The following is a 54,796-nucleotide window of genomic DNA, read 5'->3' as shown; positions in this document are numbered from 1 at the left end:
CCCGGGCCCCGGGCCTCCCCGCCGAGGCCGGAGCTGCCCGCGAAGAGCTTCGGGCGCTGCCCTCCTGAGCGAGCTTCCCGCGCCGACCCCTCTCGCACCCCGCTGGCCGGCGCCTGCCCCAGGCTGGCCCCAGGCCCGCCTCCTCCTGCTGGGCCGCTAGCCTTTATGGTTGTTCGTGTCCCCGAGTGCTGTGGGCACAGGGCGGGCATCGAAGGTGTGGGCAAGACTGGACCCACCCCCGTTCTCTGGCGAGGAAACCCGGGGAACAGCCAGGGGAAGGGCATCCCCGGAAGAGAGGGGCCTAGGGTGGTAGAGAGGAGGTCCGGAGCAGGACGCTGAGCTCCCGCACTGTTCTGCGGGCGCAGAAAGCTCCCCGGTTTGCCAGCCGGTGAGGAGGTCGGTAGGACCTGCCTGATGAGAGGTGGCATATGCCCAACCAGCTCACTCCAGCAAGGAGTTCGTCAGCAGGCAAAGCACGAAAAGCTGAGGCTTATTGTTTTCAAGTGCGGATAGATCCAGGCACTCAAACCACAGGAGCAGGGGGCCATGTCCGCCCCTCACCAGCCCTGCTGCAATGGATGGGCCCAGCTGTCGCCTGGGGAAGGGCCGTCATTCCAAGCAGCACCCGAGCTGTGCTGTGCCGGAGTTCTGAGGGGCCCTGCACACTGGAGCGCGGGGGTCAGTCCCGCGTCTGCAGCCTCTGAGGATGCAGGAGGCTTCCAGGAGAATGTCTCCAGAAGGATGGATTGCTAAGAAGTTCAGAGTCCAGCCCACTTTTGCGGCTGGGGAGACGAGGCCTGGAGAGTAGGCCTGGGACATGGGTGTGCACCCGGCCCAGTGCTGTTGGGTGGGCTGGCTGAGGCACCTCCGGCCTTGCGACAGTGCTCGAGGCCGGCCTCAGTGCGGGAGCCGGCGGAGGCCAAGGCCCAGAGGCAGGCGGAGATGGAACGGGAATGCACGCAGCCTCCTGCAGCGCATCCTGGATGGCAGGTGCGGAGCAGCCTCGAGGTGAGCAGAGGCGTGGCAGCCTGCTTGCTGGCAGATGGCCAGGGCCACGGAGGCACTTTCCACTGCCGTGCTGGGAGGGCAGAGCAGCTGAGACACAGGCAGAGGCCACAGCTCGGTGTCCCTCATGAGTGGAGGAGGCAGGACTGCTCTGTGATGAGGAGCTGTGTCCAGGTCTCCTGTAAGCTTCCCCGGCTGCGTCTGGGGCTGTCGAGGGGTAGCGGGTCTGTGCTGAGGATGTCGCTGCCTTCCACCTGCTCCTTGAGTGTTGAGACGGTGCGGGGGGCCACGCTGGGCCACCTCAGCTTCGGAGCACGCTGGCTGCAGGAGCTGTGGCTGGGCCTCGGAAGACGCCTGAGCCGCCCCGCCCAGCCTAGTGGAGGACACTGGATCCGGCAAGGCCTTGGCCTTGCCCCGCCCACCCTGGCTTCCCTTCCTACTCCAGAATGTGCCCAGTGTGGCCCAGCAGGCCCTCCAGAGGCCGGCTGTGGGGCACAGCAGCCCTTTTCCCAGGGAAGACCAGGAGCCCCTTCCTAGCACATGGGGATCTGCTAAGATGTGGGGCTGGTGGGGGTCAGTGGACCTCTGGAGCTGGCTGGAGCCTTGGGGTTCGAGCAGCTGAAAATGCTCAGCAGCTCCGCAACAGGAGGCTGCACACCCTCAGCGGACCTCTGCCCAGCTCTTGGCACGGGCGCAGCACGTGACTCAGGATGGGTCTGACAGCAGCAAGCTGCCCAGCAGTTACAAATAAAATCTGAGCACGGCGAAGACAGAGCTTGGGGCTCCAGCCGGCACATCTCATTAGCACAGCTGTGAGCAGGCCTTTGCGGGTCTGGCCAGTGCGCTTCAAAGTTACCGCGAGGGCAGCACTCCAGGCATCATGCCGCCAGCCACGGGGGCAGGGGCGCATGCTGTTTCTGCTCATGGGCCAGTGCCCTGCCTCCCCCCAGGCTCTGGGAGGGGACCAGGGATGGAGAAGAGATGGGTGAGCCTACGCATGCATGTACGTGTGGGCGTGGGAGCGCAGTGTGTGCACACGCATGCGAGGGGATGCATGTGCGGTGTTGTCCGTGCATCTGCATGAGGCGTGTGCATGCAACACACATGTGAATGGTGTGTGTGGGTTGCGTGTGCGTGTGATCCTGATCTGGGTCTCCAGCACCACTGGGAGACTCCACACAGGGCCAGCCAGAGACGGGAGCAGGAGTCATAGATGGGACACCCACCGCGGAGCTGAGATGAGGCTGCAGGTTGTGGGTGGAAACAGATCCCGGGGAGCAGACTGAGGGAAGGGGGTCAGCCTGTGGGGAACTGTCCCGGAGGGGTCTTCAGCCCCATCCCTCACACTTCCCGCTGGTGTGAGGGCAGCATGGACTTCCACAACCAGAGACGCACTCCTGAGGCAGCAACACAGGAGCCTGAGGTGGCTGCTCTGGAGACAGCCCAGGGCTGTGTACCCAGCCGTGCTGAACACAGGCCAGTGGGCTCGTGGTGCAGAGCACAAAACTTGCTGGCTACAAGACGCCCCAGGTCACCTCCCTCCTCTAGGACCCAGCTGGGTCCCCAGGCCACAGGCAGCACTTCTCCCAGAACAAGTGGCGCACCTGTGCGTGGCCCGCGGAGTCGGAACACCCAGTTCTGTGTCTTGTCAGGCTGTGGCTACTGTGCTTGCCCAGGTATGGTCACAGTTGGCTGTGGATGCACCAAATACTGGTGGCCTGAGTCCAAGACACAGGCCCTAGCCTGGTGATATGGCACAGCCCCTGGCTCCCGCAGTGCTGGCAGGGTGGCTGCTTCCATGGCTGGCTCACTGGCTTGAAGAGCCCAAGGGTCCCAGAGCACAGACCTAGGTTCGGAAGAGCCTTTGCTGGGTGCCAAGGGCAGCAAGCCTCCATCTGCAGGCAGGACAACTCCTGGAGGCCCTGCCCCGCAGTGTGGGGGGAGCTTCCACGTGGTCAGCTGGCGTGAACTTCTGCACCTTCCAGGGCAACCCAGGCTCCTGTCACACTCGAGGTCTCACATGACAGGGCTGTCCAGTGCAGCAGGTATCGTCATCCCCTGGAGCACCTGGGGGAAGGCGGCGCCCCAACCCCCCATCGAGACTCAGGCTTGGGTGTCTTTGTAATGGACGGATCAGGTGATGTTGATTCAGGCTTAGGATGGGCTGAGCTTCAGGAGATGCTGATTTAAAGAGATATGAGGTGGTCAACCCCATCCGGGGTAGGTAGAAAGACCCCCAAAAGGTCCACATCCTATCCCCAGAACCCATGGCCACACGTGTAACTTCCCATGGCAGAGGGTTCACGATGAGGCTAAGGACCTGGAGGTGGGGGCATCATCTTGCTTTATCAAGGGAGCCTGATGTAGCCACATGGGTCCTTAAATGCAGAAGAGGGAGGCAGATGAAGAAAGCAGAGAGGTGTGGCAGTGGAAGCAGGTGCAGGGTACTGCGCTCTGGCTGTGAGGAGGAGGCCCGAGCCTGGGAGCTCGAGCGGCCTCCTGAACTCTCTCCTAGAGCCTCCAGGAGGAGCCATCCCTCCTGGCACCTTGTTTCAAGCCCCATGGAACCCATGTCAGACCATGACCTGCAGAACTGTAAGATACGGCAGCCGTGCTGTTTGGAGCCACGCTGGTAGAACGGTGCAGAGGCAGGGAAGGAAATGAACCCGTCATTCCACAAGAGGGGCCCACAGAAGGCAGGCGACTTGGGCAGGGGCCCACACGGCCAGGGTCCACGCCTTGGCTGACTGGCTGGGCTGACTGGCTACACCTGACTCAGAGGGGTTGGGTGGGCCTGGGGATCTGAATTTTAGCAAACGCTCTGAGCAGTTCTGGCCCAGCCAAGTTTGGGATTTTAGTGACTTTGTAGGGAAGTTAAATGCTCTTGTGTTTGCATTTCAAGATGGCATTGAAGAATATAAAGATGAACAGTAAAGCTGGCGCCAATAATCTAAAATTTTAGGTTTTTTCCACTCACAATAACATGTAATGCTATAAAAAATAAAATAGAAAAAACCCCACACCAGAGCCATGCATGGTGGCACAGGCATATAACCTCTGATCTCTGGGAAACTGAGGCACAGGATGGAGAGTTTGAGCCCAGCCGGACAACTTAATGAGACCTTACCTCAAAATTAAAAAACAAAAGAATTTTTTTTTAAAGGGCTGGGGACATAACTCAGAGCTAAGGCACTATGTTTATTCCCAGGACCATAAAAACAAACAAAAACACCAGGACAAGGGCAGACAGAGGAAGACAGGAGGAAGCTTCATACTTTAGTACTCCATTTCCCAGATTTTCAAACAAGGGCACTCCCCTCTCCGTTCTGTGCTGGGCTCTGCTAATTGTGTAGCAGCTTTGAGCCGAGGAGGGAAGAAGCAACTTCCCCTCAAAGTACCTCTGCCTGGACCGTGAAAGCTACCTGGAGAGGCCATGGAGACAAGCTGTGCATAGAGCTCTCTGGGGCACTGGGACCGAGCCCCAAGTGAGAGCAAGTCCCACTCACGCACAGGCTGGCCAGAGTGCCGCCAGCCTACAGAGTGCGGCTGAGCCCGTCCCTGTGCACCTCCTCTCCTGCTTGGTGTTCTGAGTCTGAGGAAGACGAAGTGAGAGGGGTGTGAAGCCAGGTGAAGGGGAGAAGGACCCCGCCTCCTTGTGCTGGTTATCATGCTGCTGTCCCTGGGCTCCAGCCTGACGTGGGATGGAAGCACCACACATTTCTCCACATTCAGTCAGCTCCTTGCTGGCTCTAGCAGGGGAGCTTCTAGAAGGAGACCAGAGGCATGAGCTCCTGCCTGTCCTGCCCATGTCCTGATGGTGGCACTGCAGCAGTGGCCCTTCCTGGAACTGTGGCAGCTGGCTCCACACTCAGCTTTACTCCATTCTCCTAGAAGAGCTTCATGGTCCCCCCAAAGGCCACCACAGCCCGGCCGTGCCACCCTCTTCCAGGCTGGTGCCCATCTCCAGGGTCCTTCCTCTGAGTTTTTAGACTCTATAGGCTCAGGCACCTCCTTTACTCCTCAACCTCTACAGTGTAGTAGTTGCCTCTTACAGTTTTTTTTCCCCAAGTCTTCCAAAAGCTGTTTAAAAAGTCTATCTATTCAGTTTTTGGTTGGGATACATAGAGTGGTTCCCGTTTTCCTGACTAGCCCTTGCCTGGAGGCCTAGCCTGGTACCAGGAGTGGGGTGTCTAGGAACAGATCTTCAAAGATGACAGCTGAAAGGCATCTTATGATGATGGACCAGTCAAGTATAGAACTCTTCTATTTCTCCTTATCTCATGTCCCCACTTGGACCCTATGGGATAAAAACCTCAGCTGCTAAGAAAAACAGGGATGGGGCAAAATATGGGGAAGGAGATAAATATCCCATGTCCCCTTCCTGTCTCCACAATACCCCAGGGAAGGTAGAAGGTCTCACTCTGAATGAATTTGGCAAGTCTGAATGCCATGGCACAGAGCATTTTAATTTAATGGAGACTAAATTTTTTTGCTTAGACTGATCACAGTTTTTTGGTTCCTTATGTATGACCAGAAAAGTCATGGACTCTATCAAAGTCCTCAATTAATCCCCCACTAACTAACTGTAAAGGGGCAAAAATAAAGTTGCATACTAATTATGACATAGCCCTGCTTATTCCGCATAATGGCTACATTTGATTTTATGTCCTAACACATCTAAATAAGGTTATAATACAAATAATTTAAGATAGCACTGAGACTCCATACAATTGTTCTTCTTTCAAAAGAGTACTTGAACTTAGGAAACTTAAATGTGCACTTGGAATTAACTTTATTTTCTAAAAATGCATACCAGAAAATTTAAGAGTAAAGTTCCATGTTGTCAATAAATTAATGCATGCAGGGGATGGATTAGCCTGTCAGGCTGATGTAACGAAAACCCATAGACTGAGTGGTTTAGACAGCAGAAACTGGTGTTCCTGCAGTTTTGGAGGCTGGAAGTGTGCGTCAGGGAGCCAGCCTGTGAGGGCTCTGTGGGCATTTCCTCCTAGATGCTGCTTCTCTGCGTGCTCCCGCTGCTTTCCCCAGGGATCAACTCCTTTTTTCTACTTTTTAGAAAGCCACCCATCTTACCAGATTGAGAGCACACCTTCTGGACCTCATTTTTACCCTAAAAAGCCCTATCTTGAAGTATTGCCACATTATGAAGGGTCAGGACCTGAACTTACGTACTCTGTAAGCACACAATTCAGTCCCTAGCGGAGTATGGTATGTTCTTAAAAAGTATTAAATCAAGGAAGTCAAGTTGAAGGATATTCATTATCTTATTCTCTTTTCTACATAACAGAACATTTTCATAATTAAAGTCAAAGGGCTTTTGCTTTGCAATAGTGTATTGTGGCACATCAATATTTCTTCTGACAACCAGAAAAAGCTGGATATATCTTTAAAATATCCTATTTTCAGAGACACCTGAGAGTTGTGAAAGCACAAAGACTAGAAGGACAAAACTTCCAGGTAGGGAGAACTTTCTGGAGCTGAGCAAATGGAGGGGCAGCTTCATTGCTCCTGGGCCCTTTTCTGGTCCTGGGTGTGTGCTGGAGATGTGGGGTAGAGAGCTACTGCTGCGGAAGGAGAACCAGCGAAGCTGTCAGCAGCTGCACAAGATGGGACCCTGAGGCTAATTTGTCCCTGGGGCTTTTGCTGAATCCTGAGGCTGTGAGGCAGGCCTGGGTGTACTTAACTTCTCAAATATTAACATTCTGAGAGTCAGAGTTACATCTTCTCAGGTGTCACAGAGCTCAGGAGATACTGCGGGAGAACACCTGGAGGCAAAACAGGTAAGAGACAAAGCCCTCCTAGATGCAGTGAGCTGACCCCAAGGAGCCAAGCTCTCTCTTCCCCAGAGGGACTTACCAATCCTGAGCACAGAGAGAGGCTGGGAATCCACGTCAGGTTCCTGCGGGAAGCTGCTGCCAGGGAAACGGGAGGTCTCTCTCCTCAACAAGGCCCTTGCCACACTGTGAACGTGCGTGTGTGGGTGGAGGTTGACACCTCTGAGGGGCGCGGCTCCACTTCCTGCCGGCCCAAGCAGACCTGTCCAGGTGGGTGCCCAGGCTCAGTGTCTGACCGGAATGAGGCAATCGCCCTCCCCTCCCACAAGTCAATCATAGGAAAGAGGGGGAGAAAACACTTGGAGGCTTTACCTTTTCAGAATCACAGTGTTTAGCATACTGTGAAAAAGTTGCCATACATGTAAAGACGCAAGGACTTGCAACAACAGAGGTAGACCCATAAATGGCACAGATATGGGAATGAGCAGATAGAGCCATTAAAATACCATGAAAAAAAAAACAATGGTTCAAGGAGATAGAGGAAAAGATAGACGAAAATTGGTAAAGGGTCACAAATGTTCAACAGGATTATAATTTCTGCAGAAAGAATGGGCAAAGGGCTAGAGCAGGAGTTCATAAACCATTCACACGTCCATCGATGCGTAAGCGCTGAACTCAAGCTGTCACTGTGCCGCCTGCTATCGCTGTGACAAAACACCTGGCCCATCAGACGGAGGAGGGGTACTCGTGCTCTCAGTTGCTCGGTCTTCCTGCTGCTCCACGCCAGCGGAGGCACAGCACAGCATGGTGGGAGTGTACGGCGGAGGACACTGTGGACGTCACACTGGCCGGGAGGCCACCACAGTCCCTTCAAAGGCGTGCCCTGATGACCTAACCAGGTTCCACCTCCGCCCAGCAGTGCCACCAGCTGGCAGCCCAGCCCCGAACAGCGGCGCCTTCAGGGACACTGCAGATCCAAAGCATCGCGGTCACCATGGAGCCGCCACTCGAAACCACCCACCACACCAACAGAAGATGAGGCGCTTGTGTCTCAGTCCCCGGAACCTGTGAACGTGTTATGTACCACGGCAAAGGGGGCCACAGACCTGTAAGGTTACAGCCTGAAAATGGGAGCCTCGCCCAGATTATCTTTGTGCGGCAGTCCAGTCACAGGGGCCCTTAAAGCAGAGATGTCTGGCTGTCTGGCTGGAACAGAATGGATTAAGAGAAGGGAAGACACAGAGACTCCAAGCAGGAATTTTTTTTTTCCTCTTTTTGAGTCAAAGTCTCGCTGTGCAGTTCAGGCTGGTCTTGAATTCATTTTGTAGCCCAGGCTGGCCTCAAATTCATAGCGATCTTCCTGCCTCAGCCTCCTAAGTGCTGGGATTACAGGCAGGAGAGGGACTGGAACATTGTCGCTGGCTCTGAGATGTAGGGGCCACTGGTCAAGACTGGAGAGAGCTAAGGGCAGCCTCCCTGACTGAAGGAGATGGAGGCCTCCATGCTACAGCAGCGAATCTGGCCAGCAACCCCAAGGAGCACAGAAGGACGCCAGTCCCTCCTGGTGCCTCCCTCGGAAGACCCCAGCCAGCGACTCTGATTCAGCTTCCTGAGCCTGGAGCACAGACTGCTCCAGCCAACCTGGGCTGCTGAACCAGGACCTGTTGGATGGTACATCTGTTCCTCTAACCACACACTGTATTTCTTATAATTCATTATGGCAGCAACAAAAAAACAAATGGACCACGAAAGCCGAATACATCGCTTGGCTCAGCAATCCACTCCCATCAGAAAAGCGCAACCAAAGACACACACACAAATCCTTACAGTAGCACTGTTTGCAATGGCCTCAAACTGGAGAAGACCCAATACCTATCAGCAGTAGAATGGATAAGTACGGTATCTGTCATGGTTTGTGTCTGGGTGTCCCCCAAGAGCCTCATGCAGTCATGGGCCGGGCTTCTAGAGTTTATGATTGATTCATGGTCCAATGCTGGGATTGTGGGTGTGAGTGCTACACCTGCCCTGGGGTGGGTAGTTTGCATATAATATAAAGGAGGGAAAGAAGCTGCTTGCCCCGCTCCTCCCTTTTGTTCTTGTTGCTTTGCTGTCTTCTGCAGCCATGAACTGTTGTTCTCTGCTATGTGCCACTCTGCCTTGGAGCCAGCCCAGTATGGACTGAAACCTCCACAAACTGTGAACTAAGTAAACCTTTCCTTCCTTAATATTGGGCTTCAGGTATTTTGTCTCAGCAATGAGAGAAAAGTAACCAAGACAGTACCTTAAATGGCAACAAGAAGAAATGAATTACAACTCTATCCAACAACCTGGAGAGAGCAGGGACCAAACAGCACCCGCTGCGGCACTGTGGTAACACAAAGCACAGAAGCAGGCAAAACTAATCTCCATTGCTAGCATGGGAGGGTAGATGCCCCGGGGCCTCATGACTGGAAAGGACATGGGGGCTCCTGGGGCGAATGTACTGTTTCATTTTGGGGTGTGGGTGGTACTGTCTGGACAGGTGTGTCCAGCTTATACAACTTCAGGGAGCTGTCCATTTTAACTAATTTTTTTGTATGAACATTATACTTTAGGCAAAAGTTTAAAAAAAGCACTTGACATAATGTAGTTTGTAGTTAGTTGAAACAAGTGTTTGATTGTAATCCTGTGCGAGAAAAATCTTTTTTTTTTTTTTTTTTTTTTGCAAAACTAGGGAATTGAGCTCAGGGTTTTAACATGCTATGCAAGTGATCTAGTACTGAATTAGAACCCAGCTCCTAAATCAATCTTCTTTTTCCTTCTCTCCCATTTCTTTCCCTCCTATTGCTCCTTCTTCTCCCCTTCCTCTTCCTCCTCCCCCTCCCTCTTCTTCCTCTTCTCCTCTTTTTCTCTCTCTCCCTTTTTTCCGTTTTTGTACTGGACCTTTGCACTACACCCACAGCAGCATTTTTTGAGACCGGCCTTACTAGGTTGCCAAATTGCTCAGGCTGGGTTCAAACGTGCAGTCCTCCTGACTCAGTCTCCCAGAGTGCTGGGACTACAGGCCGTGCCATCATGCCCAGTCCTAAATGTTTGATTCAGAAAGGGACTGTCATCCATGAAAGACACTGATGATCACTTTCGCCATGTCTGCGGGGGCTTGGTTGTCCTCATGAACATAAAACCATAAACAGACTTGGAAAAATGAAAGCAAAAGTAAAAATAAAAATGGAAGTCTAATGGAAGTATAAGGAAAGCAAAACGGTGCGTCTAAGGAAATGGAATCGAAGGACTTAGCGGTAGTGCCCCAACACAGCGTGGATTGCCCACCTTCCCTTTTTCAGAATCTCCCAGTGGCAAAGCACCGAAGTCAGTCACCAGCATCTCAGTGTCCTGAGACAGCTGGCAGCCCTGATGGTGCAGAAGGCATGTCTGTGAGTAGCGCAGCAGGAAGATGTCCAAATCTGCGACACAGCCATGAGGTGCAGGGCACCCAGTGTGGTTTTGTGTGTTGCAATGACATGGTCAGAGCTGCATCTGAGAATTGTTCTTGGGCCAGAACGGCCACTTTGAGGACTGGATGGGGATAGGGTGGAGACAAGCTGAGGTATTTCTCTGTGAGGAAGCCAACGTGTGGGCACTTTCCTATGGAACTTCCCCTTTCCCTTCATAGCCAGCTCAGCCACTACTGTAGGGAAGTCTCGCTCACCTCTGGACCGGGTGTGGTCCTGGTACAAAGCTTCCTTCTACCGTGTGACTCAGCACCTACCTGCAGCAAGGCTGAGGTTAGACAGATATGGTTATTTGGTTACACCATGAATGGCAGCTTAATTATCTATGGCCATGAAGTGTTAAAAGTCCCCAAAGGCAAGGGGATGCATGTACATGTGTGCATGCATGCACACGTGTGTATGTGCACATACAGGGAACTGTGACAGCCTCATCTCCTTACTACTAATTTTTGCCTTCTTCCAGGATGGCCTGTAAGATTTCAGTACACCCTCTCCTGGTCTCCATGTGGAAGGTTTGACATGTGCTGCCTCGTCCTGTTCTTTCCCTAACAGGACATGCCATGCCCCAAAGGAAGCTCTTTTCTATGAAGTATTTTCTGACACATTTTTTAAAAAACAAAAACTGCTGGGGGGGGTGGCGCACGCCTATAATCCCAGCACTTGGGAGGCTGAGGCAGGAGGATCGTCACGAGTTTGAGACCAGCCTTAGCTACAAAATGAGCTCAAGGCCAGCCTGAACTGCATAGCGAGACCCTGCCTATAAAAGAAAAAAAAAACAAAAAACAAAAAAACAAAAACACACAAAAAAACCAAAAACTGGCCATCTGTTGGAACTATTAACTCTAGCATTCTGGAATAAAGCATACAGATGAATTCAGTTTATATCTACCAAATGGGCATATAATCCTCTTAGTCTGTCTTTATCCAATTTGGGAATCCACATGAAATTAGCCTTATAAACTAAGCTGGGAAACTTTGAAAATTTAGTGAAAACTGATCTGTCCAATTGGTTTGTCTTGGAGAAACTTTGGGGGACATTTCACTTTATTTGACAGTCATGGTCTGTTCAAGTGTCCTGGAGTCCATCCGCAGTGCACAGATGCTGACCATGAAGAGTGGCACCAGCTCACCTGGGCCCGGACTCCAACTCTGTATCCTGGCTAAGGACACTCATGTTCTCTTCCTACCTCTGTCTTCCCAGCTCTAAGAAGATGACAATACTGGCCTCCTAAGATTAAACAGTTGGTATGCACAATGAGCCTTGGTGCTTTTCTTGAGTCAATTTTGGTACTTAGTATTTCTATAGAAATCTATTTGCTTGGTGCAGGTTATCACTTTTGTTATTGTGAAATTTTCTTTTATGTCTACAGTTATTGTCCTTTCCCACTTCACATTTATTTACCTGTTTTGCCAGAAATTTGCCTATCTTATTAGCCTTGTTTTTTCTGATTTTCCTTCAGTTTCGCGTTGCTGCTGATTTTCCTTGACCCCTGCTCTTTAGCCTCCCTCCTTTTGTCACTCTAGGCTGCTCTACTGATCTTTTGTTCATCTTTAGAGTTGAATGGGGAACTCATTCTATTTTTTTTTCAACTCACTTTTTGAAATCAGTGTTGTTTGTGATGAATGTATGTAAACCCTAGCTGGGTCCTACCAAATCTGGTGCTCCACGTTGAGGCTATGCACTATCAGGAATTTCATATTTCTCTTTATGGTTTGCCTTTACCTAGTTTGGTTAGGTGTATTGTTCGATGTCCAGGTGTAAGATCTTTCTAAATTCACTTTTAATTTTATTATATTATTATAGAAAAACAAGTTCTGTGATGTTGACTCTGGAGTTTACTGAGGTTTCCTCTGTGGACTGGCACGTACTTGGCTTTCCTTTGAGTTCCAGGTATGATCCAAAGTAACTTTCCTGCTGGGTGTGACATTCCCTATGAGCCCAAGGTAAATACCCATGACATTCCACTCTTCCAGATCTTTGTTCACTCTTCACCTTGTTGGTTTGACTTGTTGGTTTTTGAGAGGACTGCACTGAGATTTCAAAGTGTATTTTTTGATAAGTTTAAATCTATTTGACAAACATCTATTTTAATTACTGGTATAGTAGGACTTAACTAAGCTTTTATTTCATATTTCTATTCGTATTTTCTTTGTCTCCCATTTTCCTGACGGAATTTCTTTTTAGCTTCCGTAAAGAATTTTAGTTTTCTCTGTCAATTTTATCAGTTTCTTAAAATGTTAGGTATCTATCTCCCTGACTCTCCGACACCTGGTCTGAGTCCTCAGCCTGCTCACCCATCCATCTGGTTTCCCTCCTTATCTCGTTTGCAACCTCATCAGCGAAGCTGGTATCCCTCCAGAGCTTGATATGGGTGTTCAGGGCCGGCCTGAACTGCACACGTAGTGAGCCCCGGGTGCATGGTGGCAACAGTCATTTCACTGGAACCAAGTCCCTATGTTCCTTCTGATGTCACATAACAATACGGACTGACAATACTGGTGGAACTCAAGAGTGATGACTTCTGTATTTACACCCAAGTGCTGTGTATAAAGCTACTAAGCTGGGGAGAGAGGGTGGCAGAGTGCTCCTCCAGGTTCTGCTTCCGAGAGCACAAAGCATCCGAAGCTGCACTTAGAGTGGGCTCTTAGTGTGGGCTCCACTGGGGCCCAGGACCCTGCTGAAAGTCTGCCAAGATCTGTGCTCATGCTACTTTGCTAGGGAGAAGTTGCCAATGGATTCTCACAGGTGTTATGAATAGAAGAGAGTAAAGGAAGACTGGTGAGAACATGCAGAGGCCTGTGGTCAAGAACAAACCTCACTTCATCATGCCAGGCAAGCTGTGCCCCTTCTCTTGAGCTACAGGCTCCTCAGGGTACTGTGGAGGGATTCGTGAAATGATTTTGAATCCACCTTCTCATTCCAAAACACCTAGACAAAGAAAAGGAAGAAGCAACCGCTCAGGCTCACAATGACCTGGGGCCTCAAATGTCTGGTCTTTCAAATCACAGAGGAGCAGGCAGTCCTAGGTCTTGAGGACATATGGCCAGTTCCTACCCAACAGCTGTGACAGATGCGTTCCTCTTAAATTACGGTCACATTCAATTGCAAGGAAATTCGACTGACTACTCTTTCACTGTTATTACTGTTTTGTTGCTGGTTTTCCTGAATAAAACCAAAAAACATCTGCCAGGAGTGTTGGTGCACGCCAGAAGGATCGCTATGAGTTTGAGACCAGCCTGGGCTACAAGGTGAGTTCAAGGCCAGCTTGAACTGCATAGTGAAGCCCTGTCTCAAAAACACATAAACTCACACAAAAAACCCCATCATATGACTGCCTTATTCTTAGGTAACGTTATCTTAAATTCACATGACTCCTCACATAATCTTTGGGACAACACTGAGTAGCTCATGGCAATGTTATTTTGGAATATTAGCAGCCCTTCCCCCCAAATCCCCACCCTCTCCACATGTACTGTTGCAGTTATCTGGATGTTGTCCACTGAAGGTGGGAGAGGGGGTACGATAGAGAAATGGAATCCAGACAGATGTCAAGAGTCTTCCAGAGACTTTAAAAATAAAACTGATATTCACCTATCTGGAATGATTCTACTTCTCTTAAGCAGAGAAAAGAAAATGAACGATGGAGGGCCTTGCTATGCCAGTGGACTTAAGTATCAGACATTCTGAATCGCTCAAAATTACAGTAGAAGCAAGGTAAAGGCATCTCACCCCACGCACAAAACTATAAGCACATAATCACTGTCAGTGATTTTAAGTACTGTGAGTAAAGACCGATTGGCAGATTTTCCTGGTTACACCTTGTGAGAAACCAATGATATTAGTAAGTATTCCACTCTGCACTTGCATGTTTTTGAACTCAAAACTTACTGCCTTTGCTTTCAAACTTAAGATTCAGAAATTCGCAGAATATTTGCAATAAGAGAATAGGGAAATGTTCTTGCCTTTCAATTTGAAAACACTTGTGAATACTGACTGAAATCATGAAATTCCAACACCCACCCGTGTTCATGTTATGTAGAGTTGGGGAGATAGAAAGAAACGGTCAACTGTCACTTAAAAATACACAAAGACTGGACATGCTATATATATTTCTCTTTTAAAATGTAGTCTGTATTATTTTTCACCAATCAAAACACACATAATATATTTTATTATAAAACATTAGGCAATGTTACTTTTGAGATATGCAATCTGAAAGGTCACACCTGTATTTACGATCAGCATGAAATACCAGAGGAGTTACATCAGAAATCAACCAGATGAACTCATACACTGTCATCATGACGTACACAGCGTTCAGTCAGATTAAACCAATGTCCCATTCAGTGTTTCAGATACGGCTCCTGGGTGTCAGCAAGGGGCCCTGCCGAGGGCTTTCTTCTTTCAGCACTGGGCTTCCAAGTTTCCTGTTCCAAAGATACAGCCTGGCTCCATCTACAGGCCCAAAGCTGTTGGACGCCGTGTAGCCAGTGTTTCTAGACTTTCTCCTACCTGACAGGATTCTGCCTGTCCAGGGGAACCTGCATGTGAAACTGAGGCCCAGACACAGGAGGCAGCCACTTTCCTTTGGACTGAAAACTAAGCCAACAAAAGAAACAAACCTAGTCCAAATTCCAGGATAATCAGAAATTACCTGGTTTATAAAAATACAAGTCCAAAATAGTTACTTCCAGGGTTGTGTACAATATAAATTACAAAAATAAAATAGAAAAGATGAAAAAGTTGAGCACATTTTTCAGTTCTTTATCCAACATCAGCACTTACCCACAGAGATCAGGTCGAAACTGCCGCACTGTGCCAGGACCCTGGCTAGTCTAGGTGCAAGAGGAGGGCCCTGAAACCGGGGTGAGGTATTTCTACAGAGCTCTGTGCCTGTCCTGGCCAAAGGTGCCTCTACCTGATGGGAGAGGGTCCTGGCAGGAGACCCAGTCCACACCAGCAAGGGCTCCCTCAGTGACAAGAGGCCTGCTGGATGTGCAGAGGAATGGATGAGCAGAAGCCACTCTGCTGGGGCTCCTGCTCCACTCACTGGTGTGGCCTGGCAAGTTGGACCTGCCAAGCCCTCTGCATGGCGTGCCTCTACCCGCATAGGGCAGACGATGCAGTCTAAACGCTCTCTTTTCTGTTTTTTTTTTTTTTTTTTTTTCTTTTTAAAGATAGATTTAGTGAAGTCTTTTAAAAGAACATGTATTAGAGAGAAGGCCATTGTAAGATGTTTATATATGTATAGTGATAACTTTCTTAACTGTAACAGCAGGCCTCCAGAATTAAGTAATCCAAAACTATGTAATAGGCATTTCTTCTGCCTCCATCCAAGTTAGCATTTCCATTTTGTACTTGAAAGTGTCTCAATGACACGATATAAAACTATTTCTCATTTCAAGATTACTTTTGTTCATCAAGGGCTCCAGTTTCCAGTGGTAAAACCAACCATTAAGATACAACTGGTACAGAAGGAATCATCTACTTCACATCATATGCTTACGATAAACTTTCTCATCAAAGCTTCTCTTCAAGACACATCCTATAGAATGCTGACCAAACAGCTTCCAAAATAATTAAACACAAGCTATGAATCGGTAACAAAGTAAGCTCAAGGGAGACAACATTCCGAGCACAGATAGACAGGATGTGATAATCGTAACTCCACTTCTGCAGTAACACGCAATACTCAGTATCTTAATGAATTCTGAATAATTTACATATCAGGAAATCTAGAAGTATCGATTTCAGGTGAGCAGTTTTACATCAGAAAATACTCAGCAATGAATCACTCCTCTAGAGGGTATTTCCCCTGTACTCCTCGGAAGAGTTTCCCAGAATGTCCCTGGCTCCCCTTCAGAAAAGGAAATGCTCCTTTAAAATGGAAAGCAGGCAGCACACAGGCCTTCTCAGTTAGCCTGGCATCCCAGCACACACGAAGGAGGACTCGCCTGGCTTCTGTGGTGAAGGGAGAAAACCGAGCCAGGCTGCGATGCTGGCAAACGAAACTGCCGCTTTGTGGAATCACCATTTCCCTCTGAATGACGGAGTGAGGAAAGGACCAGCCAGCTTCTGGCACAGGAAGCACTTACTTGGTAAACGACTGCAATGGTCCTGAGAGACCATTTTATAAAGCTCTACTCTAATAGGCGAAAGATTCACAAGTGTATTTGCCAGTGTGTTTATTGAGATGGTGTGTTGTGTGTCTGGTAAAGAAGGTGAAATTCTAGGCAGCATTTTAAATTAATCATGAGTCCAAAAGACCGAACAAGGGAGAGACAGAAGGGAGACAGGAACTCCAAGGTGTGCACTTCCCGAGCAGCATAAACAGAACCGGAAATGTCGCCATGCAGTAAAGCTGATGTACAGTCACACCAGATTCGACACTTCAGAGGAAACAGTGCCCACAGAACAGTCTTGGTTTTACCAGTGACAATTCTCAGTTCAAAATATCACAAATTTAAGGAAAGCTGTATTTTTATTTATTAAATAGATTTAATTATATTCCTTCTGAAATACAAAAGATAGAATAAATCATACCATCAGAGAGGGTAAGATATGATAATATGATGGTGGCCAACTGATACACATAAATCTATTTTTTGACAGACAACAAATTAATTAAGAGGATAAAGAGATCATTCTAGACGCAACACTACCTAGAAGATTATTTGGTATTTAAATACTGATTTCCAAAGTGCTAGGTGGGCAAGTCCAAGCAAGCATTTGTGGTCACATGCACGTAAGACCCAGCAGTCACGGATGATGAGAGACTGTCACCACGATTACCATACAACCTGGAAAACTTCACCTATTCTAATTGCTCACCTGAAATGATCTTGAACAAAATCCCTAACGTGTGGCTTGTGCATTTTTCTTCAGACATAATCTGCTTCATTTTATAATCTAGGCAGGCAAACCTATTGGAACTGAGTAGGGGCAAGGCATTGTGTTTCTTACATGCAGAACACCGGGTTTTTCTATTTGGTTCCATCGACTCCCACGCATTTCAGGACCATGGAAGCAAGAGTTCCTCTGCTGATAACAAGTCTGCTCTTTCCAGCTTATCATCGACAACCTTCAAGAGGTCCTGTGGAGGCATCAAGACTGCTGTCTGTGTCTGAGGCCAGCGTCTGCTCGGTGGACATGGACGAGATGTCATTGATGGAGGACGACTGAGAAGGCGTGGCGTTGCTACTTACTGCTGCATCTGTGCTAAGAAAACCAAACAGAGTAAAATCTGAGGCACGACATGGCTGCAAACTCAGGCAACAAGACTCGCGGCTACTTCTTGGCTCTGTCGGTTTGCAGTCTCCTAGTCCCATTAGTACAAGCAAGAGGTCAGATAACTGTGTATCTGGAGCTCTTCCTTGAGTCTGTCTTCAGGTCCAGCATTGCAAATTGCCCCACGGCATTTGCCCCATGGCATGCTCCTTCTCTACCCAGTGACTGAGCGCATTTGCAGTCATGTATAATCATGTTAATTACTTTTACAAACACTTGATTTCAAACAGGTCTTGGGCAACTAAATTAGATAAAAATATTATAGGCAGTCAGATAGGGTTAGGCCCTCAAAGGAGCCAGTGCAGAGGACCAGCTACCTTATAACTGTGGGAGAGACACGCACCTCCACTGTGGGCCAGACCTTACGACAAAGATAAAACAAGTGCACCCATATACTTCCTAAGGATAAACACCAGGGAGTGATATTTTAACCAGGTATCTATCACCTTGAGAAAGCCAGGAAGAGCCACTAACCCCACCCCTTACAAGAAAAGCCCGTTCTGTATTCATACCCACTTGCTACATGACTTGCTTCCCCATTTGATTCTGATTTAATCAATTTTACCTGAGCAGTTATACTCATAATCTCATTGTTTGACCACAGTTTTGTCTCACCTTATACCCACCCTGTAATTTTCCATTTTTCCCACCTTGGGCCCGCCTCATGTTGTGGATTTGCTCTATAAAGATCCCTAGAGAAGGCAGAGTCCTTGGCAACCCATCCGGAACCCCTTCTGTCTCTCTCTCAGACAGAAGCTTTCTTTCCCCCCAGTAAATATATTCTGCTCTTAACCTCTGTTGTTCCTAAAATTCATTCTTCAGTCTTAGAAAACACAAAATCATACCAGACATCTAGCAGGTTGGGAGTTTCTTTCCCCTATAGCAAAAGGACACAGCTGAATTTATCCTAACAGTATCACAAGAAGCTTAAGGCTGAATAGGATTCAAGTGTCATCAGATATATTCACTGTAATATAAGCAGTTAGGGGGGAAAGTATCAATATTCAAAATAATTCTTTGTGCTAAAAATACTTTCTAAAATAAAAACTGTACACCAAAAAAAGAAACAATTTAGTGCCATCTTATCCATTTAATTTTTGCTTTATGAACTCAGAAAACTGACATAACAATTTCTGAAGACAAATGAAGCTATCCCATTTCCTATTAGCCATGTTTTAGTCTGGTTTGAGCAAAAACAAAACTTTTAGGCGTTCACAGATTAGTGTTTGCGGTTTTAAATTTACTCTTAGTTAAAGAAGCACCTAGATTCTTGTTAACATTATATAATCTCCAGATGCCTAACACATACTCATGCTGAATACAAAATAAAGACTAAGAAGAAAGCTCTGTGTTTTATGTATGATTTCAAGTGGGAACGAGAAAATAAATGTAACTGAAGAGTTTCCTTTAGTAACCTGCACACAGATTAACACCATTAGTACAAGAGTACTGTCTCCCAGAATCACATGATTATCTAGTAATGGGTTTCTAGCACTGGATAGGTCCAGTTTAAAAATGGGAGAATTATATGAATAATTTTTTCAGAAGAAAACCAAATCCCATTTTACCTAGATTTGTATTAACATTCTTTTTAATTAAAAAAAATTAAAAACAGATTAAAAAAAATGGATAGGACCAGTACAAAGAAGGTTGTGAATAATGAAAAGGTTTTAAATTCAGTTTCTTCTTCTATAAATGCAGCTGACAGCAACTGTCACAAGGATGAAACAAGAATGTTTAAAATGCAGTTAGTTCAATTCCTGGAAGATTAGTAAAATGTTAGCCACTGCCACCACCAAACTACCAGCGCAAGACAAAAAGGAGAGGCCAATTCACACAAACAGCTTTTAAATCCACTGGTGGCCATACAGGCATTTAACACATTGCTGCCATTTATAAAAGTTGAACAGGCAAAGACAACATTATATAATCACACAACTAAAGCAATCACTAACCTGAAGGTTGATCTTTCACGACACCATTCTTGCTTCTTTCTTCCCAATCCATTACTTCTTTGTAAATTAGCTCTTTAAATAGAAATGTAAGTTAAAATACTTTGTCAGTTTCTTTACATCTCTAAATTTTGCTTCCAAACTAACTGAAACCATTCTAAGGGCACTGTGACATGTTATCTCAAATTGTGATATACAAAATTATTAATACGGTTTACCTAGACCAAAACATCTGTATTACGATCCATTATATCTTTTCTTTTCTTTTTATTGCAGTGCCATGAATTAAACCCAGGATCTCATATATGCTAGGCAAGACCTCTACCACTGGTCTATATCCCCAGTCTTTCAGTGAAACTATTAAGGCATCAAAAATGTAGGGTTATTCTGAATCCACATAGAGATTTTACACACACACACACACACACACACACACACATGCATACACACACACGGAGAAACAGAAGCAGAGTAGCGCCACCTGAATGTGCTTCTTTCCATGATTATTTGTGGGTTCTCCAAATGGAACCAGTACCCACATATGGGCTACAAGCTCCTCTAGACTGGGCAGAAATGAATCGACACACCTAGGTCTTATCTTGTCTTCAACTTCAGTTTCCCACAGCTTTCACTGACAAGAACAACAAATTGTCTACCAATATTTGATAGTGTAAAATCATGTGAAAAGCCCTTATAGTTCACCCTGAAGCAAACAGTCTGAATTCAGACAAAGTCCTTTCTAACACTGTTATCTCCAGTTCTTTCTCTACTAGACAGGGTGAGAAGGGGTAAGGGCATGGCAGTGTGTGCTGCCCATTCTAGAGGGGCCGGTCTTAAAAGAATGAAGAGCCTCTGCTTTGCAAGATTATCAGAATGTCCTAAGAAAGGATCAAATCAGGCTGCCTTTACCTTTCCACTCTTCGATTGCGTGTTCTCTTTCTTCCAACTGGGCATCGTAAATCTGAGGTGGTGGCTAAAAATTAAACAACACGTGAAGGCAATAGTTGAAAGAATAAAGAAGCATGAAGTAAAAGTAACACTACTTGGAAAATTTCTGGTGTACTTACTAATGGATTTAGTGTTTTTAACATGATTTATTAAAGATTTTATCGTAACTGTGGTACGATATCAGTGTCAGAATCAAAATAAGGAAAAATTAACCCAAAAAAGAGAGGTATTAGTATTAATCTTCTTAATAATCACGTGACCTCAAGACACTACAGACATCTGTCCAACGTAATTACAAAATTAATAACCACAGGCTGCTTCCTGGAGCTGCCTGGGCCAAGCACTGTGTGTGAGCTGCAGAGGTGCAGTCGCTTATCACAGTGCGCTCCAGCTTCCCATTTCTTCACGTAGGACTTTCAAGCCCAATCCCCAGCTCCGACTGTTCTGCAAGACTGCTCCCAAGTCCCATTCTTCTGATATCAAACAATGTTTAAAATGGTGGTTAAATCTGTAGCTCAGACATAAAATATGTTTCATCCATGGCACGGCAAGCACACACCTGTGCTTTTCACTTCAGCTGGTGGTAATCAGGCAGGCACCTAGCACAGGAAGCCGGCAGGAGGCCTGGATGTCTTGCAGAAGGGTAAACAAATCTGTGACTTCCAGCAAGCTTCCCAGCCTCTCTGGCTGGGGCCTATACAACAGGATATAACCAAAGCTCATGGATGCTCAGTAAATTATTATTATTATACATCAGCATTTGCATAAATGAAGGCAATTATTATTATTATTTTTTTGAGACAGGGCCTCACTAGGTAGTGCGGGCTGGCCTTGAGCTCACTTATGTAGCCCAGATTGGACTCAAACTCATGGCAATCCTCCTGCCTCAGCCTCCCAGGATCACAGGTGTGTGCCACTACGCCTGGCAAATGAAGGCAATTATATTTCCACACCATTAGCATGTTCACTCCTGAGGTCCTCTGAGCTGCAGCCTCAAACACAAGTGCCCCCAACGGGGTATGAACCCAGGTCTCAGCCCTTGGTTCTTTTCATAGTTAGGAGCCCTAAAGTCTACAACATGCTATCCTTATTTGGCACTAAGGCTAACAGAAGAGCAAGGACAGTGACCGCTGCCTGTCAAATGAGGCTTTTCCAAACCAGCACTCACCGCCTCTGCTTCAGCAGGATCATACCACACAGTAATGTAGGGGTGGCGCAAGGCTTCATCCACAGAGACCCGCTTGTCGGGGTCGATCACTAACATGTTTGATAGCAGGTCTCTGGCTTGGCTGGCTGGGAAAACAAACACTAGATTAACATCCTAGTGCCGCTGATCCAAAACAAAGGAAACCACTCCATAAAGAACTAAACGTGACAGCACAGACAGATGAAGACAAACTGACGTGAAGAAACACTCGATAGTTTCCAGATGGAGAGTCCAACAACTTTTAAGAAATAGTTGAATGGCCACTCTCACAACAAACCAGGTTTTCAGCTGGTTGTGTGCCCTGCACGTGAGAAGGGAGCAGGGGGACCTGGTGTGTGGGTGGAGGGCACCAGGCAGCCTCAGACCAGTGTCCAGTTAGGACTGAGGCAGAGAAGCCACGACAGGAAGCGGCCGCGTGCTGAGCTCAGGATGGCGGTGCCAAGCATCGGGGGAGTACTTTTTCATGTCACATGCAGATGAAATCGGAACAGACTCTCTGAACCACACAATACTCTCACAGCCCACAGTACACTTCACAGATGCCTCTGCTCTGCCACTATCTGCGTACAGTGGTTACAACATACACTTTTTTTTTTAAATCTAGAGATTAGTAGTTAGGAAAAAGCCCCAATAAATTTAATAATAGTTACATATGAGGCTTAGCTGGGTTCTGACAATTAATTTCACAGCAAAGGAAAGACTGGGGCTTTTCCAAGGCACAGCTTACCTTGATATGGTGGGAAATAAATCTATTTTTGTCATCAGGCATCATAGTTTAGGGTGCAGGAGAAGAGTAGGGAGGACCTTATTTATTTATTTATTTATTTATTTATCTTTTTGAGGCAGGGTCTCGCCATGTAGTTCAGGCTGGCCTTGAGCTCACTTTGTAGCCCAGGCTGGTCTCGAACTCACGATGATCCTCCTGCCTCAGCCTCCGAGTGCTGGGATTACAGGTGTGCGCCACCACGCCCGGCTCTTAAGTATTCTTTATATCTGAAATTTTTAAAAATTCTACCTGCTGACAGTGTAATATAAGATCTTTAGAACTGCTCTGAGTATTTTAGTTTTGGCCAAAAACTTCAGTTAAGCTGTTGCGCTGAGGGCAAGACTTTAAGCCTTCTCTCCATACTGCCTTCATACTTCAGCTCTGTAGCCTACAATTGACTTTACTTCAGGGTGTCCATTATTTTACAATTTTATATAAATTTTAGAATATAAACACGAAAAAAAAAAGTGTCACCTGGATTAAGAAAACAAGCATTAGAATAAAAGGATATCTTACTTTTTATTTTGTCTCGTTCAGATTCTGATGGGAATATCCAATCTGGAAAGAGTTCTTCAAATTTGATTCCAGGATACTTTGGTCGATTTTCTACATAATTTCTTACAGTTGGTTGAAGTTTTTTCATGAACTCCGCTGATGGTGTTCCCAGCTGCTCAATAACTTTATTCCACTGATCAATATCTAAGAGTTCTCTTGAGGAAAATACAACTGAAATGCCTTATATTCATGTTACATATAATAGCATCATTTGAAGAAAAATTATGTTTCTACTTATGGACAAATAAGTGACCCATCCCACTAGGTCAGCATTTTGAAATAATACTCAGGTAAGGTTTGGCTTCCAAATTAGACTTTTTGTTGTTGTTGTTGAGACAGGATCTCACTGTGTAGTTCAGGCTGGGCTTGAACTCACCTCCTGCCCCAACTTCCCAAGTGCTGGGACTATAGGTATGCATCACCACACCTGGCTAGACTACTTTTTAAAACTGTTAGACTCTATATATTCATAAACTATAACCACAGTTGATTAAATCAATACAATGAGATCTACATAGCTTTCTATTCTAGTTCAAAATAAAGTTATGAGGGAAATAAACCTATGAGAGAAATGATCAAATGTGAAATTAAATAAACATTTTTTTAAAGCAAGATGAAATCAATTTTCCTAATAAAGCTACTAAATATTCACAGCTCTTTAAAGGACAAAGGAACTTAAGAAAACTACATGACCTCCTAATTTTATAGTTGGCCCACTCAAGCCCTGTGGACAGCCTGGCCAGGTATGGCATAATGAGGGAGGGGGCAGGAACCAGGGCTCTGGCCTTTCTCTCCTTTGGCCTACTCCTCTCTCACGGCACCATATTCCTTCCTAAAACCAGCATGTGACTAAGCAGTGACAGCTTTGAGGCCATTCTGTTTCACCTGGCATTGACTCATTCCAACCATCCGTATAATATCCAGTAATGTATTCTATTTCCTTTCGAAGGCATGACCTAGGTTTGAATGCTGCACTAACCACTCAGAAGGTGCAGGGAAGTCAACCTTTCTTGGGGGCAACTTCCTTTTTTGTACAATATCAATAATACCAGCTTTGCCTGGCTCACACAATAAGGCTTGGCATAATTGGGGTAAAGTGAGTGGAGAGTGATACTGAAACTATAAACAGCTATGTAAGAGCGCAAAAGCAAACAGCTGCTGAAAGAAGTGACTAAGGAAGGTCTTAGAAAAATGAACTTCCATCCCTGTGAAATCACCTACGGCCAGACATATGATCTCAGTTCTTCCAAAATGTTATGCTTTAGAAGACCTGCTCAGGAAATGACAAATTCAAATCACTAGCCAATTCTCCTTTATTTCTGTTTTGAAGAGTTTGCCAAATCAGAATGATGCATACATTTATTTACCTATTTAGCAACATGTGAAACCTAAATCACATCTATCTCTCCTCATACACTTTCAACATTTCTTCCTGTGCTAACTCCTAACGTGGAGAGGAGCCCCACGCAGGCCCTGCAACACGCCATGCCAGGGCCTGTGCTCTGTCAGGTTCGGTGCTCTGTGGCTCAGCCCCAGCCTCCCTGCAAGGAGGAGAGCCTGCAGCACGGTGCTCTGTACTAGAATGCCCCAGGAACTTTCAAACATGGTGCCTTCTGTGCCAGCACACCAGCCAGTTTCCTTTGACAACCCTCAACACCTACTAGGTATCACTCCAGTGCTCCTGTTCACAGTAAAATTCCTTTGAAGAGTGACCTATACCTATATCTCTAATTCCCACTCTTATTCTCTCCTCAACAGACTCTCACTGGACGTTCTTCCCGTAACTCAATGAAAACTGCCCATTTTCACGGAGTTATTTCTAGGCCGCCAAGGGCCACCACTGTATCTGAGATTCTGTGCTTGGTCCTCACCTCAGTCCTTGGCCCCTTCGGTCTGTCCCAGCACTCACTACCAGCTCAAGGCTGCAATGCTACTGACAGACCACTGACCCCTCTCACTTGTCTACCCTGGCCTCTTCTCTGAATTTTACTCTGGGTATTTGTACTGAGAGACGTCTCCAAATCGCTACAAGGCTCTCTGCAGGCAGATGCAGGGTTCAGGGCCTGCTCCCCACCTGCGTTCCTCCCAGCCTGGAATGAGCCTCTGCCATCTCCCACTGGACAACAGTGGTGTTGCTTCTGCCCTGCCTTGGTCATCTCCCTCAACTCTGCTGCAGTGACCCTTTTAGAACCTAAGTTGACCAGCAGGCAAGAAATGGGTGGGTGCTTGGTAACCACTGGGTCATTCTTACAAATGCAGGAAGAAGGGAAAAGTCACCTGAGCCTGGTGCACATGCGGGTGTACGCAGACATTACTGTCCTTGGACTCCCTCAACCCAGGGGCGAACCACGGGTTTCTCATTTTACAAGGGTCAGAGAGGCCCTGAGTTGCTCAAGGACACACAGCCACCCCAGGGCAAGCCTGAGCTTGGGTAAAGGGTGGCCTTGCTGAAGTTTTCTCTTTCTCACAGTCCAGAGTGGGACAGAAGTTCTTTATCTACCCAAGGCCCCAAATCTAGAGGAAATCTCTGAGAACCTTGGTCTGACTTCTAGAATCCTTTTACATCTTCCAAAGTTTCAGTGTAATGTTTGAAAAATGATGTTAGTCTCTGTGTGAATTTTGAGAATAGTATTAGGTGACCTTACACATAAACCATTAATTACTGACGTTACAGTATGTTAGATAAGGTAGGAATTTTAAATTATTAAATGTACCAAAAAGTACCAGCATTTTTCACTTTTGTACTTTTTGGAAAAATATTTATTTTTAAATAAATAAGAAAAGTCACAAAATGAGTTAGTGTTGAGACAAACTGAACATTGGCTGGATATGTTTAAATTATTAACCTTGAGTATACCCCAAGTTTTCCTTTTTTAATTGAGTATTTTACAAAATAAAGACTCCTTATTTATACTTTGAAAGATCTGAATCTGAGGTGAAGCTATCAAAAACTGCTAGAAAATTTATTAGGACAAAAGAAAATGCTATATTTAACTTTATATATGTACAATCTATGATATGTAAATGTAAAGGAAAGTGAAGTGACAATAATAGAATATTTTCATTCTATGTGTTGTGAAGAATTTAAGAAAACTGACTTCATAAAATTGTAAAAAAAATTAAATTTTCATGAAATGTATGACAAACTTTGACTATAGACCTCAATTTCCTTTAAAACCAACCACAACCTGCCCACTGTAAAGACCATTTTTAAACTTTCATACAACAAAATCAAAGAGCAATGAAAATAGTAAGAGGTTAGAATACAAATGAAAAGGGGTTTATGTAAAGAACCATGTTAGGGGTAAAAAATATTAAAGACAGAAGAATGATTGTGAGAAAAGAAAGTATTAGAACTTTTATGTTACCTACCCTATCTTTACACTATATCATCAATGTATTTGTTGACCACAACGTGAGTTAATTTTTTGCATATTTAACTTTCCCAGTGTGTCACAAAATAACCCTCGACACAAACTTTAAAAAAGAAATTCTGTAATATGTCAGTGGAATCACAAATTATTCCTCACAAAATTTTCATTTGTACCATTTCCATGTGGGTCTCACAGAATGTGCTTCAGTTCTTACTATGGAGGAAAAAATAAGATATACCAATAACTAACAAAATACATTAACTAAATCATATAAACCATTTAGATGGCAGCTTTCCTAGCTAATCTAATACGATGAACTAAATTATAATATGGCATCTTCATTTAAGTATCAGAGCAGACTTATTAAAGAGCAAATAATTTTTTCTATATGTCCAGTATTTTTGATAAAATTAACAGCTAACAGAATTGATTTAACTTAAATTTAGATCTCAACAAAATCATCACAGTTGAGTGAACCACTTGGTTTGTGATGCTAAGGGAACAGACGTAACAAAGACCCCTTGGAACACTGTTTGGCTTTGCGGCATTTTCCTTTGCACGTTCAGGTGAGCAGGTGTGATCAAGCTGCCCTTGGCATGGAAAGCATGGCAGGGCCGAGGTCCTGGGGAAGGATACGGTCAGTGCCTTGGAATATCACACAACCTTTCACCAGCTCTCCCATGATGCAACCCACTGACCAGATATCAACTGAAAATAAAATGAAATGATAAAATTATGAAGGCCATGAACAAAACAAAGGTGAGGAAAAAGGAAGTCTAACAGCGTACTAAACACACAAATATGGAAAAATAAATTGCCAGCTAAGGGTGAACTTTTTACATAATTTAAATGATTGCTGACCTCTATTTTAGCTTTCAATGTGCAGCAATCTGAGGTTTTAGTGCCAAAGAGTCCAATACTTTACAGCTTAAAAACAAAAACAAAAAAGAACAAAAACCAGACACAAGACATGCCTATAAATACAAAGCTTTCAGGGCCACGTCCCCACCCAACCCCCAGCCTCCATGGCCAATGCTGGGTCTCTCCCTGTGAAGGATACAGTCTCTTCCTGGGAACAGGACTTTATGGAGGACCATTTCTGCCATGATGCACCCGACCGACCAGATGTCCACTACCAAACACCAGGTAATTAACAACCAGCTAGTGAGTCCCACGCCTCTTTTCTCCAACCCCCTCCCAGGCAAGGGCAGACCCAGTACATCTCAGCAGCTCCTCAGTGGGAGCTTGTAAAACACTGACCCCACTGCAGCTCCTGAATAGTCACTTCCTAAACTGTCACTTCAGAGAGGCAGCAGTGCTGCGCAGCAGTGGGCTGAACCCAGGTGGGCTTGCTGGCTGGGCTCCAGGCAAGGCCTCGCTCAAGGGCTCCACGGGGTTCGTATCCTGAGTGGGGCCCCGCTGAACTCCATGCCTCAGCCAGCACAGGCAGAGCTACCTAAGTGTGGGCATGCATGGGGTGAGGTTAACAGGGATCTGATGAAGCACCCCGAGCTGCACCTCTCAGGGTAGGAGCACAGTTTACAGAGAGTTAAATATGTTCACAGCTAAACTGATTTCAGAAGACTCAAGCAAACTTGCACTCTTTTTTTCCCAAATTAAATATGTTATAGCTCAACAACTTTGTTAAAGGCTACGTTTCAAAATGCTTTTATATTGCCAGAATAAGTGAAGTTCTGATGCTAAAAAACACTAATTTTATATAAAAGACAATGTGCTGCATCAGTCCAGTTATATCAGGTTTGAAAAATTACCAAGGCCACCCTGTAGTTCTGGAAATTGGAATAATGGCCAGCCACCTGCGGGTTGGGGCCTAGCGGAGGCCCAGAAGGCCCTGGGCACTGCTGGTTACATGGGTGTGCTCAGGGAAGCTACACCTTAAGTGTGTACACGGTTCTATACGTAAAGTAAGTGATGCTTAACCAATGGAATAAAAAATGCATGATTTCTTTTTTGTGGATTATGATAACCTGTGAAACATAGTCCCCACACTGTATTCTGCACAGTGCGAAAGCTAGTGATGACCTCTAGTGCTACTCTGAAACCCCACAGGCTCTTGCAGTTCTGTCTACTCACCGTTCTCTTTGTAGCCCATGCCCAGGATGACTTCAGGGGCCCGGTAATACCGAGTTACCACATAGGGGGTCATCATAAAGTTGGTGCATGCTGTCCGGGCCAGACCAAAGTCAAGGATCTTAAGGGTACAATCTGATTTGACTACAATGTTGCTAGGCTTCAAATCCTAGGAAAAAAATCATTTTTAAATAAAATGAACCAAAGCATGCCAATGGCACAGTTTCACGACTGAAGTCTGTGAGCAGACAGGGAGGAGGACAGGCAGAACTGACCCTGAGATTGGAGAACAATTTTGGAAACTCCTATTCTTAGACTTCAGGTGGTCCCCTTCACCCCACTCTAGGGCCGGGCCTGGGAGCCTAGGTCACTGACTACAGCTCCCCGGCCCTGCAGGGTGCCCCGCACACATCCTCCTCCCAGCCAGCGCTCACTCTGCCCTCCACACTGGTCTGGCTTCGGCTCCAGCCTTTCGTCCCCCTCCAAGGCCCTCACACTCAGCAGTCGGATCTCACTGCTCAACAGCAATGTAATGCCTACAATGTCTAATTGACATTTTCTAGCAGCCATATTAATAAATGTTAAAAGAAACAGTTGAAATTAATTTTAGTAATATATTTTATCCATCTCAGTATTCCATAGGGTTATCATTCTAGAGTGCAACCAACATAAAAATTATTAACGAGCTGTTTTACACTCTTTTTGGTACTTTAGATCAGTGTATACTTTAAAATTGTGGCCATGTCCTGAGTACTCAGAGACCTCTTATGGCAGTACAGGTCCACAATTCCCTGGCCTGAGATCTTTCTGTGGCTCCTTCTCTCTGTGGAGAGGATTCCAAGATTGCTCATCTCAATTCTTTTCCCCTCACAAGGACTCAGTCCTCCCTCACCCATCACCCCTGTTATTGGTGCCCAGCCTGGGTATAGCACAAAAGAAACAACTCTCTCCTTTTCTCATTCCTACTTCTCTTCCTGTCCCCAGCGCCCCAGGACTTGGAGCTTGCCTGACACAACACAACACTGTGTGAGAAAATGTTCAAGGAGTGAACACATAGGTCACGCTGTATCACACTACCAGGGCCTTAACACAACGTCTGCTTTTCCTTCATAACATAAGGGGCTTTCTTCGTGCTGATCCCTCACACCCTCTCCTCTTCCCCAAGCCGCAGGAATGTGACTTCTGCCTGGGAGTCCAGACTGCAAACTCTAAAGCTGTGACTTCTAAACAATCCACACCTCTTTTTCTCACGAGTGTAAACATGCAGCTGCAGTGTCACACTGATAGTTCACCACCACATGGCACAACATGGAGTACTTTAAGTGTAAACGTCAGGGTCCATAAAACTGCTCAGCACCTGACTTGAAAAACTCCCCAATATGCAGGAGTGCCCTGAGACAGAGATGCTGGGAGGTTATTAGCACAAGCAGAAAGCTACTTAAAAACTTTGTCTTAATACAATTATGTTTTCATACTCTTAAATGCTTTCTAAACTTCCTGGATTCTGTGACATATAAAGGGTAAATATATAATGTTTAAAAATGCAATGATAGTATCTGTCCAGTCCCTCTAGTCTACCTCAGGGAAAAGTGCAAGTGCATGCATCTCTCAGTGTCAGTGGAGGACTGGTCTTGGTTCTAAGACCCCCATGGATACCAAAATCTATGGAGGCTCAGGTCCCTTACATAAAATTGCCATCCTCCTGTGTACTTTAAATAAATTCTAGGTGATTTACAACACCTAGTACAATGCAAATTCTAGGTAAATAGTTGTTACACTGTATTGTTTAAGGAGTAACAAGAATAGAGTTCATGCATGTCTACCTCAGATGCAATTTTCATCTTCAATACTTCCGGCCCTCAGTGGGCTGCATGTGGGATACAGAACCCAAGGGCATGGAGGGTTGGCAGAGGTCTCTGGTCTGCAAGCTGACCTACAACTCACAGCCCAGCCACATGAACAAGGTGACAGCAGCACTGGTTCTACCAAGGGCAAAGGGCAACAGTGGAAACCATCTTTACGTGCCAGCTTGATGAACCCAAGTGATTTAAAACACATGCCCACCACTAACAAGGCCACCTGCCAGGGAGCTGTGGGTACATGCTGATTTTGCTGGAAGGACACAATTTATTGCCAACTGTGGGAAAGCTAGGATGATAAAACACGGTTCTGGGATGCCTGTGATGTGGACAGCTGTCCTTGCCTGTGGCCCTCAGTGCAAGGTATCACAAACAGGACTGTGGAGGTCCTCACTGCCTGCCAGTGGGGAAACGGGTAAAGGGCTCTTAGAGGCTTCCGAGGGCTCTCCCTGTACCACAGACTCCCCAGTCAGCTCCACAACACTGTACGTGAGCCAGCGTTCCAAAGCTTGGCAGTAAAGACACTTTGCCTCTTCAAATCTCCAGAAGCATCACAAAGAAAGAAAGAAAAACAAGCTACAGAAGACCAGTGACGCACAGGTCAGGCTTAAGCCAGAGCAGGCTGTGAAGACAGCAACGGGAGGACGGCACCTGCAGGTCAGGGCAAGAACAGCGGAGCGGAGGGCTGAGTGTGGTCACTCCCACCGACCCCACCGCTGCTTTGGCCCCCAGACTCGGGCCACTGATGGAAGAAGTGTCCTGAGGGATGGCCCTGTTCATCAAGACTGGTATCCACTGTCTGGATTTCCCTGTGCCCCCAGGCTGGTTCTCAGCCAGGAACTGAGCAGGCAGGAAGGACTGAGGCAGCTCCGTTCCGTGGGACACTAGAGTCCACTGTGGTGACTTGAGGACTCCACGGTACAGCCAAAGCTTTCCTGGAGCGCCACTGTCCCCGCAACTGTGTCCTTGTCCTTCCTTCCACCTGCCCTCCTCCAAGGAGTAAGGCCTGCACTGTCCTCCGACAGCTTCTCCACCTCTCCACCTTGCTCCAATCTGCACATTTAATTCACCGTCGGCTGTGGATGCTCTCAATGGAAAACCCAGCACTCTGTGGGGCTGGAAGTGGCAGAAAGTCCCGGATTCCCACATTCGCCCCAAAGACAGGCACCTGCTGCTTCCTCACCTTAGCTGCTCTATTAACTGGAAATCGTGAAACTGCGTTTTCTGACTCAGGGCTCACAGGCACAGTCCTAGCTGATGCACTGCTGCGGGGCACAGGGAAGCAGGGCAGCGGCCCAGCCTGAAGACAGAGCTCTTCAGTCAAAGTCTCTGTTCTGCCCAACCCACGTAACCCTAAAAAACCAGCAGCCATGCTTCCGTCCTCTGCAGGTGACTGGGAAGCATTTTCTGGAAAAGCTAATGGCCCCCAGAAAAAGACCTGCAGACAGAGATGTGCGTGGCTCGCTGCTGCTCTAGAGAGAAAATGATTCATCACATTTTCTAATCATGCACTCAGAACTTCTAACGCTTTAGACCTGAATGTGACCAGACGGCCAGGGGTGGCTACACATTTGGGAAAAAGCTTTCCCGTGACAGAGACGATGGAAAAGGAACTCGGAAAGAGGAAAACGATGCAAGAGTGAAAAAAAACGAACCTTCAGAGATGGGAGTGCACCCGCGCGACAAGAACAGAGTGCTACGAGACAAAGAGCTGTCAGGGGTAAGAGTACAGCCGCCTGGTGCTTCACAGAAAGCGTAAAGAGCAGAGTAAAGCGGGCATTCTAAAAAATGCAAATGTCTTACTGTAACATCTCTAGACTGAAGGAGCATATGCCCAGCACAATTAATGGAAAATCGTAGTCCTTATCAAGGAAAGGGATAAAGAAATAACTTCAGATTTTCCCAGAGACAGAACCACAACAAAACTAGGGCACCATGAAGGACAGTAACATGGCACTGGAAAGCTCCAGAGCAACACCAGGTGCCTCCCTACGCTGGGGTACAGACTGTAGGCACTGCTCTGCGGGCAACTAACGTGTAACTAAGAATTCTACATTCAGCCAAACTGAGAATCATGGCAGACGCCAGAAGACAGCTTCAGGCACTGGAGGCCTCTGGAGACTTCCACTGGCACTGCAGACTTTCCCTCCTGCACACCGTTTTTGGTGCGGGGGTAGGAGGAAGTACTGGGAATCAAACTCAGGACCTCACACTTGCCAGGCAGACACTCACACCATTTTGGCGGAAGACACTTCCCATTAAGACAAGAAAATAATCGGAGACAGAAAAAAGACACAGAAGGCTACAAGGAAAGTCAGGATGTGGGAAATCCAGCATGGGAGGGAGTACGAGAGAATCCCAGGAAAATGCTGGGTGGGCTCTGGGGGTGTCCAGGGTAACCCGCTGCATCAGGCACATGGGCAGCAGTCCAGATGGGAGCCAGACTGAGCTCCAAGACAGATTTGCTAAGAAGATGAAATACCCAAGACGGCTGGGTGCAGTGAGTGAAGATTTAGACACCTGGCAGAAACCCTAAGGCTATATTAGCAATAGAACACAGAGTATTACTTCCCCTTTAAAACAAACACTTCCAACTAATAAAGGGTTGTTGCTGGGCAGATGGTGCACACCTATAATCCCAGCACTCAAGAGGGTGAGGCAGGAGGATAAGCATGAGTTTGAGGCCAGTCTGGGATACACACTGAGCTCAAGGCCTGCCTGAACTGCATAACGAGAACCTATCCCAAAAAGACATGAATGAGAACTCAAGGCATAACATGTTGAAAGGGAAAGAAAGTAATCCGCGTAAAAATACAAGGCTCAGCTGTAGAAAACATGTACGTGGTCATAATGATGTGAAACAATACTGGGCCAAGGAAATTAGACTATAACTAAGCTGCAAGGGACAGGGAGAGGGGAGGCAGCAGGGACGAGGGCTGGGTCTGTAAATGGAAACCCAACCATAACCTTATGCCTCAGACTCGAAAGAGATCAGTGAACAGAGGCCTAAACACAATACTTCATGATATGGAGATAAACACTGAAATAATCAGCTTATAGAACTAAAAGTAGGGGTCCAGCTCAGTGGCAGAGCGCTTGCCCAGCATACATACTGCCCTGGGCTCCCTCTCCACCGCCACCGAACAACAAACCTGAAAGACCTCCCTCTAGGGAGCCAGAAGTGAGGAGGAGGTGGGGGACCTTCTACCAATATTTGCACAACTATACACTAAGGACACAGGTCAGCAGCTGGTTTGGCACATTGCATGGCCATTACACATGAGATGCCCTGGTCTTCCAAGTACTGTTAAAAGGGACACGGGTACAAGCAGATGCACTGGCAGAGCTGTGTTTGTGTAATCAGAAGGGAAATGCACAAAACTACTATCACAGGGTATCTCCAGGTGCTACGAGGGGGTTAGGGTATTTTCCTTTACTCTAATTTTGGAAACTATATAAAATAAAAAGTGGTGAGATTATAGTATAAAACTACTTTTCAAGTAATAAAAATTTATTCTTAATGTGAAACCACTTTAGCAAGTGAAAGTATAGGTGTGTATCTCTGGGCATGGTGCTACAGACAGAAAAAAGGACCGGTCCAGCTCACACAAGATGATGAACAAACTAAGCAGTTAATTTAAGGTTCTTCGTCTGTAGGATGTGGCCAGGGTGGGGAGGGCTGGCTGCAGGGAACTGTCATCCTTTGCTTGATATACTTGTGTGCTGTGTGGAAGTTTTTCTTAATGAGTGTGTACTGCTTTCACAAACAGATGCAAATACAAGAGGGCACCGGAGAGTGCCAGGAAGTGTGAGACCCAGTGGGTTGAACAGAGTGCAGGGTGGGTGACAGGGTCCTCTCAGGTCTTCTCTGGCCCTGTCTGAGCCGCTGTCCACAGGAGGGGACCCTCAGGGCACACATGTGCTGCAGCTCTTACGAGGCCTCCATGAACGGGGCAGATCCTTCCCCACTTATCCCTGGGCCCAGAGGGGGAGAAACAAGTAAGGCAAGTGGTTTCTCCTTCCCAACTAATGGGGCCTAACAATCTAGGAAATTATTCTAAAGCATGAATTTTTTTAAAATGTATTTAAGAGATATTAAGAATGCTTTATATTAAAGGTCTAAGAAAATTTTAGAAGGAGAAATAGAATGGTTCATCTACTTTTAATTTAGGAGCCTAATGTTATTTTGGAAACAAACTTGCCTCCATAATTTACATCACTTTAACTGACCACTGGGTGGCGACAAAGGCTACACTTTAAGCCACCGCACTCGGCAGCAAGCTGAAGCTCACAGTGTACTGGCCCTGGGAGGGTGAGGGCGCCGGCACTAGGGTGGTGGTGGCGAAACTTTTAGAGCTCACTGATGACAAATGACCTGCTGTGGCACACGTGCCATAGACTGGCCAGTGCTGCCCTCGGGAGATGCAACGGCCTTGACACCAGCCTTGCACCGCAGGTGTGAGGCTCCAAGCGGCCAGGCCTCTGGCCTCTAATCTGCTCGAGGCGACATCTGTGCTGTGATGGACCCCGCGGTCCTTGGCACCTGACAGGTATGAAAGAATCAACACCACGGTATCTACCTTTCCTATCCCAACGGGCCTCACTGTCCTCCTCTCTTCCCCACGGATTTCAGCTGAAAGAAAGCTTCTCAGTTAGAATATGAAGTCCAGTCCTGTCAACAACACTGGCACAGCACGACTCAGGGAAGGCTAAGCATATATATTCCCTATTAAACTGCATTATGTCTGTATCTAGTCTTCCTCAACACTTTAAGTGCTTAAAAAAACCGCATCATGATGCTCTACTTATCCAGCAGTACAAGTCAAAAGGTAAGAGAAACCTATTAGAACCAGCGTAGGGGTTCACATTACGTCTCCTGGTTTTTAAACGTTACTTCATCACAATTCAGGAAGCACTATCCTACTATTTGGCCTCTAACTTTCCCTCACCCCAAATCTAAATTTCTTGTTCATTAAAAAAGTGATTTCAAATATGGCAAAAATATTAACAAGAGGTGAATCTGGGTGAATGACATCTGAAAGTTCTTTGTCCTAGTCTTCCAGTTTCTAAGTTTACATTATTTAAACGCGAAAAGCTTAAAAAAATAAAAAGGCGTTTTCTGCAGTACCATCTGAGATGCAGGGGGATGTGGCCGCTCCCTCACTTCTGTGTCCTCAGCAGCTCTCATGGGCCTGTACAAACCACAGATGTTTTCTGATCTGAATGGTATTTTGAAATACATGCTTCAGTTTATTCTGATTTTTAACCATGCTAATTTTTTTATTCGTTTCTGTTGGACCTAGCAGATTGTGATAACCAAATGAGTTTTAAAATAAAATCATGATGTCACTACTTACTCTATGAATTATACCAGCTGAATGCAGATGTTTAATACCACAAAGCATCTGGTAAAGAAGGTAGGACATTCTTTCATGGTCCAGTTCCATATGAATAACCTGACATAAGTTAGCATCCATTAATTCCATAACCAAATACCTGAGGATAGGAAAAAAATCAGCCATGTTCATGAAAGTCATCCAAAATTTCATTCTGGTTATTAAGCCAGAATTGTTATGAAACAATATAACTTATTATCTGATCACTGCAGTGGTAATGTGAAAATACACTTAGTTTTTGTAAGTATTTTTGAAGCATCTGGAAAAAAATCAAATGTATAATAGAACTTTGTAAAATGTTTCCAAAGAATATAAAACCTAACTTAACCAATGTCTTCCAAATTAAAAACAAAACAGCTTTTATATCATGGCACATAAAAACTTAAGCAATTTCTCCTACTTCTTACAAATTCTTGCTATTTGATTATTCTTACTAGCAGGTGAAACACGCTGCTAGAGGCTCACCAGTCTTTAGCCAATGCTTGCCTCCAGGGGTGCACATATGTGTGGGTGCTGACGTGAGTGCAAGAGCAGCAGTATGTGGGAATTGTGGACCTTCTGCTTAATTTTACTATGATCTAAACTGCTCGAAAAGTCTATTTTCAAAAAATGATCACACAACAAGCAAAAGAAAACTTTCAACCCTGCTTCCCTGCTCAGCTCTCGCCCCATTTCGGCTCCTTTGCATGTGTAACTCCCACAGAGGTGTTTATAACGGCATCTCCACTCCTCCATTTTCCCTTCCTGCCATGCTCACCAGGCTTATGGCTCAGCACTGCTTAAAGTGTCCTCAAGGCCACTGATGACATCCATGTTGCCACACCCAGTGGCCAGTCCTACGGTCCTGCGCATCGTCCTGCCTTTCTGTGGAGTGTCCAGGAGCCAGTCCTCGGCCCTCCTCTCTCCTCTCTCTACACTCGCTTTCTTGGTGATCTCCAGTCTCACGGAATCCAGCAGCACGTCTACAACTCCCAAGTTCCGAGCTTCAGCCCAGACCGCTCCTGGGCTCCACATTCACTCGTCTCTCCGCCCCACACACTTCCACCTGGGTATCAACGGACATCTCCAAGTCCCTGTCTAGAACTGAACTCCAGATTCCACCTATTCTCTACCCCAAACCTGCTCTTCTCACCACTTCCTCCTCCAAGTGCTCAGCACCAAGCACCCAGGCATGGTTCTCACTCCTGTCTCTCACACTGCATCTCAGTTATCAGCAAACACCGTGGCTCCACATTCAAAACTACTCTGGTGTTGAGTCTCCTCCTATCATCCGATGACCCACTGAAATCTCTCAGGGGAACTGCAGTGGCCTCCCCACTGATGGTCTTGACACTCACCAGGCAAGATCTGTCCCTCTAATCTTCATTCCACCTAAATCCAAATTATCTGCAAGACCAAATCCCTCACCTCCTTTGAGGCTTTGTTCAGGTGTAACCAACAGACTTTCCTCAACTACCCTGTGACAGTTAATGTAGGTATCACTTTGAGTAGAGTAAGGAATTCTGCCCCTAAAAACCTGGCAGAGCACTATTTGGGGCCTGTCTGGGAGGACTCTCCAGAGGAGACGGCAGTGACGCTGAGTGCACTAAGCAGGGAGATCTGCCCTCAGTGCGGTAGGCACCGCCCAGCCTGCTCGGGGCCCACGGAGCCCACATACGGCAGGCGCTGAGACGGACTTGTTCTGCTGCCCCAGGCACAAGAACTCCGGACTTTCTAGCTTTGGGATTTCAGAACTTATACCTCAGCAGCACCCTGGGTCCTCAAGCCTGTCACTCAGACTAAAAGACGTACCACTGGCTTCCCTGGTTCTGAAGCCTTTGGACATGGACCGAGCTGCACTAACAGGCTCTCAGGGCCTCTAGCGTGCAAACAGCCCATCCTGTGACCTCTCCAAGTCTCACCACAGTCATGTGAGTCAGTTTTTCGAAGCCTCTTTCACATATCTATTTGCATCTCCAGAAAACCTGACCCATACACAACTGTATTCAGATTGCAACCTGCATCTCAACCCTCCAGCATTTCCAGTTCCCTGATCCAAGTCGACTTTTCTGACCACATTCTAACAGACTACCATTTTCCTTACATATTAAGTTTACTGACCATCTTTGCTGGCTTCCCTGAAGGCTCTAGCAGGGACTTTATCAACCCTTAATAAAAAGTGTTTTGCTTGTAATGGTCACTAATGCCAAGTCCAAGAGAACATGTAGCACATGTGAACAATCAAATATTTGTGGAATGGTTGAATATAGCAGTAAATTTAGGGTGAAGCTGGGTGTTCTACATCACTATGATATATTAATATTTTGCTTTACTCTTATTCAGTAATTCTACTCAAGAGCTGAGAAATAAACTCAGTGTGGTGCTATATGCTTGTAGTCCCAGCACCCTGGGAGGCTGAGGCAGGAAGATCACAAATTTAAGCCCACACTGGGCAACTTAGCAAGACCCTGTCTCAAAAATATAAAAAGGGGGGGCCGCTTGGGATGTAGCTGGGTGAGAAGGTCCCGGGTTCAAGCCCTAATACGCCAACAAAAGGTCCAGAAATGCACACTATTTAATGATCTAATAATGACATCTTTTTTTTTTTTTTTTGGTTTTTCTCCGGTACTGGGAACCGAACTCACAACCTTGTGCTTGCCAGGCAGGCGCTTTGCCGCTGAGCTAAATCCCCAGCCCCTGACATCATCATTTAAATAACGCTGAAAACACCTGAGCCCTGCAATCCTGGCTACAAGTGACTGGGGAACAGCATTTTACAGCTCAGTGAAACAGGGCGCAGCACTGGCAGCCACTGTCTGCTCTGAGCTCCTCAAGTCCCCTTCCACCGTCAGGGCGAGGGCAGCTCTCGAAGCACAGAGCAGCAGAGTGCTAAAGCCCACGTCTCTGAGTCCTGTCGCCTAGAGACGAAGGCATCTATGACACTATTGGAAAGGTATGGCCACCTACATTTCCTAAGTAAGGAAAGTAATTATTTTCTAAATTTTGTCATTGATACACAATATACTGCTGAACAAAAATGATACTTACACATCTTGAAATTCTTCTAGAGTTTTTTGTGGTGTAAACACATTTAACAAACTAATGATCTGAAAAGAGAAAATTAATTAATGCCTCAGTATGTTGGATGAATCTACTCGATCTTAACAGCTAAATCAAACATTAAAAAGATTTAAAACTAGAAAAAAATCACAGCAGAGCTCAGTATTTATTATCATATGGCTTTTAATCAAAACATTCTATTACATGGCATTTGAAAAAAGCTAAACATCAATTAAAAATACGATGCACTTTTAATCAAGCACTTTTATATGTCATTAAATTACTATTACAGAATTTAAATGCAATGTTTTTTTGGCTTTGGATGTAAAAGAATAAAAATTATGAGTCTGAAAACACTAAAGCTCTGGGGATACAGCTCAGTGGCACAGCACCTACCTGGCAAGTGCAAGGTCCTGAGTTTGATCCCCAGTACCAAAAAAATTGTAAAAACACTAACGTAGTATGTTAACTTTGAAAACTTGACTATTATATATAAATTTCTAAAAATGTTTAGAAATATGAAGGAAAAACTTGTATTTTTTGGTATTACAAAGATAAATTGTCTCACAGCATTACAACATTTACTTAAGATTCAGAAAACTGAGCAGGGTGCAGACCTCCTTCCTACCCTTTCTGGTTGTTAAGAAGGAGGCTCATTGCTCTGAGCATCACACACATATCCTCAGTCACCTGAAATGGCCAGGGGACACGACTGCTCACTGTGTAGGCCTGGGCCACTGGCTATCAAGGAAGAAATTAGTAGTGTATTCATACTGAAATCTTATGCCAAGATATACTAAAAAGGAAACGAAGATTTAAATCTAAAACATGAAACTATAAAACATTAGGACAGAGATAAATGACTACAAAGTCCTAGTATAGAAAAATCTTTTCTCAGCATGACAGGAAACTTAGGGTATTTGATTATATTAAAACGAAACCAGGGGCTGGGGATTTAGCTCAGCGGCAAAAGCACTTGCCTGGCAAGCGCAAGGTCGTGAGTTCGGTTCCCGGTACCGGAGAAAAACAAAAAAAAAAAAAAAAAAAAACAAAAAAAAAACAAAAAAAACGAAACCAAAACATACAGAACAAAATTAGTATGTCAAAAGCAACATAAATAATGTGAAATAAAAAGGTTGATAGTTCTATTATAAAGAAACTTCCAATAAATTCATAAAAAAGGGATTAACAGTCCAAGACAAAGATAGACAAAGACCATGAAAACCAAATTCTCAATAATGTAAAAATAAATCACTGGTGAACAGAAGGAAATTCAACTTCATAAATAGTAAGATATTATGTGTCATCTATCAGACTGACAAAAAAAAAAAATCAATGAAGTGCAGTATTGGGAGATTCTGAAGATATTATCGGACATTTTTCCATGAAAATATAAAACTTGATGGTCTTCCCTGAGGTCAACCTGTCAGCATTAAACTACAAGTATTCAGATTCTTTGAAGAATAAGAATTCACCTGGATAAATGTGCAAATACTCCTGTGTAAGGGTCTTCATTGCGCTATGTTTATAACAGCAAAAAACTGGAAATAATCTATCCCAAAACAGGTAATTTGTTAAATAAATTATTATGAAGCTGTATTATGCAACCATTTAAAAATGGATTATATCTATGATCATTAGAGTGTCCACTGAGGAAAAAGCAGGATGATGGATTTTGTTTATCTATACATGCACAATATGCATAAAAATGCTCACTAAAATGTTAATGCTAGAGATCTGTGGGTAGTGAGATTTAGGGGTTTTTGCTTTTTTAGATATGCCATTAAAAATTTTTAAACATAATACTTTCATAACCTAAAAAATTAAAGTAAAATAAAGCATGTATTGGAGAAATTAAACTAACTCAAACCATAGACTCAAAACAAATCCATCAATTTCATATTTAATATCCCTATTTCAAAAAGATCCAGCACAAATGTTTAAAGAAAGTGAATCATACTCAGTTTAGTGTAATTTTAAACTTTCTTTCCTCTTCCAAAAGGAGGAGGCAGTGTCTCATGAGTTGATCTCTAAAAACCTCTTCCAGATTTCACATTTTACGATTTTACCACAAGCCAAGGATATCTAAGTTATGCTTACAGACCACTAGTAGGACATATGGCATGCTCAAGAAAAACTCCATTTTCTAGAGACATATTATTAATTCTACTAAAAATTTAGTTGTGTTACTGTGGAAATACCAAGTACTGCTATCTTAAGCAAAACATTATCTAGTAACACGTATTTAGTTAAAACTGGGATTGCTGTATACAAGGCAAAAGCTATGTACACAACATTTTCCCCAAAAAATATTTAGTTGTTTTCCAACGTGTTACGTTAATCTTTGTTCTCATTTTATGAAAACAGAAATAATGAAACCAAATGGCCAAAGGATTAAATGACCATTTCTACCTTAAGTGAGTGACCTAAATTCCTCTGGAACATGAAGCATCTTTCTAATTTCAATTTCTCCAGTGTTAACTACAAATTTTATCAATAAATTAGGTAGGGTGGCACATGCCTGGAATCCCATTTATCCAGGTGAATTCTTATTCTTCAAAGAATCTGAATACTTGTAGTTTAATGCTGACAGGTTGACCTCAGGGAAGACCATCAAGTTTTATATTTTCATGGAAAAATGTCCGATAATATCTTCAATCTGGGAGGCTGAGGAAAAAGGATCACAGCTTGAGCCCAGTCTGGGCAATGTGGCGAGACCTTATCTCAAATTATAAAAAAATAAAATATAAGAGGGGTAGGGATAGAGCGCAAGGTGAATGAATGCCTTCAGTTCAAACCCCAGTACCACTAAATGGTCATTGTTATCATTAGTTTGTCCTAGGTCTGAACTCAGTGTACATCAAATGGCCCTGAAGATCATCACCTCATTAACATAAAAGCGTATGGAGGAAACTTAGATATAACTTACATTTTTATGATTGACACATTTTAAGAGGACAAGTTCACGATAAGCTCTCTTTGCATGAGTTTGATTTTGAAAAGGACGGCTTAGTTTCTTGACTGCAACATTAATCCCAAGAACTGTATCAAAAGCAGCACTATAATTAGGAAATATAATAAGCAATCCATTAGAACAGTTTTGGAAAAGCAGCAATGGAGACTATACAATAAATGTGTTATCTTTTAAAAAGTGGACAAGGACAATCCTGGTGCTTGCTCCAGCCAAGGCACAGCATTTGCACGAGGAGGAGCCAGGGATTGGGCTGAGGTCCCTGGAGGCACAGCCTGTGCCTGCAGCCAGGGAGGAGCCAAGCAACCTCCACAACCGTACTTCTGTTGCATTAGCCGAGATTACTACTTTCAGAACCAAGTAATCTAACACAGCACGGAAGACATCAAGAATGAAGTCCTTAATTTAAAAAAATAAAGAAACTGAAGAGATTGTCATCATTGATTAAAACATAAATACTTTTGGGGTTACAGTAGAACAAATGGTTGAATTCATGAAAATAATCCAATAAAGCTAAGTTTGATTGAATGTGTTTTTCCAAGATGAAAAAAAATCTTAGGTCGAGGTAAATGGTCAAAATACAAAACCTCTAAAGTAAGCAATTTTAATCCCTAAAGTAAGCAACAGCCTTTAAGAGGCTCTATTCTTACTGAGGTAAAAATAAAATCTACAGCCTGTGTTTCCAGCATCTGACAAAATTTCCCCTCATAAAATTTGGTGTCCTCCAGAAAACAGACATGAAAAATTGAGTAGCCTGACCACATACTTTCAGACTTCCCACTATCATTAATAGTATCATTAGTTTATCTTTTGACTACTACTCATCAGAAATTAAAAGCTACTAAAGACCACCTGAGAAGTAGGCATCATTTTAACTATTGCATCTATTTATTTATTCTATTAAGTTTATAACACTGGTTACACTTCTTTCCTTTTTTAAGGTTTTTGTTTATTTGTTATTTTCTGAGACAGGGTCTCACTATGTAATTCAGGCTGGCCCTGAACTCACTATGTAGCCCAGGTTGGCCTGGAACTCACAGTGATCCTCTTGCCTCAGCCTCCTGAGTGCTGAGGTTACAGGTGTGTACCACCATGCCTGGCAATTCTTTCTTATAAATAATGTCTTTTGGCCAAACAAGTCTAACTTAATTCAACAATTTTTAAATTGAAGGCTGTTCACTGTAGTTTTCAGTTAAGAATGATTAGAAATAGCACTTTTCATGATTGCCTTTTCTTTCATTTGGTTCAGACTATATACATACGTGTATATGCATGTGTGACTCCACATGCTCATATGCAAATATACCACTCATGAATAATAAAATACTGAAGATAAATGTATTTGTGCAACAAATCATTACCATACACATACACATGCATATATTTGTACCTATATAATCCTAAGGTTCAACAATCTGAAAACAGACACATCTTGTTTTACGATTTTGTCTAAAACTTCAGTTAGAAAGGTGATATGAGAAAGTTCAAGAGCTCTACTGTACCACATGGTAACTGCAGTTAATAACACTGTATTATGTTCTTAAAAGTTACTGAGAATCACTTTTAAATATTCTCAACACAAAACATGAGGTAATGAACATGTAACTTTATTCCACAATGTATGTGCACATATATTTATATATACGTACATTTCAAAACAATATACAGCACATGATAAACATATACTTTTCACTTGTCAGTATATGTTTTGTTCAAAATGAGCCAGATGGAATCCTAAGCATCTAAGTGAACACATGCTTTTCCATTCCTGGTTCTATCTCCAGGAGCAATGACCTTTAATTATTCATGGTTTTGATTCTTGTGATCACCTAACTCCAAGAAGTATATTTTTAGTGTCACTTTTTCATTTGTCAACTTTAGAAAGAACTGTTTACTCCCCATGAAAACTGAGGATTAGCCACTTACTAGATGAACAACACCAACCAGGTTTGTTCTGATGTGATTTTTAGGTTTTTCTTTGGTTATTCATGTAATTTTACATAACATGCCTAACTTTGTTCTGTCAACTTTTAAAAGAACCTCTTGATTTCCCAGTGTGAGGAATGAGACTATTATATGAGACTACTATGAGAAAACAAGTGAGATTATTATATCTCATTCCCTCTCCCTCAGTCTCTCTATCCTCCTCCCTTTTCTCCAAACTTCTAGCTTAAATGGTCAAGCTTACCAATCCATTTATTTTATATTTATAGAAAGCCTTCTGTGTTCCTCTTTAGGATGTGTCTAAAAATTGAAAACCAATACAATGAGTTATGTATGTATCTACACATGTAAATCTTTCTAGTTCCACAGCTGGGATTACATTTTATTTTCTAAGACCACATGTCCTTTGTTCCCACTCATAAAAATTGAGAATGTTTCCAGAATGGGTTCTTTTTTCTTATATTCCATAGAAGATAAAAGATTTTACTGAAACATTGCGTCCTTTTAAATGTTTTCTATTTAGAACACGATTTTTTCTAGCTTTCTAACCGCAAAAATTTCTAATAACCATTCTTTTATTAAGAAAAATATATCATTTTAAGCCTATCACCAGTAATTATCTATTTCTGGAATTTATCCCATTCTTTTCAAAGTCATTTTCCTTGGATCTTCTTTCAAAACCCTGTTGCACAGCTACTACCCTGGGATTTCTTTTCATTGTTCTCCACTGTTCTTTAATTGCATATTCCTGTATTGTCTTTTTTTTGAGAGAGAGGGCCTTGCTACGTATACATAGTTCAGGCTGGACTTGAACTCACCATGTAGTCCAGGCTGGCCTCGAACTCACTGATCTTCCTGCCTCAGCCTCTCCACCATGCCTGGCTTGACTTTCTAGCTGGACTATAGCCTCAAGGAATTTCCCCAGAAAGAGTACATGCAAGATAAAAGACTTTACTCTGCTCTCAGTGTTGACTGAGAGTTTGTCTTCCAAGTTGAAAATCAATCTTTTCTCAGAACTTGAAGGGAACTGTTCCAATGACTTCCAGCTTTGAGTGTTCTTCAGGAGGTTTATGCCTTTGGTGCTCGTTCCTGTGCTTTGTTCTCTCCTCAACTCGATGGTTTATCACAAAGAGGCATGCTCCTCTAGCATCCCCAAGCCCTCCCCTTACTTCCTCTTCCAACTCCTACTCTCCTGTCCACCAAGGGTAACTACTGGTTTTTATGATCATCATTTCCTTGCTCTCACCAGCTAAACATATATCCTCATATGAAACCCCTATCACTTATCTTGTCTGGATTTTAAAATCTGACTTCTTTCACACAAGATTGTATTTATGAGATGCAGCCATATTCTGTGCAGTTTGAATTCATTCTCTCACTGTTATAATATTCCTTTGAGTGATACACAATGTTGATATTTTCACTGCTTTTAGTTTTCAAGTGATTGCAAAAAGTCATAAATATTCTTGTACGTGGCTCTGGGTGCCCTATGCATTCATTTTTGATGAGTAGACAGCTGAGAGTGGGAATGCATATATTATATTTTAGTAGATAATACCAAACCCTTTCCCTGAGCAATTCTGTCAAGTTCCAGGTCCACTGGCAGTGCATGGAAGCTTCACCTCTGAGAGCTGTATACAAGCAGTCCCATATCCACACCAACATTTGATATTATGAACGGTTTAATTTTTCACTGCTGACTGTACAGCAGTATGTCATTGTGTAAGAAAATAATTTTAATTTGTATTTCCCTGATGAATAATGATAGTAAGCATATTTTCCTATGTTTATTAGTTATTTGGATGGCTTCTTTTTGTGGCAACTATTTGGTTGCTTCTGATATTTTAACAGTGAGAATTCTTTATATATTCTGAATAACAGATTTTTGTCTCTCATATACTTGTCCCTTGGTATCTATGGGAGACTGCACCTAGGACCTCCACAGACAGCAAAATCCCTTATATAAAGTAGAATAGTGTGTGCATATAACCTATGCACGTCTTCTCATACACTTTAAATCATCTTACATTTCTTATAACACCTAACTCAATGCAAATGCGATGTAAATAGTTGTGGTAATGTACTCTTTAGAGACTGATGCTAGAGAAAAGGTCTGTACATGTTTAGTACAAAAGCAATTATTTTTTCTAAATATTTTTGACCTGCAGAATCCCAGGATATGAAAGGTGGACCATGTATCTTCTCATACTCTATGCTTGTCTTTTCAAGTTCCTGATGATTTTTTAAACAGAATACAAATACATCAGTTTTATTTTTTTATATCTTACTTAAAGAAGTCCTCTCTACTCAAAGATCATGAAAAACATCCTTCTATATTTTCTTAAAGTAGCTTTATTGTTTTGCCTATACATTTAGAACCATTAAACTAGACTGATTTTTGCATTAATGTGTACACTGGGTCAACCCTCACTGCTTTCCATGACTATCCTGTCTTGTTTAGTAAAAGATCACCCTTTCCCACTGCTCTGTGAGGCTGCCACCATCATGAACTGGAAGCCCCTCTGTATCAGCCATGGTGGTGCATGCCTGCAATCTCAGCACTCTGGGAGGCTGAGGCAAAAAGATCACAAGTTCAAACCTAGCCTTGACAACTTAACAACTTAGTGAGACCCTGACTCGAAAAAGAAAAAGAAAAGACAGTTTGGTGTGAAAGTCATGGGTGCAGCCATTACTACCTACCACACACACAAAAGACAGAGGGAAAGCAGAAGAAAGAAGAGGAGCAGGAGGAAGAGGAAGAAGAGGAGGAAGCCAAGCTGTGTGGGGTGCTGCTTCCAGGTTCTTTATGGGGTTCTGCGGACTGCTGTCTCTGGTTGTGCCCAGCCCACACCAGCTCATCAGCAGGGCTTCCTGAGAAGTCTTCATAGCTGGAAGAGTGAGCTCTCCTGTTTTTCTTAAAGGGTGGCTTTTACCATTCTTGGAACTTTACTTTGAAATACACATTTTAGAATCAGTTTGCTAATTCATTTTTTGAAAAGGGCTATTTAGATTTAGGTTTCAGTCTATAGGCTAATTGTAAGTCATAACTTTATACTACTTACAGTAACTCAAGAAATGATATGTTGTTTATTTTTTCTAGTATCTTTTGGCTTTTTACAGAGGGCTTTCATATTTTGTTAGATTTTTTTCCCCCATATATATAATAACAACATTTTTATCGGATTTTAAATGATAGCCTTTTGGAATTTTCATTTTCTTCTCTCTCTCTCTCTCTCTCTCTCTCTCTCTCTGTGTGTGTGTGTGTGTGTGTGTGTGTGTGTGTGTGTCTCTGTCTCTTTCTTTTTGAGACAGGGTCTCACTATGTAGTACAGGCTGGCCTTGAACTTACTATGTAGCCCAGGCTGGCCTCAAACTCACAGTGATCCTCCTGCCTCAGCCTCCTGAGTGCTGGAATTACAGGCATGCGCCACTATGCCTGGCCTCTCCCTCTCTCTCTCTCCCCTTTTCTTTCTTTCCTTCTCCCTCTCTTCCTCTGCTTATCTCTCTCTCTCTGTCTCTCTCTCGACGGACTCTTGTTGTTCTGCCCAGGTTGATCTTGAACTCAAGTGTTCCAGTAATCCTCTTGACTCATCCTCCTGAGTACCTAGAACTACAGGTGTGCATCTAGTATGATATTATCTTCTTCCACAGAGAAGATTAAACATACTTCTGATGGGCACAGGGGCCCTACCAATGCATCTAGCCATTGTATTTTCATTTTCTATATGGTGCTGGAACATAAAAATTGCAATTGAACACTTTTTATATGTGACCTTGTGCCCTACAAAAGGGCCAAACATACTTGTTAAGTTAGCAAAAGGGAGATTATCCAGGTGAACCTAGTCTAATCATAAGACACTTTTAAAGGCAGAGTTTTTACTGGCTGGCGGGAAGAGGGAGAAAACAGATCTGATGCACAGACTACTGGGAAAGCCACTGGCTGAGGCCTACGGATCGAGTCACTTGAGAAGGCAAGCAGGTAGTCTCTAGGAGCACAGATGGGCTCTCCCTGAAGGAAAGCCAGCCACTGGGGACCTCAAACCCACAGCTATAGGGAACAAGATTCCTCCAACAACCTGAATGAGCCTGGGAGCAGATTCTTTCCCAGAGTCTCCACAGAAGGGCCCAGCCCAGCCGACACATGGACTCCAGCCTTTAGTGAGGCGCTCTGCAGGGAATACAGGCAAGCCTGCCCAGACTTCAGACCTATGGAACCATGTGATAATGAAAGTAGGTCATTCTAAGCCATTAACCTTGTGTTCCTTTGTGATGTAGTCATAGAAAACTGATATACCCTCCTCCTATACTTTTCTACTCTTTTGTCTCTCTGGGCTTCATTCTGGATATTTTTGGCTGGCCTGTCTTCCTAGGTCACTAATTCTCTCTTCAGTTACATCTAATATGCTGATAAACTCATTCAGTTAGTAATTGAATCACTATAGCTCTTAGTTCTAAAACTTCCATTTAGTTCTTTTTTTAGGAAGTTCTAATTTATCCAACACTTTCCATCTTGCCTTTTACCACCTTGAACACATTGTCATAGCTATTTAAAAATGTAGACATAATAACGTCAGTACACATCTCCTACAGATGCGTCTCTTCTGTACGTTACTTCCACTGGATTTTACCTTACCTCTTTGTGTCTATTTATTTTGCATGTGTTGGACCCTGTAAAACTGCTCTCTAGAAATAATTTGAGATCTAGTATGATATTATCTTCTTCCACAGAGAAGATTAAACATACTTCTGATGGGCACAGGGGCCCTACCAATCTAGGCTCACTTCTGTAGAAGTTCAGCAGATGACATGGTAATCTGAAGCCAAGTGGCAGGGCCTTCATGGACTTGTCTTTATGCTTTATATATACTTGTCTTTACCTTTAATGGTCCTGATACAAAGCAAAGGGAGTTTGCCAGGTCCTGTTAAAGAGCCCTGGATCCCAACCCTACCTCCTAACCACAGGAAGTTCAAAGCACTGCTCAATCTGTCAGTTGCTCCTTCCAGAATTTAAATAAACCTCAAGGCAGACAGCCTTAAATGCTGGGCTCCCTACACTAGGCCTCTGTCCTTCCCTGGATCCTAACGTAGTGATTCTTCACCATCTCATTAGCTCTCTGGACAAATGCTCAGCATGAGGAAACTGGCACAGTTGTTTCATATGATACATTTTAAATTAACATCCCTAGTTTTAGCTACCCACATCATCTTCATTCTCGGTACCTGTCATTTATGTATTGCCAGCCTCTCTGCAGTTCTACTAAGAACCTCTTTGGGGTTCTACTGTAGCAGAAAATGCCTCCAAGCCAGCCTGTTAATTGCGCAGACAACAGTTCCTGTTACAGTTCCTGTTACTACTGTGCCCGAGAGATGGCTGGTCACTGATACACAGCTGGTCACTATGACGCATACTGTAAGAACCAATCAAAGACAGCCAAGTACTCTGCTTCTTGCTTGCAACTCCGTAAAAACCTCCCGCCCTGAGCCTTCAGGGCCTGGCATTTTGAGGGACAACTGATTCCCTGTCTATGTCCGTTTGACATTAAATAAATCTGCCTCCAAATCCTGGGTGTCGTTTCAGTGTTTCTGCTTGCCATTGCAACTAGTGTGTTGTCTGGGAAGACCAACTGTGCTGACCTCTTTGTCACTGGTTGTAGCACTCGCAACCAGAGCAAGGACCTCTCCAGGGCCTGACGGGAAGGTGCACCTTTGAGATTTCTCAAGTCCCCTTGGAGATCTGGAGGAAGATTTCTGGCTTCTCATTCAGGCATCTCACGTTAGACCCCAAAGAGAAGAGGGTGCTGGCTGGCTGGTGGGCTGGCTGCCTGCCTAATTCCAGTAAGACCGTGGGGACACCCCAGTTAGTCTGTTAGTCCTGCTCAGCTTGAGCAGAAGGGGAGTCTGACCAACTCTCATTAGTCAGGACCACCCTGGAGGGAAGCGGGTTGGAATGTCTAACCTGAGTGCCGAATGGATGTGTGAGTTAAACCGACAGTATAAACAGGCTGCTCCATCTGTGCCCCAAGACTGGGAAGCACTGGTTGTGGTGGCTGACTGGGCCCTCTCCTGTGGTTCCATGGCAGCTGACATATGGCATGACAGAGGCCCTGCACCCTCCTTAGCTAAGCTGTGCTAAGTCAACACGAGGGATGCAGCCAGGCAGGCATCTGAATGGTCTCTCTCTTACTGCAAATGACTCATCTACTTATTTCCACTTTTGCTCTTTTACCTTATCAAGGTAGGTGTTTGATTTACCATCTTAAACCAGAAGTTCTAAACTACCTTTTAGAGGTGAAAATATGAAGACCCACGAACTCTTTGAGAGTAGGTGTCAAAGTCACAGGAACAGTGCCTGTAAAAGTCAGAGCTGGACTTAGAACTTAGGTCCCCAGGTCACAGCCACTCTATGCCTTTTACGATGTATCTTCCTTATCACAGAACTTCTGGTGGCTTTGTTTTGTTTGGTTTTGTTTTTTGGTACTGCGTATTGAACTCAGACCTTGCGCTTGCCAGGCAGGCACTGTATCACTGAGCTATATCTCTGGCCTTATCACAGAACTTTTGTTGGAACTTCATTTACATTAATATAGCGAAAAAAAAAAATTTAGGAATAGACCAATGTTCATGCTTGTAGAAAACTGGAGGGAAAAAGCAGTAAAAGCTATACCAATTATTTCATATTAAGGTAGGAATCATTACTTCTAAGTTCTGCCAGACCTAATATTAAACACTTTTTTAAAAAAGTCAAACATTTCATAGAACTGTGTCATAAAATCTTTCCTATTTTGGTTGAACTTGAGACTTTAGAAGGAGAAATAAAGTATATACGCATTTCCCCACTAAATCTTACAATTAATATTACCATATAACTTAGTCGATTTTTATGAATATTTTAAAATGATAAACATTTAAAAACTTATTTTCTAATAAATTTTACTAACATCTAGTGGAAAAACTAAAAATAAATCAGTGACAACTGTAAAAACTATTCAAAACTAGGGGTCAGGGTTTGGGCTTGTAGCCCACTGGTATAGCCTTTGCCTAGCATACATGTGGCCCTAGGTTCCATCCCCAGAACTAAGAAAAAAAATGTAAAAAGAAAAAACGTGGAGGTCAGAATATTTTATTCTGGTTCCAGTTCTTCTTAATTCTCTCCAAGTCCCTGGCCTGATATGCACTTTGGCTTTTGAGCCCCTGTCCCTACATCTTCACAATGTTCTAATATAAGACTAAACAATTTTATAAACCATACACTACTGCTAGTATGTTTCTCAAAAATATAAAAAAAATACACATACCCCTGAATTACTTTCCTAATGTCACTGGAGTAAATTACGACAAATTATTGGTTGTAAACAACATGCATTTATTATCCTACAGTTCTAGGGGTCAGGAGTACAAGAGTGTCTCACAGGACTAAAATCAAGGCGTCTAAGTTGTGGTCCCTTGGGAGGCTCCAGAGGAGAATCGACTCTCTTGCTTTTTCCAGCTTCTAGCAGCTCCATCTGTTCTTTGGCCCCTGGCCCCACATCAGTCCAAGCTCCACTTGTTACTACGTTTCCTTCTCTGACTACCACCTTCCTGTCCCCTCTTTCAATGACACTGGACCCACTGCTAATCCTGGCTAATCCTCACCTCCGGATGGCTCATCTAACTCACAGAGCTCCTTCTGCTCTGCAAAGGAACATGTGCACAGGGTCCAGGGCTGGGCTGTGGACATCATCAGGGGAAAGGGCCATTATTTAGCCTTAACACATTCCCAAGGGTCACTGATTCACTGACAGATGACTGTAATGTACATTAATGATAAAAGGAAGTTTCAGAGAATCAAACAATGGTAAATAACAATACTGTAATAAGCAGTGTGATAGAAAATCCAAATCCTGTTGTCAAGATAGTAGCTAACCTATTGTTGAGTTTATTTTAGCAAAAGTAAGTTGATTTTTATTTTTATACAGTGATGTGTCATGACCACACTGTTTCCCAATCCTACTTTGTGCCTTAAACCTGGTAAAGGATGAATACAAAAAAGAAAGATGCACAAAGGAAGCCAAAATCACTTCTAAGGTTTTTACTTTTCCAAATTAGCACATAAGACAGGAAGAAACCAAAACAGCAAGTATTAGTTACAGCTGTAGTTAAAATTGCTTGAAGAAAACTGTTGTCCTATGGGTATAAATACAACTAATTGGAATTTTCAAATAGGTACTTAATTCATATTTACTACTGCTAACATTCTAGACATAAGTGAGGTCAGAATCCTAGTTATATCAAAAAGTATTAGTGGTTCAGAGTCATCAACACATTTTACCTCAGTATAATAAGGCCCAAAAAACCAACAGAGGGGTTTTGGTCCTGGGCCAACCCCTAAAACTCTATGAGATGGAAAAATCAATGAGCCTTCCTAGAACTTCACTGCACCATTCACACACTCAGAGTCATAGCACAGCTTGTAGTAACTAGACAATATACACCATTTACCTTACTACTGACTTTCAAAGACAAGTGAACGGCAAGCCAGTTGGCATAAGTGAAACCCGTATTTTAAATGGCTGCTTATCTACAGCCATAAAATAAACTCTCTCAAAACCTCCCTCTCTGTCTTCCTCCTTTCTACCTCCCTTCCTCAATTATCTGTGTCAAATTACCATGTACTTCCAAATAAGAGATGGATTATAAATCAAAAGAATGTTTTATGGTTCATAACTTTTAATTAACATTAAAATTTCCCAATCTGAACCATCAACTGACTTCAAAACTTCTCTTAGCATAATACATTTAAGTACAGATTGAGTATCCCTAATCCAAATATTCAAAATCTGCAGTGCTCTTAAACCTAAAACTTTTGCAGTATTGAGATCATGCTCAAACAGTTTTAGATTTTGGAGCATTTCAGATTTTACATTTTTGGAATGCTCAACTGGTAATAAAATCTATGCAAATATTCTAAAATCTAAAAAAAAACCCAGAAATCAGAAATAAGCAGATGTGCCTAAGCATTTCAGGTAAGGGATACTCAGCTTGTACCAATATAATACTCAGATGTTAAGATCACCATTATTTTAGATAGGAGCTGGGCATTCCTTCCAAACAGCCTCTTCTTCCTGGCTAGTCTCCTTCAGACGCTCTGGACTCAATCCTCTTAGCTCGCAGGGCTGTCAACCACCCGGGCCCAAGCGAACATGTCTCTACAACACAGGGTCAGTTCAAACATTCGCCAAGCTCAGCCTCTCCACTACATGAAAACATAAACTCCTCTACTAGAACACTCAAAGGAGGTCTTTATCTTCAGTCCCCTCTGCCTATGTCTGTAAACATTAGATGCTTAGCATCATCAGGTTTTTTGAGAAGCAAAGACAATCTTGGTTTTATTGAAAAAAAATAGAAAGGAAAAATGTTTTGCCCAGAAAAATAAGGGATAAAAATTTGGGAAGTGTCGACAACTGTAGTCTAGAAAACACGTGAAGAACTTTACCTTTAGCTGGCCAGCGATGTTGCAGCAGCTGACTGTCTTACCATGCAAGAGACTAAGGTTCAGGGTCAGACTAACGGTTCTGACGTCCTGGGCTGGACACATAGTTGAAGAGAGACACCAAGGAAGGCAGCCAGCCCAACCCCTCACACAGCATCCCTTCCTGGTTAATCCATGGTGTGACAATGATACTGACTGGCCTCCTCCTGCCAATGAATGGCAAGGCACTGCAATGATGGCGCCTAGAAATGAACAGGAGTGATTGGGAATAAAAGGGGGAGGGGGAAAGGTGGCCATGATGAAGAAATGAATAAAACTCCAAACTTCTGTTACACCTCACTGTTATTCCTACTATGCTGATAACATAATGATAGCAGCAATGGGAAAAAAAGGAAAAAAGAAACCAAAAGAAAAATTGCTAACCTATTTAAATTTATGCAGCTTTCTGAGAATTTGGGTTTCTGAGAATCCTACAACCTGATTACATGTAACTACAGTAAGAGGTTGATTCAATTTAGCTCATAAACCTATAACAACATTTTTATCATTAGTGTTTCTAAACTCTGATTTGGTTTTACTCTTTATTGCAGCAAAAACTCAACCCACAGTATTAAAACAGATCACACTTACCAAACAATTCCTTGGGCTCCAGAGCCAATTGGTTTCAACTGCTGGTAACGTTTTAGGACAGTGAAAGTTGAGTCTGCCACTTGCACACTGTAAAACTGACTATCACATTTACTGTCGCTCATGATGTAGTGTCATACAATATCCCAAAGAGCTGGCACCGTTGACAAGATTCCTTAAAAGAGAAACAGAATGAACATGCGTACTTATAGAAATATCCATGCACAGCTCACAAATTTATTGCGCTATAAGACAATGCAGCTCAAGTTCATAAACTTGGTTTGACAAAGTTCTGAACTTAAGCGAGACATTAAAGTGCAAAGACATTTCAGTAGTACAAGACTATCATGAGGTCCATAATAGTCTCACTATTATGAATTTTGAGGCCCAGCAAGATCACATTAAGGGAAAAAAAACATTTTCGGAGAAAAGAATTTACACATCATTACTAGCCATGCCACTAAATATTTCTCACAGTGCTTCCTATGGGACCACCTTAAGTCTAGCAATCTCAACCAGAGCTAGGGACGTTATTTCAGAATGACTGCCTCTACAATTCTTGAAGAAAAGCAAATAGACCAGTTTCCTGCTAAGTGCATAGATTCAGATTAAAGTGGTGAACCAGAAAGCTACATTCATATGCCAGAGTGACAGGCTGTGAGGGCTGGCGACCTTGGTGTGTGCTCTGCATACCACCGGCAGGCCCGTTTCGTGAGGGTGGGTGTGGAGGATTGCATGCCCCTTGCACCCCACAAACTCTGCTGTGTCCCCACAGTACAAAAATACACACTACAGAGTTTATTTATGTATGTACGAGTATAAGCTGGTAGCCACGGAAAATAGTTTTTCTGTGCTCTAGACAGCAGGCTGAGATTTCCACTCTGCAGAACCCTGGGTGAATTTATACAGAAACAAGCAAACAGGGGCTGGGGATTTAGCTCAGCGGCAAAAGCGCCTGCCTGGCAAGCGCAAGGTCGTGAGTTCGGTTCCTGGTACCGGAGAAAAACCAAAAACCAAAA

The 54,796-nt window shown here is 44.0% G+C and overlaps 1 protein-coding gene across 3 annotated transcripts; it reads right to left on the bottom strand.

The window, feature by feature from the left end:
• Positions 1-14,426: 14,426 nt before the first annotated feature.
• On the bottom strand, positions 14,427-53,971 carry Mapk9 (mitogen-activated protein kinase 9). 3 transcript variants are annotated; one of them, XM_005376005.2, is made up of 11 exons: positions 53,781-53,971; positions 41,696-41,825; positions 38,755-38,813; positions 35,689-35,827; positions 28,476-28,641; positions 27,442-27,513; positions 22,969-23,151; positions 21,648-21,772; positions 20,441-20,504; positions 19,535-19,606; positions 14,427-17,505 (listed from the first exon to the last, which is right to left on the bottom strand). In XM_005376005.2, the coding sequence occupies exons 1-11, from the start codon at positions 53,900-53,902 to the stop codon at positions 17,363-17,365; spliced, it is 1,275 nt and encodes a 424-aa protein (XP_005376062.1). In that variant the 5' UTR covers positions 53,903-53,971; the 3' UTR covers positions 14,427-17,362. The 3 variants fall into 3 exon arrangements, with proteins under 3 accessions (XP_005376062.1, XP_005376061.1, XP_005376065.1); XM_005376004.2 differs by lacking the exon at positions 27,442-27,513 and adding an exon at positions 27,018-27,089; XM_005376008.2 differs by lacking the exon at positions 27,442-27,513 and adding an exon at positions 27,018-27,089 and having other exon boundaries at positions 17,404-17,510.
• Positions 53,972-54,796: the final 825 nt, after the last annotated feature.

Source organism: Chinchilla lanigera, unplaced genomic scaffold, assembly GCF_000276665.1.
Source record: "Chinchilla lanigera isolate Chin_1 unplaced genomic scaffold, ChiLan1.0 scaffold00007, whole genome shotgun sequence".
Lineage (NCBI taxonomy): Eukaryota > Metazoa > Chordata > Mammalia > Rodentia > Chinchillidae > Chinchilla > Chinchilla lanigera.
Note: the sequence above shows the minus strand (reverse complement) of the source record. Positions and strands in the feature narration are given on the sequence as shown.

What these genes read in the sequence shown, in the direction of transcription:
- Mapk9 (XM_005376005.2), bottom strand. Translation starts at nt 53,902, where the DNA reads ATGAGCGACAGTAAATGTGATAGTCAGTTTTACAGTGTGCAAGTGGCA. An exon ending in CCTGTTCCCAGGAAGAGACT is followed by an intron (nt 23,152 to 27,441) that starts GTATCCTTCACA and finishes GAGAACTCTTAG; the next exon opens with ATATTGATCAGTGGAATAAA. An exon ending in CGTGAAAGATCAACCTTCAG is followed by an intron (nt 17,506 to 19,534) that starts GTTAGTGATTGC and finishes TTCTTAGCACAG; the next exon opens with ATGCAGCAGTAAGTAGCAAC.